The sequence below is a fragment of the Pinus tabuliformis genome, chromosome 2_2 (genome assembly GCF_031772625.1).
Source record: "Pinus tabuliformis cultivar Carrire ecotype Pingquan chromosome 2_2, CPIR1, whole genome shotgun sequence".
In the NCBI taxonomy this organism is placed as follows: Eukaryota; Viridiplantae; Streptophyta; class Pinopsida; order Pinales; family Pinaceae; genus Pinus; species Pinus tabuliformis.
In genome coordinates this window covers 630,130,551-630,202,639 of record NC_142300.1, presented here as the reverse complement: position 1 = coordinate 630,202,639, position 72,089 = coordinate 630,130,551, and the positions used below count along the sequence as shown (strand labels likewise).

Below are 72,089 nucleotides of genomic sequence, written 5' to 3'. Positions count from 1 at the left end.
AATTTTTTGCTGCTGTTGACAGATTGGTGGAGCATTATGATGAGACTTCTGATGATAGGAAGAAGAAGTCCGATAAGCCAAAACATAAGAAGAAGGATGATGCTTCAAAAATGGATGATAATTCGAAGACAAAGAAAGCCTTGAAGTGTTGGATATGTGCTGGACCACATACGGTGAAGAATTTCTCTTCTAAACCGAAAGTGGCTGCGATTGCACAATCTAATACGAAGAATGAAGAAGCTTCTGTGGGGATGATGCAGATACTTAGTGCTGCTGCTGCTACAAAGGTGATCTCTCGGAGGGATCCTGAGAGGAACAATTTGGAGTATGTTCGGATGAAGGTTGGAGGTGCTGATATACTCACTATGGTGGATAGTGGGGCCTCTCACAACTTCATGGGTGAAGATACTGTGAGAAGAATTGGGCTGAAATTTGTACCGGTGAAGGCACAGATAAAGACAGCCAATTCTCCTCCGGATAATGTTCTTGTTGTAGTTGAAAAAGTGGACACAACACTAGGTGAGTGGACAGGGAAAGTCGTCTTCACTATAGTGTGGATTGATGACTATGAAGCCGTGCTGGGAATGGAATTCATGAAACAATTCGATGCTATGTTTGTTCCACATTTGAAGAAGCTGTACATTTACGATGGAAGGGAAGATGTACCCATTGGTGTTCCAACTATTGGAGTGACAAGGCCTGATTGTAAGTTGGCAGTGATGCAAATGGAGGATGAGAAGTGAATGGAAGACATGAGTAAGCGATTGTCTATGATTGAGACAAAGCTTACCGAGCAGTCATTGGTCATTAGGACACTTTCAGATAGTATCTTGGATTTGTCAAGAAGACTAGAAGTGGTTGAGGATGATGATGATGATGATGATGAGGCATATGTGAGGCCGAATGTCCAGGAGGAGGATCAGGTCACTTATCTATAGAAGATGGAGATAGAAGATCCTGATAGATGGATTGAGATGATTAGTGAGGGTGAGCCTTCAGGCTCTACTCCCTCCACATCTTCTTAGATGACAAGAAGATGGGGCTCATTGTTAGCTTCTCATGGCAGTGAGTCCTTAAAACAGGTTGAGCAGGTATGATAGATGGTGCAGGGATGGCTTGGCATCAAGCATCATGACATGTTGCAGATGGGATGGAGTTTCCATGGACCTGAGCATGGGAGAGATTCTTGGTGAGTCCGGGATGTGGCAGAATCCAAGATAGACTGGTGAAGGCATAAGGAGGGACATTCTTATGATTTGAGCGTGATAGTTGGACTGGTCACCCGACTAGTTCAAGTCATGGGGGCTAGCACTGTACCAGAGAGATGTTGACATCAGGAAAATGAGGAGGACAGTTCACGAGATGAGGACAACACATGATGGAGATGGAAGTTCCACATATGTTGTAGGGATGTTTGCAGTATGTGGAGGAGTTGACATCATGGACCAAGGATGAGACAGATATTGATGTTGATCTTGGTGGATGGCTACCAGGATGGTATGTTGTCGAGGACGACAACGACTTCAGGTGGAGGAGGATGTAAGGACTTGCAGTTCCGCCGATGTGCGACCGCGACCGGATGGAGAGCGCGCGCGGTTGGAAGGTTGATGTGCGAGCTTAGACTCATGCGATGGAGTATTATGCGCATAAGAGGAGGGTGAGCGTTGTGTTTATAGGCGTGGGGAGCAGTTGGCTCAACCCGCAGGCCGACCAACAAACATGTGAAGCCGACGGAGGATGAACACATTTGGAAGGAGGCCGACATGAAAGTTAGAGCATTTGCGATGGAAATGTGGGCGTGGGCAGGTCGACTGGGCAGACAAGACCTCGCCCTGCCACACCTATATATTGGTGATGCGTGGAGCTCATTCCACCATCACTCAACCATCAAAGCATCTTCGCTCATGTGAGAAAGGCGCAGATCTAAGTGCGTGGAAGCTAAGGAGAAAGGCGCAGATTTGGGTGATGTGCCCGTTCTTGGGCAAGGCCGCACAGAGGTAGCGTTTCTCGGTTTTGGGTGAAGGGCGCGGGCAGGGTCGCCCGCTGGTTGGAGAAAGGCGTGCACGGGTGTGTGGTGCCCGGTTTGTGCGACGACTTGGCACGGGTTCTTGGGTGACTTGGGTGAGCGCCCGCCTGTCGTGCAAGTGTGCACGGTGACTCGGTGAAGTGTTGAGATTGTGAAAAAAGGTGTATCTCGGGTGGAGGCGCCCGTGTGTGGCGACTTGGAGGTGCGCCCAAGTTGGGCAAACAACACAATCGTGCGACAAGGTGAACGAAGGGTTGGTGAGTTGTGCGGCGACCGTGTAGAGGCGCCGACGAGCTGGGCAACCGAGTTTTCCGAAGATTGTAAATTTGGCTAAGTATGAAACTTGGGGTTTTCCAAGTATACTTGTAAAGCTTGTAACTTGTAAAAGATTGTAAAATATATTATCAGGCAGACTCATTGTTCAGGGAGTTGCCCCTCCCTTTATACTGTACAATTGTATTCTTCATTGATAATTGCTGATGTTAATGAATGTGTATGGGTGTTCATTGGTATAAAGGATAACATAATAATACTTGGTTGCGAAACACAAACTAAGTAGGAGTAAGTGGTTAGGAGTAGTCCACGAACATAAGTATTGGTGAAAAGAAAGTGTTTGGTGGTGCCGCACCTTGCTAAGAGCGGTTGAAAGACTACCGCCGGCTTAAGGGCATGACACAATCAGTGCTGCCCATGTTGTATCACGTTAAATCAATATCCAGTAACATGATGGAATTCTGAACTCACGCATTACTTTTTATAGGTCGCCTGCTTATCCAGGTTAATTTTTGGCGTGTTTATATGCTAAAATCAATCTTAAGTGTCTTCCGCCACATTTTTCTAGTTTTGCCCATAATTTTATCTCTAAAAAGGCAATTTCAGCCCAATATGTTCACCATTCTCTGTTCTTTTAAGAGAGTTTGAGAAATCTTCATTCCTTTCTCCTGTTCTTTTATCTGTCCGGTGTGCTGTTTGGTGAGTTTGCAGTTAAGGTGAAAATTAAAGAAATAAAGAGCAGAAAACATAGTTTAACCGTACATTCAATATTTATTTGATGTGGGCGTGGAGTCGGTGTGTGGGCGTAGAGATTCGGTCGTTCTAGTGCAACCTTAAATTGCCGGTACATAATCAACGAGCCGAGCACACGTACGAATAGAGTTTGGCAATTCTGCCATTTATATTTTTTGAAGTTTCTTCTCTGGCAAAATTAATATGATGCTCCAATTTGTCAATTTTGCATTTCAAATTTATTCTACATTTCAATTTTTTAGGGTTATACTCTGTCAAAATTAACTTGAGGCTCCAAATTCATTTTAATAACTTACGGTGAGAGTATTGAAAAGGAAAATCAGCACGGAACCAATACCTTGTTAGATTGTTATGTTTCAGCCAGCATAGTGATTAATGGCGCCAGCCTAGCGGATTAAACAGTTTTGGTAGATCCTCTGGGTTTCACATTTCATTTTATACCAGCTAGTTTGACATGAACTAGATGAACTATAGTTACTTTAATAACTTAAAGTGATTAAATAATTTTAAAATTAATTAAATTAAACCTATAAAGGATATTTGGTATATATATATATATATATATATATATATATATATATATATATATATATATATATATATATATATATATATATATATATATATATAATGAGTTATTTTAAATTATAAATTTGTGTGATTTTATGCCTTATCTAGATTACTCCAAAGAGTTACTGATTCATCATGGTTTAAAAAAAAAAAGAGAAAATCACTATAAATTTAAACATTACATTTTTACATAGAAAAATAGATAATTTATTGATGTGTGGTTTAGGTTTTGAGTTATTGTTGAGCTAGTATTTAGTTTGATCATGCTTATGAATCCAGGTCAATTACTAGCCATTTTATATGTCACAAGATGCTAACAACCCTTGCATATTGTATAGTTAATATAACTTGAAGCTACCAATGCTAGCTCTTGATTTTTTTCTTTGTAGGAAATATATATGTATATTAACTATTAGTTTCATCTAATCAACATTGACACTAGAAGTCATTCGACCTTTGTCCAAAATCATATTTGGCTCACTTGTAAAACCACATGACGTTTGAGGGGCCAATAAGAATTTGAGGAAGCAAACCTTTCTACACGGGATATTACCACCCTCAGACCAACTATACAAACTTTCATTGACAAAAGTATAACTTAACAAGTAAAATTGTGAATTAGTACATCAATCTTGACATATAAAACTAACTTCCTTATAAGTTGATTCATTTTATTTATTTTTTAACAGAAATGGTTGAGTTTTATTTATAAGAAGAGGTTGGGCATGGCCAATCAACTTCGATTACAGTCATTTGAGAGATTCTAGCTTTTAGAGTCCTCCTATTTTAGCCTTGTATCAGAGCTTAGCTGTCGCTTTTGATTCTTTTAGAATGGCTGAGTGATCCTTGATTTTCTATAGGATTCTGAGTTTCCTTTCTTACATTTCCACTTTCCTTTGGTAATTTGCATATTGCCTACCTTATAATAATTCTTGGATAAATATTTATCCCAAGCCTATACTTGCCGCCCAATTAAAACTATATTGTTAAATAGCCTTGCCCTACAGCCAATAAGCCAGGCTATTCTTCTGTTCCCAACCCCATGTGAGGGATAACTTCCCTCCTTGTTCACCGCGTGATAACGGTAGATCTTCCCCCGGCCAAATCTGACGCTTATCGCGTCCTTTACTGTTCGGCTCTAAACTCCTAGGAGTGTGCGATATGGGCGGTTTTGTCCCGCCACACGTCGAGCCCTCAGGTACATCGCATTGATTCATAAAAATTGCCTAGCAACCAAAAGTAGGGTGATGAGGGAACCCCAAAATGCACAGAGACTTGAGCCTGATTTGCCTCCCAGAACTACGCAAAGGTGTTCCCCCAGTGTCCTCCCTCAGCTGGGACTCATTGCTCCCATAAACTACGCAGAACTGTCCTATCTGGTCCCTCTGATGCCCTGTCCTTTCTTACCTCATAAAACTGCGTAAAAATGCCCTCCAGGGTCTCACCTTGCAGCTTCCACTGATGATATCAACTATGCAATCTTGCCTCTTAGTGGTCTTTGCGCAATTTTTCCCGGCAGTGAAGATTATGCTTCAGATTTCCTCAATCAACCTTGAATTGTACACTACGCAGTATCAGTGACCAGTCTCCCTCCCTATCACCTGGAACCGCGTAATGTGTAGTTGTTGGGCCCTCTTCCCAACCTGTCATCTGTCCCAGTCCATGGTTAACAATACATGCATATTAGACTAGGAGGTTTTGGATTTAATGTCGTCCCGTCATGAGTTAATTGCAGGAACATGTACATTGTTAGATCATGGAAAGACAATGAAGGAGATGAAGAAGAAGAAAACATGTTAGAAGACTTGCTTGGAGTTGGATGGGCAAAATAATATTATCAAGAAAAAGTGAAGGGAACACATGCATGCAACTGCTTTTGAAGACCAGGGTCTTGGAAGGCCTCGTAGCATTAAGCCATGCAGAGTAGAAAAGACAGCATTGAGAGTTTCAGATAGTTCTTTGACAAGTGAGGAGTCCCACTACTAGGGCTAGTGATGTATGGTTTACATATGTGTCTTGGAAATTTTTCTTAATACAAAATCATGTTAAGGCCAACACGTTTTCATGCAAGTTTTGTAGATGTTTGTAAGCATATAAAATTTTAGGGGTGAATGTTCGCCCTTTGGGGGAATTAAGGGGTTTTAAATTTTTAGTGGGCGAATATTTTGTATCATAGTACATTTTTACAAATTACCTCAAATAGCCCACCTTATTTTAAGGGAGAAGGTAAAAAAGGTAAATTTAGCCCTTGAAATTAGGAGTTACAACCTTCCATTCGCCCATTTTCAAGAATAGGTTTTATTTAAGTGAATCCTATGGGCCAAAGGCCCGAATATCATATTTATAAAAGAGGTATGGTAAATTAATAAAACATTTTTTATATTTACTCCATAAGTCACCTTATATACATGCAAGGGTGTAAACAAATAAAAATATTAGTAAAGTGGAGGTATGGTAGATAAATAAAACTTCTTTTTATATTTAGTCCATAACCCTCGTTCTATTTATGAAGGCTCAAGAAAGAGGTTTTATTTAAGTGAATCCTATGGGCCAAATACCATATTTGTAAAAGAGGTATGGTAAATTAATAAAAATATAAATAAACGAGAGGTATGGTAAACAAATAAAACATTTTTAATATTTACTCCATAAGTCACCTTATATTTACAAACACTCAAAAAATGTGTTATATTTAGGTGAAACCTATGGGAAAAATACTATGGGACAAATACCATGGACTAGATTGTTATTAATACCATGCAAAAAAACATTATTAACCCTAATATTAGTATTAATAAAAATAAAAATGGCACATGGTATTGATCCATGGTATTCACCAAAATGGCACATGGTATTCACCTCGAATGTAGCCTATTTAAATGGGGGAATTAAACCAGCATAGATCCATCTTTACTCTGGATCGTGATATGCAAACTAGCATAGAGTGAAAAAATATTTGATCCTATCAAGAGTAAAAATGGATGTTGTAATTTAATGTATGTTAAACATTTTAGCTTGGTTAAAATAAAAAATAAAATAAAAATCAACTATTAATTTTATTAATTTTTATAAATTACTAATAGTAATTTTTAAGCTCCAGGTTTATGATAACCCATGGTATTGACCCATGGTAATACCATGGTATTCATGTGAGCATAGACTATTTAAAGGGGAAATTCTATCATCTTAGATCCATCTTAATTCTGGGTCTACCAAGTGCTCAGAGGGATAAATAGATTTCATCCCCCTAAGAGTGGTAGATGTGGAGTTAAGATGGATATAGGTTGGTTTTTATGATAATGAAGATATTAAATAGACTTAGGAAATTATATTGTAAAACCATCTTAAGGTGAATGGTTAAAGCATAAACATTGGACAAGTATATTTGTATACTTCTGTTTTAAATTGAAACAAATCCAGGGCTAAAAGGAATGGATTGATTGCACTAGTCATCCTTTTATAATTTGGGTAATTTTTCTAATTGCAAAGGAACATACTTGTGTATTGGCAGGGTGGTTACGAGGTCCCTAGAAGTGATGAATTTGATTTTTTCTTGGTTTTATATATAGTATTAGGTTTTTTCTCATGCTTTCTGTGAATGGCACGAGTGAATTTTATCCTACACCCACTAGGTTATCGATATGTAATTTTGGTAATTTTGATTTAAAAAGATATTTTAAAGAAATGCAATGATTTCATTTGTGTATTCAATTAACACAAGATTTTATAATTGAGTAAAATATTCGCCATTTCCTCGTGAGAGATTCACCAAAAAATTATATATACACATCATATTATTGATAAAATCGCCTTCCATTTTTCCTATATACCATGGAGATTCGCCCATTTATTATAGATGTAAATTTAGGGGGGCTCCTTAAAATTTTCCCTCTTTGTAAGACTATTCTTTCGGCATTTGTAATTCATGTTTGTTTCACATCTTCTAAGATAGTTGAACTATTTTGGTTGTTTTAGTACTTACGTTGTTGGGAATGTGTTGTATTGGTTATCATTGATGTCTCATCCTTGTGGACTACTCCATATGATACTAAATATACCTTCCTTGTTTATTGGTTATAACGACCGTCACATCCATTGTGGACTATTTGCTGGATGGTGGAAGAGTCTTCCCTTGTACTTTGATTTTAATTACTGCCGCATCCACTGTGGACTATTCCACTGGATGTTGGACAAACCTTTCTGGTTCGTGTGTGTCTCTTCCTGGGTTGTACTATTACCTCTCACTTAGATGCTCACTTTACTCTCCCTGTTTTGCAGTAAGAGAACCTAGACACAGTTACATTATGCACTCACTAGGCACACTCACCTCGCTTTTTGAAGACACTAGTGTAACACTCTCATATGTTGAACAACAAGAGCTAAGGAAAATTTCTAAGTAAATGGTAATTGGGCCATCATACTGGATTGGACTCCTACACCAACCGGCGTGAGGTCTAATTGGAACTTCATACTGGGCAGATCCCCTGAAAGTTGGCAGGATCCGGCTTCATCAACAAAACCCTTTGGATCTCCCAAACCATGGAAAATTTTAGGAAAGTGTTTTGAGGGAGCCTAATTTTCCATATTTTCAACAAAACCCATGTTTTATAATTCCAAGATTTATCTTCATATGCATGAAAATCAAGGAAAAATTTGACAGTTTAAAAATTGTGTGAATTTTGGGGTTTTTTTGTCAATTTGCTTCTAGAAACTCACACATGCGACCTAGATGCATTCTAACTATTTTGGAGGTGTTAAAACACCATTTTGGTGTGTTCCAATCTATCAAAGCCCCAAATTGCTGCATGCAAGAACCCGTGATAGGTGCAGGCAGAACCAAAGACTTAGTGAATCACCATCAATGAGGGAAAGTGCATTTAACCTTGACCAAATCTTCAAAATTATCTTTAACAATTGTACTTGATAGACCACGTGGTGACTTTGCATAAGAACACAATGCATAACTTCTTATTGGTGCAAGAATTTTCAGGGTGCAGGATCAAGGCTAGCTACCATGCACTTAGCAATCACTGTTGGCACATACATTTTTAGACCTATATGCACACAAATAATCATCAATAATGATTTTAATGTTAAATCTTGTTGAAACAAGGGAAATGTGCTAAATGGTGAATATTTACTTTATAATGCACAAAATGACGACAATAACCTTAAGAACTAAGTGAAATAATGAGGGATTTCAAAGCAAAAGGTTATGTAAAACCAAACAAAATGGAGGCCTCACAATATCATATGATAGTTAAATTCTAGTGATTTCAAATTTTGTGGAGACATGGTTGTTCAATTGGAATGCCCACCCCCTTTGCGACACCGACAAAGAAAAAATAACTTTTAACCATTTGAAATGAAGAGGATATAAGACATTCTCAGAGCCAACAGTTTTCTGAGATCTGTGCTGCGACTTCTGTGTGTTTTTTTGGGGGGTTTGATATGTGTTTGCTCCATTGCATGGCCATGCATTTTCTAAGTTTTGCATCACGACTTTTTTTTGTGGTTTGGGGGGGGGGGGGGGGGTGTTAATATGTGTTTTATCCATTGCATGGGCATGCATATTACTTTTTATAGTCCATTTTCTTTATTGATTTTTTCATTTTGTTTAGATTGTAATGGTTGCTTTTGTTTTTTTTTTTTCATAATTTTAGTGTGCTTGCAATGTATGTAAGATTTTATTTTAATGCAGGATGCAGAGCAAAAATAGATAGTTAAAGATGAAACCAATGGTGTTGGATTTCTATTATGCTATGTAGGCATGCTTTTGCTCTTTTTTTTAACCTTTGAATCAATATATTCTGATTATTTTACTAATAACTAAGTACAAAATTGGAAGTGGCATGTTAGATAATGGCTATGCATATAGGCTCAGTAATTGTTTTAAGATTCACTTGCTTTTATTATTTATCTTATTATTTATCAATGATTCTTATTTTTTCACTAATATCTCAATCTATCTATTTCAATATATCTGAAGTGGTGTTTATTTTCTCAAACTTTCCTAGGGAATTGAGGAGATGAGATGACAAGTCGGGAAGATGAAAAATAAGTACGTACATTCTTCGGTTGGCCCTGCAATCAGGTAGCACATGTTTCGTTATTACATTTTGTCAATCTATAAGTACACATTCTGATTATGTCACTCGGGTCGAGGTAAATGGCTAACCACACCCTTATTTTACTCATTGTGAGTTTTATATTAAATTTAACTTGAAGATCTTGATGATTATGTGCCTATGAGCTATATTAACATTACATTTTATTTGTTCCCTACATCAGGGTTAATATTAGTTTTTTTTTTCATTTCTCGCCTTTGTGTTTGTCTTTTCTTAGGCGATTTTAATTTGTTGTAGGATATTCAACAAAAGATAGTTTTGGATTTCTATGAAGCTAACAACTCCAGGGGAGGAGTAGGTATGGTTTAGCCTGGTAGATAATAGCTTGCATATAGCCTTAAGAATTATTTCATGGTACTATTCTAAGGAGAGGTCCAATCCTCTTTATTTATAGATTTATATATTTTTAAATTTCAGAATGACATTACATGTAAGGAAATATTAAGAGTGTCAATCTCATTTGCTTTTAATTTTTTTTACAGTTGGTTGCCTATTTGTTTTGGCTTGTCCCATGATTTGCAATGTGCTCTGATCTGCAACAAGTAAAGAGGGATTACCATTGGGAAGAATATGAGCCCAAAGGCGCTAGTTATTTAGTAAGAGAATGCAGTTATCTGTCATTTATCTTCAATCAGAATGACCGCATTTACATATAATTAGAAAATTGTTTTCACTTTGCAGTATTGAATGGTCTTTATATCTCTCCAATTTGTTGGAAAATGTCTGTGAAGAAGAGAGACTTAGAGAGGACGACTAACGAGAAATACAAATTTGTGTGGTTGGCTTACGTTCAGTAAATAGTGGTTCATACAAGACTTTGCGTGAATGGTACACATTTTGTCCTACTCTTAGGTAGGTACGATCCTCATTTGAAGTAAATTGTTCATTAATCTCATCTTATATAATATGATAGATTATGAAATGCAACCTTGTGTGAAGAGATGACCCTAAACTAAGAAGTAAATCACACTTTTCTAGATAATCTTTTGTTGTGTGATAGAGGAGGAGATACATATAGTACAACCGAAGGGTTTCGAGACATGTGAGAGGGACATGCATGTGTGTAGACTGAAGAAATATCTATAGAGACTCAAACAAGCCCTAGGGCATGGTATGGTCGGATTAATAAATACTTGTAACAAGTGTGATTCGTCAAGAGTGACATTGATCCCAACCTTTACTATCCGATGGTAGAGGATGAACCACTCATCATAGTGTTTTATGTGGATGACCTGTTCTTGACAAGGTCATCAGGGCTCATAGAGGACTGCAAGAGGAACCTGGCAGTAGAACTTGACATGAAGGATTTTGGGTTGATTCATTACTTTCTGGGCTTGGAAGTATGGCAAAACAATGGGGAGATCTTCCTTAGTCAAGGCAGATATGCTACAGAGATTCTGAAGAGATTTAAGATGTAGGATTGTAGAACCATTTCTATGCCTATGATCACAAGCTGGAGAAAAATAGATGCATTAAAGGATGAGTACATTGACCCTACCTTGTATAGATAACTTATCAGTTCCTTCATGTATTTGGTAAACATTAGGCCATATATCTGCTTCGCGGTTAACACTCTTAGTCATTTTATGGTGGGATCAAAGAGAGTGCATTGGACAACAACGAGGCACATTCTAAGATATTTGTGTGGCATAGTCGAGTATGGATTGAGGTATACTCGAGGTGATGGTATCATACTATGTGGATTCACACATGCAAATTAGGCAAGCAGTTTAATGGAAAAAAAGAGCACATTAGGGTTTATCATAAATGAAGGGCTTAAATCTTGTTTATGTGAGGTTTCAAGGTCAAAACCCGTTGTTTTGGGCTAGAGCATGAATAGAACGCAAGCGTGAAAAATCCCTGCATCAGCGTTCACCCTTAACCTCTCAAAGTATTTTCCCTTAGCAGTAGGGGATGTGGTGATCGGGGAGGGTTCATTCAAAGGTTTTTTTGGCTATAAAGGATGTTGAAGTTCAAAGCAGCCAAGCGGAAACAGGGAAGGAAGGTGTAGGGTTTCCACCTCTTTCAAGTCAGGGTTTTGAACATGTGGGTCAATTGGGGTCGGCCCTCAGGGGTCGAAGGAGGGAAGTCAATATTTCATTCCCGGCTCATCTATTAGGGGCGAACTCGGTGGTCAACATTCAAGATGGCGAAGAGCTCTCTTCTAAATTCCCCATCGAGATTGGTCAGTCATCGAGATCAAAGAGGAAGAAGGGGAAAGTGATCTAGAAGAAATTGGAAAGACCAAATTTGATTCTTGGTGTTGACATTCAAATGGACGAGGTCATGGAGGCTTGAAAGCTTATTTTGGTGGGGCAAGTCAAGGGCAGGCAATACTCAGCAAAATATATCACGGAATGGATAAAAAAGGAGTGGAATGAGGGTTCGACTACACAAACAGAGGTCATTACCCTGACTAGAGGATGGTTTATGGTTAGATTCTCGAATGGTGAAGTAGTGGACTGGGTACTTGGACGAAATTGGGGTTTTGGGAAAGCTCTTGATGCATATATGTCTTTTCAATCAACCAAGGAAAGGAAGGTTGCTCACATTTTGGTGAGGTTAGACCCGAGGGAGGGTTTGGTAGACATGATGTAGATACAGGTTGATAGATATTCTCTCTCCCACTTACTCGATTATGAACAATTTCCCTACTGATGCCACCGTTGTCACAAGCATGGACACTTGGCGAGGGACTTTCCTTTGGGGCTTAGAAGACAGAGGAAACAAAGGGGACAACCCAACCAAGGGGTTCAGGATCCGCCTGATGAGGAAGTCATGGAGCATCTAGAATCGACAGGGGTTCAACAGGAAGAGGTTCCAGTTCAGATGGAGGTATAGGAGGCCTAAATTGGGATCCCTGAAGGTCCAAACAACCCTGTGATCGAACACATGCGGGAAGGGCTGGATGAGGTGGAGTACATGGGTCAGGCACCTTAACCCATGGGTACTGCTTCTCTCCATATTTTCTCTCATTCGTTTCAGTTGATGCCGCTATTGGATGATTGTCAAAGGCCTGATCCCTCCATGCCATCATCTGAATCCCCCTCCCCTTGCTGCAATTTTTCTCTAGCCTTAGATAGTATTATTACCTCCATTCTGGTTTTAAATCTATCTGGCCCCCCTCTTCATGCCCCGTCTTTCCATTCTCATCGGAGTGACGCCGTGAAAAACCTCATTACAACCTTCGTCCCTGGGACAAAAGAGAATTCCCAGCTGAAACTGTGGGTGGACTCAGATTCTTTCAGGAATCTTATGGTCCTCCAAAGACCCGTGGCTGGAAAATTAACATCTCCAAGGCCCAAATCAAAGCTAAACTTTATATTGCCGATGGAAAGCAATTATCCCTCAAAGGGTCGCTTAGAGCAGCGCTGGCCCTTGTGATGGTTTCTAAATGATTATGTTGTCCTTTAATTGTAGAGGTCTAGCCAACACCCAGAAGAAGTTGGCTTTAAAACATTTATTTAAATATGTTAGCTGTGATGTAATTATGCTCCAAGAGACCCTTGGAGCTAGGGAGTCTGTGATGAAATCTTTGAGCATTATGTTGCCTAATTGGTCTTTTGTGGCACTTGACTTGAATGGAATATCTGTCAGGTTTAGCTATGGGCTTTAGGGACAAAAATATAAAACTCATGAACTCCCGGGGATCATATTTAGTTTTAAGGGTGGAGGTGTTCTCCTCTGATCTTTGTTCAAACCTTACCCTTATCAACATTTATGGCCCGTGTCAAGAAATAGTTCATTTTTGGAACAATCTGTTCTCAAAATCTCTATTGAATAACTCAAAGGTTGTGGTGGGAGGGGATCTAAATGTCTCCTTAGGTTTTTTAGAATATTGGGGGCCACTGGCCCAGGAAAACCCTTTGGCTGACTTCCTTTTAAACAAACTTCGGATGGGTAGGTTCATCGATGTCGATATGATAAAAGATAAGCCCACTTGGAGGAACAAGAGAGTTGGAGAGGCTAGGGTGGCAAAGCGTTTGGATCATTTTTTGATAAAAGAGGACCTAACAACTCAAACTCCTTTCTTCAGATAGTGGGTTGGCTATGGCGGAGAATCTGACCACTTTCCTATATTTTTGGAGTTAAAAGGGGCTAGTAGGAAGCCTGGTTCCCCTTTTAAATTTAACTCATCATGGCTAAAAGATCAAACTTATAATAGCCTTATTCAAGAGACATGGAGGCAACATTTTAGATCCCAAGGCTATTCACTTGCTCAATCCTTTATGGAAAACCTAAAAAGATTAAAACCCACAACGATATCCTGGGCAAGGGAAAAAATTTTGAGGGATGAATCTGTTTTAAAAAACATTGAGATAGAACTCGAGGCATTGGAAAGCCTGGAGGGGGATGGGTATGAGACAGAAGAGAAAAAGGAAAGGATAAAAATTATGGAGGGTGAAAGATACAGGATCCTGAAAGACATTGAAGAACAGTAGAGGCTAAAAGTAGGGCTATATGGCTTCAAGCAGGGGATGAAAATTCCAAATTTTTCCAAAACTATGAAAAGGGTAGGAGGAATTCAAACACTATTTGGGAAATAAAAAAATTTGACGGTGGCTCGACAAATTATTTTAACGAGTTGGCTTCTCTAGGTGTCTGCCATTTCAAATCTTTGTTCAAGGCTCCATTTGAAGCCACAATAGCCGAAGTAATCTAGGTTGCCCAAGCTTTTCCAAGTTTTGTTGAGGAGGAAGACAATGACATTCTCTTGGTGCCTATATCAAAGGGGGAAGTAGAAGGGGTTCTAAAATCTATGCAAAAGGATAAGAGCCTTGGTCCTGAGGATGGACAATGGAATTTTACCAGCATTTCTTTGAGCTTCTAGGAGATGATTTGGCTGGGGTGGTGGAGGTATCTAGGATTAGAGGTTTTGTGCACGAGCCCCTCAACACTACTTTTTTGGCCTTAATTCCAAAATACGATGATACTCATATTTTTGATGACTTCGTACCTATTTCCCTTTGAAATTGCACTTACAAAATTATAGCCAAAACAATTGCAAACCGACTTAAACCTATCCTTTCTAAAAACATCTCCTATGAACAATTTGGTTTCTATATGGAAGGAAGATTCATGAAGCCATCGGTGTAGCCCAGGAATCTTTTCATAGTATCAAAATATTCAACAAGAAGGGAATGATTCTCAAAATTGATCTTTCAAAGGCCTACGACAAGATCAGTTGAATATACTTGCATCTTTTGATGACTCACTTGGATTTTCCATTGGTTTTATTAATTGAGTCATGGGATGTATATCAAATGTGAGTTTTGCAGTTCTTATTAATGGTGTCACCTCTCCCTTTTTCTCTAGTCAGCGAGGCCTTTGTCAGGGATGCCCTCTATCTCCCCTATTGTTCCTCTTTTTAGCTAAAATTTTAAGCCAATTGATTCACACAACCATCAGAAGGGGAGATTTCAAATGAATTGAAGTTGCTATAAACATCTTTATTACTCACCTCCTCTTTGTTGATGATATCATTTTGTTTTGTGATGGATCAAGGGGAGACTTATCCAAACTGAAATTAGTTCTGGACTTATTTCTTAAAGCAACTAGGATGAGCATAAACACCCAAAAATCCACTATTGCGCAAAATGGGCTCTCGGGGGCAAAGATCAACATAATCTTATCAATTTTTCCTTTTGAAATTAAACCTATGTTGGAAATCCTAAAATATATGGGTTTTTTCCTAAAGCTTGATTCCTACTAGAAAACTGATTGGAAATGGTTGGTTGCAAAAATTGAAAAGTGAGTTAAGCATTGGATCTATAAGTGGTTATCGAGAGCAGGGTGACTGGTTCTTATAAAATCTGTCTTAATTGCAATTCTAGTATACTGGATCACTCTAACATGGGTTCTGAAAGGAGTTCTTGCTCAGATCATGAAAGTTTGTGGTCGTTTCTTATGGGTGGGTTCAAAGGAAGATGAAGTTATTCCATGGGTTGCCTGGGAGAAAATTGCTCACCCAAAGGATTGGGGAGGGTGGGGAATTAAGGACCTTTCAAACTTTTCATGCTCATTGGCAGAAAAATCTGGGTGACACCTTTTAACTAAGGACAATCTTTGGACATCAGTGATAAAAAGAAAATATATTGATCCAACCGCTTTGGATAACTTGTTGCGCAACTCGGACAAGAATTCCAAAAACTCTTCTATCATTTGGAAGGCCACCATAGATTCGTTTGATCTTATTGTAGAAGGTCTTTCCTGGCATGTTGGGGATGGCACTAGGCTTCGAGTGGGGGTGGATCCCTGGGTGGGTTGTTGTGAAGCCTACACACTTCCAAGGGATTTGAGGGAGTATCTTAGTGCTCGGGGCATTTATTATCTTAATCAAATTGCAAAGGAGGAAAACACTTCTTTTTGGAATCAAGGTTGGAAGTCGGTTGAGGACTTAAATCTTGAACCCCAGTGGGGTGTTGTCTGGCATGCCTATACCAAGGAATTGTAGAGAACAATTGTTGGAATTAGTGATAGGGCAGATGAACTATGGTGGGTTCATGCCCCCAGTGGTATTTATGCTCTAAAGTTTGGTTATAATCTTCAAATGAATAGAAGGGTTGGTGGGGATCAGATGTGGTGGCACAAGCCACTTTGGAAATTAGATTGTCCTGCTAAATCTAGACTTTTCTTCTGGTGCCTACTTGGGACAACTTGTAGAAAAGGAACAAGCACAGGTCAGGATGGTGCAATTTATGTAAAATTATTGAAGAAACTTCCTCACACTCATTCTTAAGCTACCCCTTTACTATAAAAACTTGGTAGACTTTCTTGAATATTTTGGGTATCAGACTCAATTGACATGGTTCTACTCTTGTGGAAGCTTGGCAAAATTGGTGGTTTAATTCAAATGAAGATCATTTAAGGAACATATCCCTGATTTTAAGTATTAGGGGGTTTTACGCAATGCATTATATTAGATATCGTTTTGGGATTCAACTGCGTTAAGTAAGTCATTCACGTATGACCATTTCCATGATAGGTAGTTGTAACTGAGTAATTTCTCATGATTTTTCAGGCACAATACTAGAAATTAGTCGTAACTGACTAATTTCTCATGATTTTTTAGGCACAATACTTGCTAATGTTTTGCAAATGGGGTAGCAAGCTAAGTGGGCTTAATTGTGGGGAAAAATCCACAATTAAGCGCGCTTGAGCCAGAGGCGATCTTGGATGGGTGACCTCCCGTGAAGTCCTAGTTACCGGGTGCAAGCCCCAGAAGTGATGATTGATGCTATGTGATTCATCTCACTAGTTTCAATCACACTTCTTCACCCTTGTGAGCATCACCAGATGCAATGAGTTCTAAGTAAACTATTCAAAAATCATGAGAAATTAGTCAGTTACGACTACCTCTCATGGAAATGGTCATACATGAATGAATTACTTAACGCAGTTGAATCCCAAAATGATATCTAATATAATGCACTGCGTAAAACCCCCTAATACTTAAATTCAAAAAGAGTGAAGGGACCTCTACTTGAATGGTTCATGAGGCACAATACTTGCTAAGGTTTTGCAAATGGGGTAGCAAGCTAAGTGGGCTTGATTGTGGTGAAAACTCCACAGTTAAGCGCGCTTGAGCCAGAGGCGATCTGGGATGGGTGACCTCCCGGGAAGTCCTGGTTACCGGGTGCAAGCCCCATAAGTGATGATTGACGTTATGTGATTCATTTCACTAGTTTCAATCCCACTTCTTCACCCTTGTGAGCATCACCCGACGCAATGAGTGCCAAGTGAATTATTAAAAAATCATGAGAAATTAGTTAGTTATGACTACCTCTCATGGAAATGGTCATACGTGAATGACTTAATGCAGTTGAATCCCAAAATGATATCTAATATAATGCACTATGTAAAACTCCCTAATACTTTAATTCAAAAAGAGTGAAGGGATCTCTACTTGAATGGTTCATGAGGCACAATACTTGCTAAGGTTTTGCAAATGGGGTACCAAGCTAAGTGGGATTGATTGTGGGGAAAACTCCACAATTAAGCGTGCTTGAGCCAGAGGTGATCTTGGATGGGTGAACTCCTAGGGAGTCCTGGTTACCGGGTGCAAGCCCTGGAAGGATGATTGACGCTATGTGATTCATTTCACTAGTTTCAATCCCACTTCTTCACCCTTGTGAGCATCACCTGATGCAATGAGTGCTAAGTAAACTATTCAAAAATCATGAGAAATTAGTCAATTATGACTACCTCTCATAGAAATGGTCATACGTGAATGACTTACTTAACGCATTTGAATCCCAAAATGATATCTAATATAATGCATTGCGTAAAACCCCCTAATACTTAAATTCAAAAAGAGTGAAGGGATCTCTACTTGAATGGTTCATGAGGCACAATACTTGCTAAGGTTTTGCAAATGGGGTAGCAAGCTAAGTGGGCTTGATTGTGGGGAAAACTCCACAGTTAAGCGCACTTGAGCGAGAGGCGATTTAGGATGGGTGACCTCCCAGGAAGTCCTGGTTATCGGGTGCAAGCCCCGGAAGTGATGATTGAGGCTTTGTGATTCATTTCACTAGTTTCAATCCCACTTCTTCACCCTTGTGAGCATCATCGATGTAATGAGTGCTAAGTGAACTATTCAAAAATCATGAGAAATTAGTCAATTACGACTACGTCTCATGAAATGGTCATACATGAATGACTTACTTAACGCAGTTAAATCCCAAAATGATATATAATATAATGCAATGAATAAAACCCCCTAATACTTAAATTCAAAAAGAGTGAAGGGATCTCTACTTGAATGGTTCATGAGGCACAATACTTGCTAAGGTTTTGCAAATGGGGTAGCAAGCTAAGTGGGCTTGATTGTGGGGAAACTCCACAGTTGAGTGCGCTTGAGCTAGAGGCAATCTGGGATGGGTGACCTCCCGGGAAGTCCTAGTTACCGGGTGCAAGCCCCAGAAGTGATGATTGACGCTATGTGATTCATTTCACTAGTTTCAATCCCACTTCTTCACCCTTGTGACACCCGATACAATGAGTGCTAAGTGAATTATTCAAAAATCATGAGAAATTAGTCAGTTATGACTACCTCTCATGGAAATGGCCATACGTGAATGACTTACTTAATGCAACTGAATCCAAAAATGATATCTAATACGCTTGATTATCTGCTAGGGTATATGGTTGGTTCAGAACAAAGGAATTTTTCATGATCAGGTTTTCCCCCTTTCCAACACAGTTGAATCCCAAAATGATATCTAATACCCTTGATTATCTTCTAGGGTATATGGATGGCCCAGAACAAAGGAATTTTCCATGATCAGGTTTTTCCCCCTTTCCAATTGTGGTGCAATATGCCTCCATTTTTGAATTGCTTCCTCAAACCACCCCGTCTCTGATCCAAAGGAATATCCATGAAGAACAAATCAAACCATATGTTCCATGGGACTATTTTGATGGTGCCTCATATGCACAAGATATATGTGGGGCTGGAATTATCATTCATGCTAATGATCATAGATATCTCAAAGCCTCTGTGAGCATCGGTATAGGATCAAACGACTATGCAAAATTACAAACTCTAAAACTCCTTTTGTGTTGGTTAAGACAGCTGGGGATTGACACAGTTCAGATTTTTGGTGACTCTCTGAATGTGATAAATTGGACAAACAATGTGCAACGTTGTCAAAATCTTATTTTAGTTCCTATTTTATAAGAAATTTCATGCTTAAAATACGATTTTGTTGATTTTTCTGTCTGTCACATTTACAGGGAGAGGAATGTTGAAGCGGATTTCCTTTATAAAAAAGGTTTACAATAGGTTATGTACATCTGGCATATAACAAAATCAGTGAATGGGCAGGTCATCGAGACAAATCAACCGCCAAATGGTTAATGGCTCTATCTGATGTGGTTTCGTTTTGCTCTCCCAACCATTGTTTTATGGTTTTACAGGACCAATTTTCAGTTTTATATGTTGTGTTTATATGTTTTTGTTGTATATGTCCTTCAGAATATGATGAATTTTGACAAATTATTTTTTGATATGGACAGGTTGTTTTCTCCGATGCTTGGAGAGACCCGATTATATGGTATCAAACTTATTATATGTTTATTTGTGCTTTTTTGTATTGAGTAAGTGATGTTTTTTCCACTTTTATCAGTATGTTTTGCTTTCACTTTCTGCTTTTTGTGGATTCATAGTCTTGATCATGAATGCTTAACTGCATTTACCTACGTAACTTTTTATCCTTTTTTCCCTTGGAAAAGAAAAATGTACAAAACTTTTATTAAAAGAAAGAAAATGTACTGCATAAATAAAAAACAAGAACAATTGTTACATTTATTTAAATGAGATGGTAATAAGTTTTGGAGTAAATTTATTATTAGTAAAACCAAATAAACTAATATCATTAGTTTCAAAAATGTATTTTAAAAATATTTATGAACCCCATAATACCATGTACACCATTTCAAATGTTCTTATAGAGGATGAAATATTTTTTCTAGAAGACATAGAGTTTGGGATTAAGTGACTCCGAATTGGAAAAGCTAAGGGTATGGAAATCTATCATGTTGGAATTTTAAAATAGGAGGTTCTATCCTCATCTCTCACATACACAAGCTCTTCAATTTGGCAGTGAAGTTAGGCTTCCCTAAGCCTTGGATGATAGCCTCATTGTACCTATCTTTAAAAGTGGGGATAAAAACATTCCCTCTAATTATAGGACCATTATTATTAGTTCCATTTTAGATAATCCATATGAAAATATTTTGGAAAAGAAAATTAGCCTATGGTTGGAAGGCCATGATAAAAGAGGTAAATGTCAAAGATATCATTCAATTGTGGACCACCTTGTTACTCTAAGGATCATTAAAAAGGAGTGTCCAATAGTAAAATCAACCTCCTTTGTTGCTTTTTGGACTTCAAAAAAGCTTTTGACATTGCTCCCAAGACAAACCTTTGGAAGAGGTTGGAAGAGATGAAGGTTCCTCTTGAGTTGAAGGTTGTTGTGACAAGGTTGTATGAGAATGTTATTGCCAAGTTTAGGACCACTAAGGTTTGGTTGGAAGATAGTAATTGCCATATTGGAGTCAATAAAGGGCGTCCCTTATTCCTTGCTCTTTTTGGCATGTACATTGATAATTTAGAATAATGTTGGGAAGAAATGGGTTGTGTTACCCCCACTCTCATTGGTATAATCATCATTCTTCTTCTTAACACTGATGATATTATTATTTTGGCAAGGAATCTTTACAATTTCAGAAAGAAACTCAAAATCCTCCAATATTTCTGTTCGAAGATGGGTATGAATGTTAATACTGAAAAAAAGAAGAAGTCATAATTAAATCTAAAAAGATCACATACAATACTTTCTTATATGACAACAACAACTTGGAGGTAGTTCCTTCATACAAATATCTTGGAATCAATATCGTCACAAGATCAACTAGAATAATATCATTGAAAAAGGGTAATGGAGGATGCAAAGCTTATTATGGACTTGAAAATAACTTTAAGTTAGTAGATCTTTAGATGAGATAAATAAATAAACTCCTCTTTAAGACTTTTTTCACCCTTATTATTTTATATTGATGTGAGGTTTGGAGATGTGGAATCTTTTGAGAGTTATGGAGGAAGATAGAACAAATCCAAATGAAACTTATAACATATAATATTAAGATTAAAGAAACTACACCCCATCCTATCCTCTTCATCAAAAGAGTTCTTTTCACTATTTAAAGCATGGCTATGATTATGTATCTTATGTATAAGACAATGTTAAACAACATGGAAGACATTATGTTTCATAAAATTGCTTTTAACTCTAGCCGAAACCATGTTCAGCTCAAGCGAGGATGGCATAATGATGCCCAAGAAAGAGGAAACTAAGATTATAAGGAGATGATCAATCCAAATCTAGAGAGTCGAAATATCTCTCTATCTTGAATAGTATAAAGAAGAAAATAAGCATCTCCAATAAGAGAATAAAATTTCACAAACTCAATAGTGAATTGTGTATTGTTTAATTCCCAAAACATCATGGGATGAAAAGGTGTATCACTTTTGCGGGGTCAAGAAAATTGAAAATGAAAAACATTTTCTTTTAAATTGTCTAACTAATACCTAAATTAAAATCTAATTTTAAAAATATTAATCATACTATCAATCTAATTCTTTAACTCAACAAAATTATAAAAATCTTTAATCTCAATGTTATTTAAATCTAAAAACCATTTTTTTTAAACATATAAATACAATTTTAAAAATAAGAAATCTTTTATCTTTGTAAAATCCCCTTATTCAAATTTAATGAACATGACCATTATTTTATTATTATTATTTATAAAACATATATATATATATATTTTAATTAAAGTGTTGCCCAACCTTTTAATTGATATATTTTCATATTTACATGCCTAAAAAAATGTTACTTTATGAAAATATTTTTCTTAATTAAAATGTTGACCAACCTTTTAATTGATATATTTTCATGTTTACATACTTACAAAACGAGCTATCTTAACCTAAAGAACATTTTAATTACATATAACATATCATTCTAAACTATTTTTAATCTCATATATTTTTTGCTATTAAAAAACAACTTATTAAAAAAACAATACACAATAAAGTAGAAATAAATAATTCATTTTTTTGGTTGCTAGTTGAGCCGATAGGCTCATTTTACAGCTCATTATGATGTGTAACATTGTTTATCCGCATCAAAATTGAAATTTTGCTCATATCAACCAAAATAAAATCTTAAAAAATTAAATTAAATAACTATATAAAACATCTAAATAATATTACCTCATAAAAAAATTGCAAATAAAAAAATTAGATCTCAAATTGGATCCCTCTAAACTCATATTAAATCCGTATTTAAAATATATCTATACTAGTAAAATACAAAATATACCAATAAAATAAAATATTTTGTGATTTCCTACCATTACTATCAAAGATCTCGAAAATTCAATACTCTATCGCTGAAGGCTTTCTCTATGTTGGTGCTCTTCTCATAGAGTCCATCGCTGAAGGCTCTCTCTATATTGGTGCTCTTCTCATAGAGTTAACTTATATAATATTTAGATGGGTTAATATGTTGATGGTATTTTATTTTATTTAGGTGGGGTTAATATGTTGATGGTACTTTTTTCAAAATGATGATACTGTAAACAGGATTATTTTTTTGTTAATCGTCAGTCCCTTGGATGTACGGGTCATATCAGTTTATTAAAACAGTTTCTATTAATAGGAAATCTGTTGTTTTTTTCCTTTTTGTCCGTGCGATAGATGCTAAAAGGGCTTATTAAAACAGTTTCTATTAATAGAAAATCTTAAAATACGTTGTTTTTTACTTTTCGTGCTTTTCCTAAAATATCTCCGGGTTTTCCGTACACAGACAAAAGCGTATGTCAAATTCCGGTGAAAGCGGAAATTAAATTCCGGTAATATCTCTGTGAAAGTTAAATTCCGGTGATTTCAAATTTTAAATTCCGGTAATATCTCTGTGAAAGTTAAATTCCGGTGATTTCAAATTTGGTGGAGAAATGGTTGTTCGAATGGAATGCCACTTCCTCTGCAATGTCAGAAAAGCAAAAAGCATAACAGTTTGAAAAGAAGAGGATATAAGACATTCTCAGAGCCAACCTACTCTCAATTTCATCTTTGTCTCTGCTCTGTTCTGCTCCGCGTCTTCTGGTTTCTTGTTTTTTGGGTTGATATGTGTTTGTTCCATTGCATGGCCATGCATTTTATTTTTTACAGTCCATTTTTTTATTGTTTTTTTAGTTTTGTTGGGATGGCCATGGTTGCTTTTGGATTAGTTTTTTTACCTTTTTCATAATTTTACAGTGTGCTAGCAATGTTTGCCCGATTTCACTTTGTTGCGGGAGGCAGAGCAGAGATAGATAGGTGAAAATGAAGCCAGTGATATTTGGATTTCTATTAGTCTATCCATTGAAGTGGATGGGCAGGTATTCCTTTGTTTAATCAGCAGTACATATTCAGATTATTTTGGAAGTGGCCTCTTAGATAATGGCTACGCATAGAGGCTCAGTAATTGTTTTATGGTTCGTTTTCTTTTATTATATATCTCTGGCAATTCTTGCTCAATGATTCTTATTTTGTCACTGATATCTAAATCTATGTATTTCATTCTGTGCTAGGTGGTGTTTCTTTTCTCAAACTTTCCAGGGCAGGGTTTATATGGTCTGCAGTGATATTGGGGAAATGAGATGACAAGCCGGAAGATGAAAAATAAGTACGTACATTCTTCGGTTGGCCCTGGAATCACGTAGCGCACGTTCTGTTATAGTCTCCCCATATACAAATGATGTAATTCTGGGATTCTCAAAGTCTTTGCGTTTGCAAATTCTGTCATATTCTCTTCTCTGTTTGTCTACATTCTCTCAATCTATGCAGGTGCAGGTACACATTTTGATTATGTCACTCCAATTTAGGTAAATTCTGCTAACCATGCTCTTAATTTACTTATTGAGAGTTTTATATCAAAATTTAACTTTCTATTTTGTATTTTCTGTGAGGTTGGCTTACGTTCAGACTGAGCGAGAAAGGTACACATTCTGTAATACTCTGTGTAGTTAGGAAATATCTGGCAGGTACGATCCTCTTGTGGGGTAAATTGTTCACGTTCTTAGTCAGAAGTTGGTATTAAAATTTTGTTCATAAAATCTGTTCTTTCATTGAGTACAATGATTTGCTGTGGTGGCAGCTAGAGGGGCTGATTCCTTTTTTCCCTGAGTCTGTTTTATAGTCTGTTTTTGTTAAAATCATAGAAACTTAGTATACCCTACTTGCAGGTGGTTGGTTATACTCTTGGTATTATAGTGACAGCTACAAAACCTTGGTCTCCCATACTGATCCTTCCTTTCTCCATATTTGATTGATAGTAAAAAACTAGATTAATTAACCCATCATAACTCAAAGAAATAAATAAATCTACGTTGAGAGTAATCCATATATGTCGTTTGGGGTTTGGCCTTTCCTCCCATGCAAGTCGAACTCGAGGTTTTTTCAGATTTTTTTCCATGTTCTGATACATTACTTAGCTGATCTAAATAAAATGGTATAGAAGATTAGAGAATGCACTTTGCAATCGATTGATCTGGTTATATATACCTATGGATGACTTAATAACTCCAGTGAACGAGATAAGAAGGATAGTATGCATGGAGGTTATGGACTGCACTTTCTTCCGTAGCTGTTGTGGGTGGATAGGGCTCTGGGAATCGCCCGTGCTGGGGAGCACTTGCAGAAAGGTTTTCTTGGTTGAATAGTTGCTTGTTCTTCAATTGCACAACATTGTTGAAGGAAGATGGTATTACGCCGAGTTCCTTAACCTACCCACGTGCTTAGGACGGTTCGAAATGAAGGATCAAAATGCGGGCAAGCTAGGCGTCGTGTAAAGTTCAAGTTAGTCTCCTCTACTCGTCTTCCTGCTGCCTCATTGAACCATCCCCTAAATTTTTTTTTTAAAACAATTATCAATTTGTCATTTCTGCTTGTAGATTTTCATGACTGATCCCGTGGGTGTATTGAAGTCCTTGTTTCTGTATTCATAATAAATGCACCAGATACTTGTGTGGTATGAAAGTGATGGAGCCCTCATTTAGTGGATTAAAGTTTTAATGCACCAGATACTTGTGTGGTATGAAAGTGGTGGAGCCCTCATTTAGTGGATTAAAGTTTTTCTTTCGAAACATGTTTGTTGGGTATTGAATATCACCATAATCATTGTCAGGATGTCTTTCGAATTATGATTAAGAATGGTGATCATAATTATTGAAGATGATTCTGGTGTAGGGTTTTATTTGGTTGATAAATTTGAGATGGGATGTCTTTAGAATTATGATTAAGAATGGTGATCATAATTATTGAAGATGATTCTGGTGTAGGGTTTTATTTGGTTGATAAATTTGAGATGGGATTGCAAAATTTAACAATGAAGTTTAGTGGATTCTTAGTCAAAAGTTATGGGTGAGGTGAGTTAATAATTAATATTGAAAATATAAATAAATTTTCCCAAATTATATAGTGAAATTGTGGGTTGATCAATTAGCAAAACATCATATCAAAAATGTGTATTTTTTTTGTAGCTTTAAGAAAATTGAATATATATATATATATATATATATATATATATATAATTACCTAATTGATACCTAAATTAAATCTAGGTTTCAAAAAATTAATCATACTATCAATTTAACAAAATTATAAAATTCTTAACATATTTTAGAAAAACATATAAATACAATTTTAAAAATATATTTTTTATATAAATAAAATTTTAAAAATATATTTTTTATAATTTCATAAATTTTAGTAAACATCATCATCATTACTCTATTATTATTTATAAAACATTTATGAAAATATTATTTTCCATTAAAATATTGATAAACTTTTTAATTAATATATACTCTATTATTATTTATAAAACACTTATGAAAATATTATTCTTAATTAAAATGTTGATTAACCTACATTTTCATGTTTACATACTTAGGAAAACGTTGTCTTAACCCAAATAGCATTTAATTGCATGTAACATATCTGTTCCTTCCAAGTTCCCACATACAGCGATGAACAAGCACGTAGAAACTTGAAGGCACCAGATATGATTAAATAAATAAATAACTCGTTGCCTATAAAATAAGCTTTTCGTCCTCTAAAATACCTCCGGGTTCTCCCTACATAGACAAAAGCAGACAAACAGTCAAAGCGGATATCAAATTCCGGTGAAAGCGGAATTTACCGGTAATATCTTTGTGAAAGTTGAATTCCGGTGATTTCAAATTTGTGGAGAAATGGTTGTTCGGATGGAATGCCCACTTCCTCTGCAACGTCGGAAAAGAAAAAAGCATAATCATTTGAAAGGAAGAGGATATCAGACATTCTAAAAGCCAACATACTCTGAATTTTATCTTCTTCTCTGCTCTGCTCTGTTCCGCGTCTTCTGGTTTCCTTTTTTTGGGTTGTTATGTGTTTGCTCCATTGCATGGCCATGCATCTTATTTTTTACGGTCTATTTTCTTTATTGTTTTTTAGCTTTGTTCAGATTGGAATGGTTGCTTTTATATTTATTTTTTTCTTTATCATAATGTTACTGAGTTTTTAGTTTTGTTTGGATTATAATGGTTGCTTTTGGATTTTTTATTTTATTTTTTCATAATTTTATAGTGAGCTTGCAATGTTTGTCGGACTTTAGAGTAGAAATAGATAAGCAAAGATAAAACCAGTGATGTTGGATTTATATTAGGCTACCCAGTGAAGTGGATTGGCAGGTATGCTTTTGTTTTGTTTTAATTTTTAATTGAAAGTGGCTGGTTAGATAATTGGTAGGCATAGGGCGTCACTAATTGTTTGGTAATTCTTGCTCAATGATTCTTATTTCTATCTATTTCAATGTGTGCTAGATGGTGTTTTTTTCCTCAAACTTTCCAAGGCAGGGTATATATGGTCTGCAGTGCAAATGGGGAGATGAGATGACAAACCTGACGATGAAAAATAATTAGGTACATGCTTTGGTTGGTCCTGGAAATATAACACGTTTTGTTATAGTCTCCATATGTACAAATTATGTCATTGCATATACAAATTCTGTTATATTCTTTCTCTGTTTGTTTCTATCCGTCAATCTATACAAGTACACAGGTTTAGACTGGAAAAGGATACAGAAATATGGAGATGCAAAAAAACATTGTTGTTTTTGGGTAAAAGACTACATAAATTTCAATCTTCTTATATTAACTAATTGATTTTTTATTGACTGCTCTTAGAAGACAATTTATGCAATATGTAGAAGATTTTGATTTTTTATTAGCCAACTGTAAGTGGACACAATTTCTATAAAGTGAACTGTAATGTGACCCAAAGTTTCAAAAGTAGACAAAGCCCTGGGATAATATAAATAAAAATGACCAGCATGGTTAAAATCGACCACAAGAATATGTACAATCCTTTTATCTTAATATAAAGAAGCTTTTTAAAAAAAATCTATCCTTTTATCTTAATATAAAGAAGCTTTTTAAAAAAAAATCTATCTAAGTACACATTTTGATTATGTCATTGTGGTTTAGGAAAATTGCTAACCATGCTCTTAATTTATTCATTGAGAGTTTTATATTAAAATTTAACTTTGATATTTTGATGATTATGTATCTATGAGATGGAATAACATTACATTTTATTTATTCTTGATGTTAATATTATTTTTTTTCATTTCTTACCTCAGTGTGTGTCTTTGCCTAGACGATTTTAATTTGTTGCAGGATGTACAACAGAAAATAGATTTGGATTTCTAAGAGGAGGAGTAGGTATGCTTGAGTAGGTATGCTTTAGTGGGAGATAATAGCCTGTATATAGCCTTAAGAATTATTTCATGGTCCTATTCACAGGAGAGGTTCGTCTCATGGTCATATAGCCTTAAAAATGATCTCATGGTCCTATTTCATGGTCTCTATTCATAGAGAGGTTCAACCCTTTTTTTAATTGAATTATTTATTTTTAAATTTCAGAATGAAATTGTAGGCAAGGATATCTTAATGGTGTAAATCTCATTTGCCTTTAATTCTTTTGACAATTGCTTGCTTATTGGTTTTAGCTTGGTCCATGATTTGCAATGTGCTCTGACTTGGTTTGCCATTGAGTAAAAAGATGAGGCCAGAGGCGTCGGTCTTTTAGTTTTCTTTTTAAGAGAGCCCGAGGTATGAGTTATCTTTCATTTATCTCTAATTAGAATGGCCACATTTACATATAATTAGAAATCCGGTTGCACTTTGCAGCATTGAATATTTTTTATATCTCTCCAGTTTCTTAGAAAATGCCGGCGAAGAAGGAAGACTCGGGAGTCGGAGGGGACCACTGACGAGGAATACGAACAGTGTTCTCTTTTGTGGTTGGCGTACGTTCAGTAAATGGTGGTTCGTTCAAGACTTTGCCTGAATGAACACATTCTGTCCTACTGGTTGGCAGGTACGATGCTCATTTGACGTTAAACTGCTCATGTACTGGTCATTTGACGTTAAACTGCTCAAAACTAGAATCAGAACTGTCTCCCACAAATGCTTGCTTTATTTATATTTCATTTCATTGATGGTAAAGAACGGCGATTGTTTGCCCTATTTCACTTTGTTGCGGGAGGCAAAGCAGAGATAGATAGGTGAAAATGAAACCAGTGATTTTTGGATTTTTATTAGGCCACCCATTGAAGGGGATGGGAAGGTATCCCTGGGTTTAATCAGTACATATTCAGATTATTTTGGAAGTGGCTAGGCATAGAGCCTCAGTAGTTGTTTTATGGTTCGTTTTCTTTAATTATCTATCTCTGGCAATTCTTGATTAATGATTCGTATTTTGTCATTGATATCTAAATCTATTTATTTCATTCTATGCTAGGTGGTGTTTCATTTCTCAAACTTTCCAACGCAGGGTTTATAAAAAAAAGTACGTACATTCTTCGGTTGGCCCTGGAATCACGTAGCGCAAGTTTTGTTATAATCTCCATATATACAAATTATGTCATTCTGGGATTCTCATAGTCTTTGCATTTACATTTTCCATCATATTCTCTTCTCTGTTTATCTACATTCTCTCAATATATGCAGGTACACATTCCGCTAGCCATGCTCTTAATTTACTCATTGAGAGTTTTATATCAAAATTTAACTTTAATATTAACATTACATTTTATTTGTACTTTACATCTAGGTTAATATTAGTTTTCATTTTTTCCCTCCGCGTTTGTCTTTGCCTAGGCTATTTTTATTTGGTGCAGGATGCCAGGATGTACAACCGTAGATAGATTTGGATTTCTACGAAGCTAACCGCTCGAGGGGAGGAGTAGGTATGCTTTGGTAGCGGCTAACCAGCCTGCCATAGGGCATTAAATGTTGGGGGAGATGCGCGCTGGATAGCCCGCTAACATGTAAATTCTGCATCTCCCCGGGCATTTAATGTCGTATGGCAGGCTGGTTAGCCGCCACCGGTATGCTTTAGCCTGGTAATAATCGTGTGCATATAGCCTTAAGAATTATTTCATGGTCCTATTCATAGTAGAGATTCAAATTTCAACCCTCTTTGTTTACTGATTTATTTATTTTTAAAATTTAAAATGAAATTACGTGCAAGGAAATCTTAAGGGTGTAAAACTCATTTGCCTTCAATTCCTTTGACAGTGGCTTGCTTATTGGTTTTGGCGTTGTTCGAGATTTGCAATGTGCTCTGCTCTGCAACAGGAAAAGAGGGTTTGCCATTGGGAGGAAGATGAGACCAGAGTCCTCGGTTCTTTAGTTTTCTTTTTAATGTAAAAGCCCCTGGTATGGATTATCTATCATTTATCTCTAATTAGAATGGCCGCATTTACATATAATTAGAAATGTGTTTGCACTCTTCAGTATTGAATGCTTTTTATATCTCTCCAATTTGTCAGAAAATGCGAGCGAAGAGAGACTCAGAGAGGACGACCGATGAGGAATACGATTCTCTCAGTCTTGGTTCGTACAAGACTTTGCGTGAAAGGTACACATTCTGTCATCCTCTGTTTAGGTAGGAACAATCTAGTAGGTATACATTCTTTCATACTCTTTGTAGTAGGTACGATCCTCTTTTGAGGTAAACTGTTCATGTACTTAGTACAAACTTGATACTAAAAGCTGGTCAATAAAATATGTTCTGTCAAAACTAGAATAGAATTGTCTCCTACTAATGTTTTCTTTTTTATAATCATTGATGGTAAAAAACTAGATGATTCGAGTAATTAAGCCATTATAACTCAAATAAATAGATGAATCTAGAGTAACCCATAATTTGAGTAACCCTTAAGTCGTTTGGAGGTTGGTTTTTTTTCCATGCAACTCAAATTCGAGATTCTCTGAGTTTTTTTTGCTGTTTTGATACATTATTTAGTTGATCTTAATAAAAAGGTCATAGAAGATGAGAGGAGACATTTTGTGTTGGACATTAGATAATTTAACGCTCACTATATGTTTAGTGGCATGTGATTAACCATCTCTCAAGGATTCGTTAACTTTAGCTATGCGTCTCTTTACTAGCACTTACGGGTTTTGGAATAACGACAATATGGTGTCAGAACCAGAGGTCTTGAATTCAAATCACACCCGGCTAGTGCTGAGAACATGTGATTAACCATGTTGTTGCGTCTGTTTACTAACATATACAAATGCAATCATTTGTTCTGAGTATATTCTTGTTATATATACCTATGGATCACTTGATAACTCTATGATACTATGCATGGAGATCATGGACTACACTTCCTGTAGTACTTCCTCTAGTAGTTGTTGTGGGTGGATAGGACTCTGGGTAATCACCCGTTTTGGTTTTCTTTATTGAATAGCCCCTTGTTCTTCAATTGCATAAGGTTGTTTAACGAAGACGAGATTACACTGAGTAGGAGGGTGTTTAACGAAGACGATATTACAATGAGTTCCTTAACCTACCCACGTTTTTAGGAGGGTCCAAACTGAAGGATCAAAATGTGGGCAAGCTAGGCTTCGTGTAAAGTTAATGTTAGTCTACTCTGTCCGTTTGGCCCCTGCCTGATTGAACCATCCCCAAATTTTTGTAAAATAGTAATATCAGTTTGTGATTTTACCTTGTAGATTTTGATTGAAATACAAAACTTATCTCTGGATTGATCCGGTGGGTTTATTAAAGTCCTTGTTTCCGTTTCATATTATATGCACCGGATTCTTGTGTACTATGATAGTGGTAGAGTCCTCATATGGTGGCTTGTCGGTTTTATTTGGAAACATGTTTGTTGGGTATTAGATATCATTATGGTTAAAATATTTTTAAAATTGAGATTAAGAATGGTGATTTTAATAATGGAGAAAGAAGATGATGTTGGGGTTTAATTTTGGTGATATATTTAAGTTGAGAATCAAAATTAGGTATGGATCAATAAATTTAGTAATAATGCTTAGTGTAAAAGATATAAGGTGAGATTTAACAATTAAGTCAAGGTCATTAAACATTGAAAGTGTGAATAAAAATACGGGTAAAAAATTTATAAAAATTTATTGAGTTTTTGATATGAGAATATCAAAAACAACAAAAATTATAGGGCAAAGATACTAGTAAATTTTTTGTCAAAGTGTTATAATTATGTATAAATACTTTGTTTTAATTGTTGTAGTATGCTATTGTACTTGGCATAATTTTTAAGGGGTGCATTATTCTTGTTTAATTGTTGTTTCTTTATTGTTTTTTAATCATTCTCTTAAGTTTAATTAGTTATCTAGTCTTCACTCTATTTGACAAGTCTTGGCCACTTCCATCTTTTGTTCTGTGACCTTGCTTTTTACCTTTTTAGGTATTCCTTCCATTTGTTTCTTTGAATTTTATGTATTTGTGGAACATTGCACACAATTTTTTCATTAGCGAGTTTTGTTTCATTGTTCTCCAAGAATTTGCTAGTTTCCTATGGAACTAAATGCTATTTCTTTTGCTTTCTAGTCTGTCATGATGCATTTTCCTTGTCCACATTCTCTAGATTGGATGCAATTCTCTTAGTTTAGGGTTTGTTTCCTCACCTTGATTCTTCAACTCCTCTCAAAATCCTTGGCTCCCCCTGGAACTTTCTTTTGTACACATTTCCCTTATATTTTCACTTTTGTTCATGGAGCTTTTGCTTACCTCTTAGAGGCCTTGTTCCTCTGTTTTGTTTTCTAGGATCTTTGGGTCTCTCTTGTTTACACCTTTGCTTTATTTTGTAGACACCCATGGCTTCTATTACAACATCTAGCACCCTAAGATAAGAGTATTTTTGCATGAGAATTCATGTTCTTCACCATTTTCATAGAGTCCTCCTCATGTTTTCTTGAGATAATAGTGAGAAGTTCCTATTCAAGGAGGTTAAATTTGAATTCTCACCATTAACCTTTTGTTCATAGTTTAAAACCTAGTGTTCTTGTACAATGTCATTGTTGTCCTTTAATTCCCATTTTACTTTGGCTACCTTTATCTCTTGTTTGCAACCCTTGTTCCACCACCATCTTTTATTTCAATCTCCTTCTTTGTTTCATTTTCCTTGGCTTGGAACATGGAACGATGCAGAAGGAGGAGATTGCCCTTGCATCCCACAATTTGAAAAGGAGGATTGGCATGTTAGAAGTTCGAGGTTCCACATGCTTGACTCTAAGGGCACTTTGGGGATTCCCCTTCTTTTTTTTGCTTGGTCTTGGATCTAGAATTTTATTTTATAATTATATCTTCTTGGTCATAAATTATCATTTCATTTTCTTTGCATGGAGTTTGGAGAGACTTACCCTTATATTATGGATGTTTATGACAAACATAGGTGCATAACAAGTCCTTACATATTTGTATATTTTGTTTTATGTGTATTTTCTATTTGGATTATTTACCACTTGCTATAAATTGGATTATCATCCAAGTTCTACCAATCTACCTATCCCTAACTCATTTTCCTAGTTTAATTATTTGTATTTTACAAAAGCAAATCAATGACCTTGAAAGAAACATTATTGCCACTAATCTCACTAGAGAAAATGACTTAATGAACGGATTCTGCTTTGGGATTTTCAGTCAATATGGAGGAATTAGATAAATGACACACTTGTTTTTCTTTCAAGTAGCATATGCAAATCATGTGAAGCATGAAGTGATATCCATTGAAATGTGCAGATTCCAACAACATAGATTAATAAGCCTTCTCTTTTTGCCCCCTCTTTTATTTTTTCTAAGCTTAGCATCATATATTATGTAGTTCAAGCTAGCTCTCAAGCCATCCACCTTCTTTCAGGTGAGATACATAGTTTGTCAACTAAACTATTTGTTAATTTTTTTCTTACCTTGTCCTGATCCCACATCGAGTGCCAAGTTGGTTCATTGTTTTAGTGGTTCTTTGTAGGTCAAATCACCAATTTATGAGCTATATTTAGTCTTCCTTACAGAAGATCGTCCACTCTTTGTTATAGATCTAACCCGAAAATACTATGAGAATAGAAATAAACCCAAGAATAACAAGATCAAAATAGATAGAAATGCTTCTTTATTATCAAAACCCTTAAGGTAGGGTAACACCATGCATTCACTCCTTAAGGAAGGAGAGCACTCCACAAGCCATATGCATGTTCATACAATAATCCTTGACACTTTCTCCATGCAGAGTCTCTAGCCTCTATATAGGCCTCATACATACAATACCATGGATCATTACCATGGTTCCCTCATACCATCAAACTAATACCATGGGCCCATTACATTATTATTAACTACTTGTGGTCCCTTACATGATATGGGTTAACCACCTTATTTATTACTATGGCCCATCCCATTATTACATTATTACCTTGGGTACCTCCCTTGGTACCCCATATTATCCCCCTTAGGTATATAACACTCTTGCCTCCTTTTTTGTATCCTTTCATGGGATAATATTCTTCTCGTCACAATTCTTTTACTCCACCTTTTCAATTATGAATCCTTGATTCCTAACTAGGCCTTTGTCCATCGTTGAATCTTTAGTATCTCTTTAAGTGTCTATAGAGTCTCTCTTGAACCTATGTTGGATCTTTCTTTATTATTTTTGCTCCAAACCCATATTCTCACTTGGCCTTACCCCTATGAATGTTACTTCTTGGCTCTTGACTTCCTCTCTTTATAGAATTTTCACTTTTGCTACAAAATCCCAAGTTGCAACCTTTTCCTCGTCCTTTTATTTTTCTATGTTACTAGTGGTTTAGGCAATGAAGTGACCTAGAAACCTCTTTTTTATAGGCAACATTACATTCTCCAATCAATAGTAATATCCTAGAAACTTATAAAACCTTAGTTTGCAATATTTCGTACATTAAGCCTCTTGTTTTCTCTTATTTTGACTCTTTTATTCTTTTCATTGTTTTCTTTAGCAAGTTCATTGTGGGGTGGAGCAACTTATCATTTTCATAGGACTTCTCTCACATGAGAGGCACTTAGATATAAAGAACTAAACATTTCTAAGTTGGGAAATGGAAAAAGAATTAAGAGATCCTCCTAAGTAATGGTGTAAAATCTTATGTCTCCTTGTGATCTCATAATATATTTGACACCTAAAGTTGAAATGCTCTTATGTCTCAATTCTTGTAAATAATTGACATAACCTACCCATTCACACAATTTGATGATTGGAATTTACACATAATTGGCGAGAACTTACCTCAATTGTTCTAATAGGGTTTTAAGGACATATTATTATTGATGGTGAATGTAGTTACGAATTCTCTTCCTTTCCTGTTGTTCAAGGTCCCCTATCAATTTCTTTCTATATAGTCATGCACCCTTTATTCATGAATGTTATATAGTTGTACTTTCATCATTCTCACATGGTTAATATCTTGGGATCTTATGCAACTTTGGTTTCCCATGCTGCCTCCATTAACTCTTTCTCCCCTCTTTTTTATTTTCCCCTTTGGTTTTCCTTTTCTTGCAATAAGTTTCTCACTTGCATTGTGGTGTACCCTACCCTAATGATCTTTTTACTAAAAGCCTTTCTATATTATATTTCTTTGTCCTTTTTTCATTCATGTCCCTTCAAACAACTCTACCTTACTCTTCCCTTAGAATCATTTTTTTCTTTTCAATATCCCCTTATTTTGGTGTAGTTAGTGTAAACTATTGCATTTCTAGCATTTTCCATTGAAGTTTCTTGCCTTTTCCTTTTATATTTTCTTTTCCATGATTCATTCTTATTTGTTGGCTACAATGGGTTTGTGGTTAATGTGTGCCAAACTATGCTTTAGTTCTTTCCTCTTTTGTTTTGTTTTGTTTTGCCCTCAACACTTCTTTCTCTCCATGCCTCAACCATAAGGCTTCCTACTTTAGCTTCCTTTCTTGGAGTTATCTTGATGCTTCTTGTCACCACCTCTAGTGCCTTGGGGGCAAGCTTTATTCTCCCTTTCACTTCTATTTTTTCCAATGAAAAATCCTTGGTTCTTTTATGTGGAAACTTGGGGGCTTGGTGTTCTCTTGTTTGCTTTGAACTCTTTAATTCCATTTCAGTGTCTCAATTCTCATTTTTGCAACATTTCTTCCTCTTTTTGATGTCACTATGATTGTTTTTGGCTTTCCATCTTCCCATTTTGGTCTCCCAATCCCGTTTTTTCACCTCTCAACTTCCCTTTAGCCTATTATTCCTCCTTTTTGGCCTCTACATATCCTTCTTGGCATTTTGGCCTCCTTTTGAATTTTGTTAGTTTGAACCCTCTTCTACTCTTAATATAATGTTTGTTTAGATACTTGTGGTGTTATACTATATGCCTAGCTTACTATTTGATAAAAATGGAGGGTCATCCTTCCCCCATTTTCTTCTAATTTCTTCAATTGTCCTTTCCTTCAGTTAAGCACGCTTGATTTAGAGGCGATCTGGGATGGGTAACCTCCCGGGAAGTCCTAGTTATCGGGTGTAAGCCCCGGAAGTGATGATTGACGCTATGTGATTCAAGTCACTAGTTTCAATCCCACTTCTTCACCCTTGTGAACATCACCCGATGTAATGAGTGCTAAGTGAACTATTCAAAAATCATGAGAAATTATTCAGTTACGACTACCTCTCATGAAATGGTCATACATGAATGACTTACTTAACGTAGTTGAATCCCAAAATGATATCTAATATAATGCACTATGTAAGACCCCCTAATAATTAAATTCAAAAAGAGTGAAGGGATCTCTACTTGAATGGTTCATGAGGTACAATAATTGCTAAGGTTTTGCAAATGGGGTAGAAAACTAAGTGGGCTTGATTGTGGTGAAAACTCCACAGTTAAGCGCGCTTGAGCCAGAGGCGATCTGGAATGGGTGACCTTCCGGTAAGTCCTGGTTACCGAGTGCAAGCCCTGGAAGTGATGATTGACGCCATGTGATTCATTTCACTATTTTCAATCCCACTTCTTCACCCTTGTGAGCATCACCCGATGCAATGAGTGCTAAGTGAACTATTCAAAAATCATGAGAAATTAGTCAGTTATGACTACCTCTCATGGAAATGGCCATACATGAATGACTTACTTAATGCATTTGAATCCCAAAATGATATCTAATACCCCTGATTATCTACTAGGGTATATGGCTGGCCTGGAACAAAGGAATTTTTCATGATCAGGTTTTTTCCCCCTTTCCAACGCAGTTGAATCCCAAAATGATATCTAATACCCCTAATTATCTGCTAGGGTATATGGCTGGCCCGAAACAAAGGAATTTTCCATGATAAGGATTTCCCCCTTTCCAATTGCGGTGCAATATGCCTCCATTTTTGAATTGCTTCCTCAAACCACCCCGGCTCTGATCCAAAGGAATATCCATGAAGAACAAATCAAACCATATGTTCCATGGGCCTATTTTGATGGTTCCTCAGATGCACAGGATATATGTGGGGCTGGAATTATCATTCATGTTAATGATCACAGATCTCTCAAAGCCTCTGTGAGCATCAGTATAAGATCAAACGACTATGCAGAATTACAAACTCTGAAACTCCTTTTGTGTTGGTTAAGACAACTGGGGATTGACACAGTTCAGATTTTTGGTGACTCTCTGAATGGGATAAATTGGACAAACAATGTGTAGCATTGTCAAAATCTTATTTTAGTTCATATTTTATAAGAAATTTCATGCTTAAAATCCGGTTTTGTTGATTTTTCTATCACTTACATTTACAAGGAGAGGAACGCTGAAGCGAATTTCCTTTCTAAAAAAGGTTTACAATAGGTTATGTACATCTAGCATATAACAGAATCAGTGAATGGGCAGGTCATCGAGATGAATCAACCGCCAAATGGTTAATGGCTCTATCTGATGTGGTTTCGTTTTGCTCTCCCAACGATTGTTTTATGGTTTTACAGGACCAATTTTCAGTTTTATATGTTGTGTTTATATGTTTTTGTTGTATATGTCCTTCAATATATGATGAATTTTGACATTATTTTTTGATATGGACAGGTTGTTTTCTTCGATGCTTGGAGAGACTCGTTATATGGTATCAAACTTATTATATGTTTATTTGTGCTTTTATGTATTGAGTAAGTGATGTTTTTTCCACTTTTATCAGTATGTTTTGCTTTCACTTTCTGCTTTTTGTGGATTCATAGTCTTGATCATGAATGCTTAACTGCATTTACCTATGTCACTTTTTATCTTCTTAATAAAAAGTTTGGTTTTTCCCTTGGAAAAGAAAAATGAACAAAACTTTTATTAAAAGAAAGAAAATGTACTGCATAAATAAAAAACAAGAACAATTGATTTATTTAAATGAGATGGTAATAAGTTTTGGAGTAAATTTATTATTAGTAAAACCAAATAAAATAATATCATTAGTTTTAAAAAGGTATTTTAAAAATATTTATGAACCCCATAATGCCATGTACACCATTTCAAATGTTCCTATAGAGGATGAAATATTTTTTCTAGAAGACATGGAGTTTGGGATTAAGTGAATCCCAATTGGAAAAGCTAAGGATATGGAAATCTATCATGTTGGAATTTTAAAATAGGAGGGTCTATCCTCATCTCTCACATACACAAGCTCTTCAATTTTGCAGTGAAGTAAGGCTTCCCTAAGCCTTGGATGATAGCGTCATTGTACCTATCTTTAAAAGTGGGGATAAAAACATTCCCTCTAATTATAGGACCATTATTATTAGTCCCATTTTAGATAATCCATATGAAATTATTTTGGAAAATAAAATTAGCCTATGGTTGGAAAGCCATGATAAAAGAAGTAAATGTCAATCTGTGTGTAAGAGATATCATTCAATTGTGGACCACCTCGTTACTCTAAGGATCATTACAAAGGAGTGTCCAATAGTAAAATCAACCTCCTTTGTTGCTTTTTGGACTTCAAAAAAGCTTTTGACATTGCTCCCAAGACAAACCTTTGGAAGAGGTTGGAAGAGATGAAGGTTGTTGTGACAAGGTTGTATGAGAATGTTATTTCCAAGTTTAGGACCACTAAGGGTTGGTTGGAAGATATTAATTGCAATATTGGAGTCAAGAAGGGGCGTCCCTTATTCCTTGCTCTTTTTGGCACGTAGATTGATAATTTAGAATAACGTTGTGAAGAAATGGGTTGTGTTACCCCCACTCTCACTGGTATAATCATCATTCTTCTTCTTAACGCTGACGATATTATTCTTTTGGCAAGGAATCTTTACAATTTCAGAAAGAAACTCAGAATCCTCCAATATTTTTGTTCGAAGATGGGTATGAATGTTAATACTGAAAAAAAGTCATAATTAAATCTAAAAAGATCACATACAATACTTTATTATATGACAACAACAACTTGGACGTAGTTCCTTCATACAAATTGTAGAGTCTCTACTTTGCACTTGATTATCCATCATTACCTACAGTTTTCCCTCACTCATCTCTCTCTTTTGCCTCATTTTCCTTGCAAACCAACCCAGATCATTACATTTAATGTCCTTAAGCATGATTAAGTGAACTTTGCTAATGTGTGACTGTTTTGTTTAGATTTTGACATATTTACAGAGATTCCGCAGCTGTCTGGCAATTCCGCAGCCATTCAGCGATTCCGCAGCCATCTGATGATTCCGTAGCCTTTTTTTTAATCTCAAGGTTCCACGTGTCATTTTGAAAAACGAGCTGCATGGGCATGTAGGGATAAAGGTGCTCAAGGTTCCTGTGCTGTTGGTTCGGCCAGCCACATCATCTACACCTCCAGTCAACGAGGGTCAAGCCACGGTCAACAAAGGCAGCTAAACGGTGTTGCGTAAGTTGTTGGGTCACGTCAATGCAACTGGTGATTTGTCCGTGTTACGCAGGTTGTGGGAAACATAATCCAACTCTGGATTCAATTCCCATAACGACCAGAACCTCCAGCTCATCCACGAGGCTCATGACGTGTTGCTGAACCTTTATTACGCATGATAGATTAGTTAAATTTCAATTTCTAGCTTTACGCATTAGGCAATCGTTTAGATGCCTATAAAAACTAGCGTTTGCATACGCTTAATGTTACTTTTTAGTTGCTGTGTTTTATGAACTTGTTATAATTTTAGTGCATTTCAAGACTCTGTTTTAATAGTGTTGTTCTAGCACTCTTGACTGTAATTTTCTGCATATGGAGTAATAGAAGACAGCGCTGTTCTGACGTTTTCAAATCCTTGAGTCTTCTTTGGGTTGTATGAATGGAGGGCCCCTGTTCATGACTGCCCTTGTATAGTATTTTATGTTCAGCATTTCCTTATTTTCCATTCAGCATTTCCTTTTCTTTGAAACATGTACAGCTTGATTCACTTTCATGTTATTTCATTTCCAGCCTTTATTTTAAGCTGATCAGTATTGTTCTTTTGCAGGTTTTTAACCCGGGATTGTTTTCGTGTTTATGTATTTGCTTTATATCTAGTGGTAGTTTCAGTTGACAGATTCAAAGTTGCTGCCTTTACTTTATTTTCATAGCTGATTTTTAGTTTAATTTCTCAAAGTTGTCTGCTAACATATGAATGGTCTCTTTATCACAAATTGTCTATCTTTTAGAGATCAGAATACTAATAAATTACAGCTGGCTTTGAATACTTTTTAGACTAATCTTTAACTACTTTCTAATCGTGCTTTACATAGTACCATATGATAGAAGCAGAGAGTTAGAAAGAGATGAACATTATAACTAGTCTTTAAAGTAGATTTTTCTCATTTTTGATCACTTTTTAAACTCATCTTTAGCTACTTCCTAATCGTGTTTTACACAGTACTATGTGTTAGAAGCAGAGAGTTAGGAAGAGATAAACATTATCATTGGTTTTTAAAGTGATTTTCTTACCTTTTATTTGCAGCAGCATGAATGGTGTCTAATGCCATTAGAAAGTGGTTCTTTGCTTTCAGTTCATTTTAATTTATTTATTTCTTTCAAGCTTTTCCTTTTCAGAAAGTAGTTAAAAACCACTAATCACACACTCTCACTCATCTAGAATTCACCTTACACACACTATCACTCATCTGTTTATAAAATCATCACTCCATTTTAGGAAGATAAATTAACCACAAACAACACCCCAAACGACAAAAAGTTCTAAGAGGTTGCTTAAGTACATATAGTACACATTCACTTCATCAGCTTACGAGCCCCGGGTTGACAATTAATGACATCAATTTAGGAACACTAAATTGACTAAACATTTTGGCGCCGTTGCCGGGGAAGTGAAATTAAGTAGCCATATTCTTAGAAAAAAACACATAAAAATTTCAAGGAAATAAGTTGATAACCTATCAAAGTATGCTCTCCTCTTTCACTTCAAGGTGATCTGGAGGATCAGAAAAGAGAAAGTTATTGATTTAGTAGCTTCTTGAGTATGCTCTCTTCTTGCACCTAGAGTGAACTGGAAGATCAGAAAAAGAACTATTAACTTGACTTGAAGAAAATAATAAAAAATGACATGCATAGAGCTAGAGATTCTAGAGGAAGGTTTTTAGCTAGAGCTCGAAATTCAATTTTTACAAGTCCATCTGCTTCAAGGGATAGAAAAGAGACACCTCCCTTATCTCCAACCGACACTCCTAGTCCTAGAATTCCTGGAATTCAAGAGCCAAGAGTTGACTCTCCTACACCTTCTATTGAGTTTGAACCAGGAAGAGACTCTTCTCTTTCTCCTACAGAAAGACCAATTGTAATTGAGAAAGTGGAATCATCTGAAGAAGAAGGAGAAATCTCTTCTCATTCACCTTTTGTAGAGGAACCAGAAGATTTTGAAATCCCTAGGAGAACCATCATGGAAGAGGAAGAAGGAGGTGGTAGGGGTAGAGGTAGAGGTAGAGGAGGAGGAGGAAACAACAATAACAATAATGGAGGAAGAGGTCCCCTTGGAGGAGGAAATAGAGATGGGGATAATTCATTTGGGTTTCCCATTGTTAATGAGGATTCCCGAGCCACTATGAAAAACATATCACCATCTGTCCTCCCAAATTTCCATGGGTTAAGGACTGAGGACCCTGAAACATTCTTATTTGAGTTTGAAGTGGTGTGTCAAACTTATGACTACCTGGATGACTCCCAGAAACTCAAATTGTTCCCTTCAACACTGAAGGATCAAGCCTTGAAATGGTTCATGGGGTTACTCACTCAATCCATTAGGACTTGGGATGAAATGAAACAGACATTTTTGGATAGGTATTTGGACTATTGTATGCCTACTAATCACAAGGACGAGGTTTTTAAAATGATACAAAAAGAAGATGAGAGCTTAGAAGATTTACTTGAAAGATTTCAATATAACTTGAAAAGAGCAAAAATGAGTAGCTTGGATGAAGAGACCTTAAAAGCCCTCTTATTAAAGGCCATTAGGGATGAATGGATAGATATCCTAAACATGATGGGGAAAGGGGATATTTCTCAACTTTCACTCAATGATATAGCAGAACTCTGTATCCATCTCTCAAGGGGCAAATCAAAAACTCAAAAAGGGCCTAGAGATTCTTCTCTCCTTAGGGCAAATAAATCTGCAACAGGATCAGTAAGTCGGGCTGAAATCGACAGTATGCTTGATGAATTTAAAACTGACATCTTAGGGAGTCTTAGTGAACAACTTGATACCCTTAAGATTCACAATAAACAAAAAGCAGAAGCTGAGGCTTTGGCTATCTTTTGCCCGAAATGCAGAAAGAAACATGCTTTAAGGGAATGTCCCTTAGATGCACACGTTGTAGAAACATGTGTAATTTGCTCAGAAACTCATGAGACCAAGGATTGTCCTTCAATTCCTGGCCTCAAAGCAGTCTTTCAAGAGGATCCAGATACACTTGAATCTCTCTGTTTTATTGCAAGGAGACCTTGGCAAGGACAACAGAATCAAGGGTTTAACAACTCTATGAATTCTCAATCCCAACCAAATTGGAATCCTTGGCAACAACCTTGGCCTCAACCTCAAAATGCTTTTCAAGCATGGATGCAAAGCATGCAAAATCCTTATGGGAGATTTGCTCAATTCTATCAATATCCTCCATCATTTCAGAATCAACAAGCTCCACAACTTCCAAATCAAGGTCAACAACTATCATTGCCATACCCTCAACAACAACAACCTCCTCCACAAAATCAAAATTCTCAATTATCGCTTCAATCCTAGCAGAAATCAAATCAACTTCCCTCTCAGCCATTACCAAATCCAAATAATAGGAACCCTCAAAATGCTTACATGATGGAAGGTCAACCATTCCCTACCTATATGGTTGTTCCTCTCAATGAAGTACAACTCAGATCAGGTAGAATCTTAGATCAACCTTCTACAAGTGTTCAACAACCAAGCATTTCTGAGGAAGAATCTCTCAAAGTCAATAAGGGTTCTGAAGTATCACTTCAAAACCAAAATATCCAAAAAGAAAAAGAAAAAGAATCAACCTCTACAACTCCCATAGTTGAGCAACCTACACCTTTAGCTACACCTCCTTTTCCTGAAAGATTACAAATTGACAAAGGAGTGGAAAAGCAAATATGGGTGACTGACTATAGTTTCCTAGATGAAATGAAGAATGTCTGTATCAAGATTCCCTTGTTACAAGCCATTAAGGAAATTCCCATTCTAGCGAAGACAATAAAGGAGTTGAGTTTGAAGAAAACAGGAAAAAGAACCAGAGATACTAAAAGGATACATCTAGTTGGAAAAATTGCAGACATAATGATGGGTAAGATTACCATGCAAAAATTTGTGGATCCCGGTAGCCCTATTGTCAAAACTCATATTAATGGGGTTGAAATCCCAAATACTTTGATTGACTTAGGAGCCGCGATCAACATCATGAGTAGACAGACCATGGATCAGTTAAAGCTTCCTAACCTTCTCTTTACACCTACTTTGCTGCAGCTTGCAGATAGAACAATCATTAAACCTGATGGTGTATTGGAAGATATTCCGGTCTCTCTAGATTCTTGGGAATATCCAGTTGATTTTATGATTTTAACTCCCAAGAACAATCTAGGAGGACATCCTCTTATTTTAGGAAGACCTTGGCTGGCCACAGCTGATGCTTTCATAAGTTGTAGGTCTGGGGACATGTATATATCAGATGGTAATTCCACCAAGAAATTCAACTTGTATCCTCCAGCAAAGGCAATAACAGAAATAGGGGAAGATGAGTGGGTTGATGATGAGGATACTATTCAACCTGTTCTAACCATCTCTGAAATCAGTGAGGATAGTCAAATTCTAAATACATTAGAAAATTTTGAAATACCTTTAGAATATGACTCTACACAGTTTCAGTTAGATGCAGACATTGAATATCTCTCCTCTAGACAGATGTCTCTCTTCTCAATGGAAGAGTTTGGTAGTTCTACAGTTGAAATCCTTCCAGGAAAAACATTCAACATTAACAAAAACTTGGGAAGACCACAACAAGAAGAATTAACCAAACTGTTGCAAAAACATTCCACTGCCTTTGCATGGGAATACACTGACATGAAAGGAATCGATCCTAAGACTTGTATTCATCACATCTATATTGAAGAAAACAGCAGACTTATTAGGCAACCACAAAGAAGGATGAATCCAAACCTTAGGGAAATCGTGAAAGAAGAACTCCAGAAATTGCTCAAGGTAAACTTCATTTACCCCATTTCAGATAGCCAATGGGTTTCTCCCTTGGTTATAGTACCCAAAAAGAATGGTAAATGGAGAGTTTGCATTGATTATCGAGAATTGAACAAGGCAACCTTAAAGGATCATTTCCCTCTACCTTTTATTGATCAGGTACTAGACACTTTAGCAGGTAAAAAATATTTCTCATTCTTGGATGGTTTTAGTGGGTATAATCAAATTCAGGTAGCACCTGAAGATCAAGACAAAACCACATTTACTTGTCCTTGGGGAACTTTTGCCTACCGAGTACTCCCTTTTGGATTGTGCAATGCACCCGCTACATTTCAAAGGGCTGTACTAGGAATCTTTTCAGATCTGATTCATGATTGTGTAGAGGTATACATGGACGATTTCACAGTTTATGGTAATACATTTGAAGAAGCTTTGGAAAATTTGGAAAAAGTACTGGTAAGATGTAAGGAAACAAATCTTTCTTTAAGTCATGAAAAGTGTTTTATGATGTTTACTGAAGGGATTGTTTTAGGACATCATATTTCAGGAGATGGAATTAAGGTTGATAGATCCAAAGTTGAAGTCATCTCTAAGTTACCTGTTCCAAATTGCCAGAAGGATGTTAGAAGTTTTCTTGGGTTTACTGGGTATTACAAAAGATTTATTGAAAACTTCACTAAGATAGCATCCCCTCTTTTCAAATTGCTTACCAAGGACTGTGAGTTCAAATGGGATCCTGAGTGTCAATCTACCTTTGAAGCTTTAAAGTCTAGAATATCTGAAGCACCCATCTTAAGGGGGCCAAACTGGAAACTCCCTTTCCACATTTCTACTGATGCTTCAGATACAGCTCTAGGAGCTGTTTTGGGACAAAAGGATTTGATCCCTTATGCCATTTATTACACAAGTAAGAATTTGACTCCCACTGAGTTAAATTATACTGTTACAGAAAAAGAGTTCTTAGCTGTGGTACATGCGATCAATAAGTTTAGACACTACATAACTGGCTATGAAACCTTTGTCCATACTGATCACTCTGCCATAAGATATTTAATGAACAAACCTGTCACTAAAGGTAGAGTTACAAGATGGCTTTTACTTTTACAAGAATTCAACATTACTGTGTTAGATAGACCTGGAAAACAGAACACAGTAGCTGATTTCTTGTCTAGAATCCAAAACACTAATGAAGATTCTCCAGTAGAAGATCAGTTTCCAGATGAATACTTGTTTGCAGTGACTACCAAGACTCCTTGGTATGCAGATATGGCTAATTATCTAGTTACAGGGAAGCTACCTCTACACTTATTTCCTAATGAGAAAAGGAAAATCATTCAGGAGAGTTCACATTTTTCTTGGATTTCTAATGAATTGTTCAAAACAGGGCTAGATTGTATAATCAGAAGGTGTGTTCGGGAAGATGAAATGCCTGACATCCTTAAGGCATGTCATGATGAACCATGCGACGGGCACTTTGCTGACAAGAGGACAGCTTATAAAATCCTTTCTCTAGGATATTATTGGCCTTCTCTCTTTAAAGATGCAAAGCAGTATGTTAGAAGGTGTGACAGCTGCCAAAGAGTTGGGAAACCAACTCCTTCAAATGAAATGCCACTACAGCCTCAGGTATGCATCGAACCCTTTTAGAAATGGGCTCTAGATTTCGTTGGACCAATTAATCCTCCATCAAAGCAAAAGAAGTATATACTGGTTTGTACTGATTATGTTACTAAGTGGGTAGAAGCGAAAGAATTGCCTTCTGCCACTGAAAATTCAGTTGTTCAATTTCTTTTTGAGGATATTTTCACTCGTTTTGGTGTCCCAAGGGAAATTGTAACAGATCAGGGCAGCCAGTTTACATCTAAATTGATGGAGAAGCTGATGGAGGAATATAAGATCAAGCACAGAACATCCACTCCCTACCATCCGCAATCCAATGGCCAAGTGGAATCTACCAATAAAGTTCTTGAAGGCATTATCACCAAGACTGTTCATCTTCATAGAAGAGATTGGGCGGAAAGGCTCCCTGAAGCCTTATGGGCCTATAGAACTACATGGAAGAACACAACAGGACATTCTCCCTATGAACTTGTTTATGGGAAGGAAGTCCTGCTCCCCATTGAGTTCCAAATCAAGACCTTCAAGATGGCAGTCCAATTGGGAATGAGCCTCTCAGAAGCCCAAAGACACAGAATGGACCAACTAAATGAGCTAGATGAAATAAGACAAGATGCAATTCTAAGGACCGATCTAGTTCAACACCAAAGATCTAAATGGCATGATCGTCATATCAAAGAAAGAAAGTTTCAGAAAGGAGATTGGGCTCTATTGTTTGATTCAAAGTTCAAAGACTTCAAAGGAAAGTTTCAAACTCATTGGCTTGGGCCATATGAGATTGATGAAGTCTTTAGCAATGGAGCAGTTAAAGTGAAAACTATTGATGAATTTCATACTCCTCTTATTGTGAATGGCCATTGCTTGAAAATCTACCAAAAGCCATTCTCAAAAGAAGAGTTTGTCAAGTTGTTTAAAGAAGATTCTGCAATCAGGTTGGTGGAGAAGGATTCTTCTCCTCCATCAGCCTAATCTTTGGTTTTTGAAAAAAAAAAAGAAAAAAAAAAGGAAAAAAAAAAAAGAAAAAAAGAAAGAAAGAAAAAAAAGAATAAATGTATAAACCTGAAAACCAATCTCTGATTGGCAGTCTTATGCAGAAAACCTAAGGTGAAAATCAGGGTCACCTGACACTTCATGTTTTCGAAGAAAAAACAATATCTCTCTCTCTTCCATCTCATTTCGCCATTTCATCCACTTCATTCACCATCTCATTCATTTAATCACTCTCACTCCACCTCATTTCTTTCCATCCATCCATCCATTCATTACATTTCATTCCATCAATAAAGTTTTTTTTTTAGACAACTAAAGTTGTTTTGTGCAGCCGGAGGGTACCACTGCAGTTTCCGCAGCTGTCTGGCGATTCTGCAGCCATTCAGCCATTCCGCATCTCTCTGCACCTGCATAAAAAAAACACAGTCTGTTTGAAAAGAAATTTACAGTTCAGAAGTCATCAACAATAAGTGGAAAAGAGTCATGCAACAACAATAAAACAATAAAGGGTTAGTGGCAAATGATCAAAGGCAATCCAAGCACGGATATGAGGTATGATCTAAATCCTAAACTTATGGTTATCTCATTTTGCAAAGTTTCCGGGTTATGTTTCTTGCCATTTAATGTAATGATTACCAGTCTTTCCCATCATGCGACCAAAAATCCACGTATCCCCCACACTTATCGGTCCTGTTCATCACGATTTTGAAACTCAATTGCAGCTGCTCTTCCATTAAGGTTTTCGTACCTGAGTGACGTAGACTACTGTACTACGTCTCTCTAAGTCATAATTCCGCAGCCAAGTGTAAACCTATGACCGAAGCCTAAGGACCTAACCGTTTCTACCCATCATTTCATAACCCTCCTACGCTCGTATCATTCCATTCACGCTGTTTCATTTCCACAGTTCCCTTATTCCGCTGTGCTCACTACGCTGCTACCTTAGCCATACTCTGTTTTACTTTTTCCTCTTTGCTAATTCTGATTATCAGTGAACGTATGTTACGACTGTTACATTAGAGCCGTAAATTTACTGTGTTAAGGCCACTGTTGAAGTCGTGTAACCTTTTTTTCAAAAAGTTTTAGAACAGAGCCGTAGAGCCATTGGGTAAACTCTTAAGAGCAGAACCCGAGGGTTCAAAATTTCTGGAGGGATATCCTCAAGTTAAAGAGGCTTTGCAGAAAGCAAACTGGCTCCAATGCATCCAGAAATTCAGAGGTTACCACAAAGAGGTTACGAAGGCCTTTGCACGTTCCTTCAGAGACAAAGACAATCAAGTGGAGATAGGGGACCTAAAGTTTACAGTCACTGAGAGAAGTATAGCACAGGCCACTTCACTCCCACAAACTGGAGAAAGATGGTTTAAAAACAGATCAGTACAAGACCAACAGTGGAAGAAAATCTTAAAGAATCCAGGTATGGATACCAGCATTTTTACAAAAGGGATTCCTGTTACTTATGTCAAGGAAGAATGGACAACTTTACTTTTATTAGTGCAAAAATTCTTTACTTGTGAGGGAAGGTTTGGAGTTTTATATGTTTACCATGCCAAAGTTATGATGCATTTCTTAGGAGATGATATTAACCTTCCATATTTTCTACTCTCAAGTCTTAGAAAAATGTGTTCAATTATCCAAAGGAACCCAAGAAACATTGAACCACATCTGTATCATCATGGTCTTGTTAAGATGCTAGTTGAGGAACAGTTGAAAGCAAAAAGAGATACCTGGGAGAGATTTCTTGTGAGAAACCATTTTGAAGAAGCAGGAGAAACCTATGTGCCTAAAAAGAGTAGAAGAAAAAGAGAAGAGGCTACCCCTGAAACTTTTGTCCAAGAGGAAACTGTCCAAGAACAGATTGAAGAAGAAACTGATGTACATCATTCTGAACATGAAATTGACCCTGAGCCTGCTGTGGACATTGGTCAAACAACCCAAGGAATCATCACAGAAACCCTTTCAAAACTTGCCCAAGAAGTTGCTCAAAAGAGAAAAGAGAATAGGAAGAAACAAAAGAAAGATAAAGGAAAATCCATAGCTCAAGAAACCTACCTCACTCCTGAGAATTCTAGTGACGAAGAAACTCAGCCCTTAGCACAAAGGTTGGCCCAACTCCATGAAACTGCCCTTTCCAAGAAGGTGGAAAAACAAAAGCAAAAAGCATAAAAAGAAATACAGAGCATCACCACCGTGAGAAGGAGCAGAAGGATACAAGACAAAGTGGGGGCCACAAAGGGTAAAAAGTCACTCATCATTGATTTGAGCACACCTGAAAAGGTTGCTACAAAACCTGACTTTGAGAAAAGCTCTCCACACGCTGAGTATGTTGAGACCAGTCCTCCACGTGAGGAAAGTCCTTTTGAGCATGAACCTGAATATGAACATGGATCCGAATTTGAATATGAGCCTACTCCAAAGAAGTCACCAGAGGTTGATCTAGATCAACAGAAAGTTTATAATTACCTGGAGATGTTAGAACAAGCAGCTGCTGGTCCAAGCACTGTTCAACGTTTGGAGCAGCAAGTTCAATCACTGAAGCAGGAAGTATTTGAGCTGGAGGTACTAAATCGCCACATCAAACAAGAAAATGAAAAACTGAAGGTACAGAGCAATGTGGACAAGATGGTCCAAGATAACACCATGCTTCATATGGGCCTGTGGCAAAAGGAAAACAAAAAGCTCAAGAAGAGATGTAGGAAATTAAACAGAGCTTTGATCAATCTAAAATTCAGGTGTTTGATGAAAAGACCAAGAGTCAATGTGGCCACACAGAGAAAGAAGAGAAGGCTGGATGTCTTAGCAGAGGCATCTCAGCGGGTGGACTGAACAATGTTTTTGATTGCATGAGGACATGCAATGCCCTCGTAGTGGGGGTATGTAGAGCCTCTACTTTGCACTTGATTATCCATCATTACCTACAGTTTTCCCTCATCTCTCTCTTTTGCCTCATTTTCCTTGCAAACCAACCCAGATCATTACATTTAATGTCCTTAAGCATGATTAAGTGAACTTTGCTAATGTGTGACTGTTTTGTTTAGATTTTGACATATTTACAGAGATTCCGCAGCTGTCTGGCAATTCCGCAGCCATTCAGCGATTCCGCAATCATCTGATGATTCCGCAGCCTTTTTGTTAATCTCAAGGTTCCACGTGTCATTTTGCAAAACGAGCCACATGGGCATGTAGGGATAAAGGTGCTCAAGGTTCCTGTGCTGTTGGTCCGGCCAGCCACATCATCTACACCTCCGGTCAACGAGGTTCAAGCCACGGTCAACAAAGGCAGCTAAACGGTGTTGCGTAAGCTGTTGGGTCACGTCAATGCAACTGGTGATTTGTCCGTGTTACGCAGGCTGTGGGAAACATAATCCAACTCTGGATTCAATTCCTATAACGACCAGAACCTCCAGCTCATCCACGAGGCTCATGACGTGTTGCTGAACCTTTATTACGCATGACAGATTAGTTAAATTTCAGTTTCTAGCTTTACGCATTAGGCAATCGTTTAGATGCCTATAAAAACTAGCGTTTGCATACGCTTAATGTTACTTTTTAGTTGCTGTGTTTTATGAACTTGTTATAATTTTAGTGCATTTCAAGGCTCTGTTTTAATAGTGCTATTCTAGCACTCTTGACTGTAATTTTCTGCATATGGAGTAATAGAAGACAGCGCTGTTCTGACGTTTTCAAATCCTTGAGTCTTCTTTGGGTTGTATGAATGGAGGGCCCCCGTTCATGACTGCCCTTGTATAATATTTTATGTTCAACATTTCCTTATTTTCCATTCAACATTTCCTTTTCTTTGAAACATGTACATCTTGATTCACTTTCATGTTATTTCATTTCCAGCCTTTATTTTAAGCTGATCAGTATTGTTCTTTTGCAGGTTTTTAACCCGAGATTGTTTTTGTGTTTATGTATTTGCTTTATATCTAGTGGTAGTTTCAGTTGACAGATTCAAAGTTGCTGCCCTTACTTTATTTTCATAGCTGATTTTTAGTTTAATTTCTCAAAGTTGTCTGCTAACATATGAATGGTCTCTTTATCACAAATTGTCTATCTTTTAGAGATCAGAATACTAATAAATTACAGCTGGCTTTGAGTACTTTTTAGACTAATCTTTAACTACTTTCTAATCGTGCTTTACATAGTACCATATGATAGAAGCAGAGAGTTAGAAAGAGCTAAACATTATAACTAGTCTTTAAAGTAGATTTTTCTCATTTTTGATCACTTTTTAAACTCATCTTTAGCTACTTCCTAATCGTGTTTTACACAGTACTATGTGTTAGAAGCAGAGAGTTAGGAAGAGATAAACATTATCATTGGTTTTTAAATTGATTTTCTTACCTTTTATTTGCAGCAGCATGAATGGTGTCTAATGCCATTAGAAAGTGGTTCTTTGCTTTCAGTTCATTTTAATTTATTTATTTCTTTCAAGCTTTTCCTTTTCAGCAAGTAGTTAAAAACCACTAATCACACACTCTCACTCATCTAGAATTCACCTTACACACACTATCACTCATCTGTTTATAAAATCATCACTCCATTTTAGGAAGATAAATTAACCACAAACAACACCCCAAACGACAAAAAGCTGTAAGAGGTTGCTTAAGTACATATAGTACACCTTCACTTCATCAGCTTACGAGCCCCGGGTTGACAATTAATGACATCGATTTAGGAACACTAAATTGACTAAACACAAATATCTTGGAATCAATATCCGTCACAAGCTCAACTAGAATAATATCATTGAAAAAGGGTAATGGAGGATGGAAAGCTTATTATGGACTTGAAAATAACTTTAAGTTAGTAGATCTTTAGATGAGATAAATCACTAAACTCCTCTTTAAGACTTTTTTCACCCTTATTATTTTATATTGATGTGAGGTTTGGAGATGTGAAATCTTCTGAGAGTTATGGAGGAAGATAGAACAAATCCAAATGCAACTTATAACATATAATATTAAGATTAAAGAAACTACACCCCATCTTATCCTCTTCATCAAAAGAGTTCTTTTCACTATTTAAAGCATGGCTATGATTATGTATCTTATGTATAAGACAATGTTAAACAACATGGAAGACATTATGTTTCATAAAATTGCTTTTAACTCTAGCCGAAAGACATTATGTGCAGCTCAAGCGAGGATGGCATAATGATGCCCAAGAAAGAGGAAACTAAGATTATAAGGAGATGATCAATCCAAATCTAGAGAGTCGAAATATCTCTCTATCTTGAATAGTATAAAGAATAAAATAAGCATCTCCAATAAGAATAAATTTTCACAAACTCAATAGTGAAATTGTGTATTGGTTAATTCCCAAAACATCATGGGATGAAAGGATGTATCACTTTTGTGGTGTCAAGAAAATTGAAAATGAAAAACATTTTCTTTTAAATTGTCTAACTAATACCTAAATTAAAATCTAATTTTAAAAATATTAATCATACTATCAATCTAATTCTTTAACTCAACAAAACTATAAAAATCTTTAATCTCAATGTTATTTAAATCTAAAAACATTTTTTTTTAAACATATAAATACAATTTTAAAAATAAGAAATCTTTTATCTTTGTAAAATCCGCTTATTCAAATTTAATAAAGATGGCCATTATTTTATTATTATTATTTATAAAACATTTACAATTTTTTTTTAATTAAAATGTTGCCCAACTTTTTAATTGATATATTTTCATATTTACATGCCTAAGAAAATGTTACTTTAATATTATTATTTATAAAACAATTATGAAAATATTTTTCTTAATTAAAATGTTGACCAACCTTTTAATTGATATATTTTCATGTTTGCATACCTACAAAAACAAGTTATCTTAACTTAAAAGAACATTTTAATTACATATAAATATCATTCTAAACTATTGTTAATCTTATAGACTTTAAATTGATATATTTTCATGTTTACATACCTACAAAACAAGTTATCTTAACTTAAAAGAACATTTTAAGTACATATAAATATCATTCTAAACTATTGTTAATCTTATAGACTTTAAAGTATCATTCATTCCCATATATTTTTTGCTATTAAAATACAGCTTATTAAAAAAACAATACACAATAAAGTAGAAATAAATAATTCATTTTTTGGTTGCTACTTGAGTGGATAGATTCATTTTACAGCTCAATATGATGTGTAACACTGTCTATCCACATCAAAATTGAAATTTTGCTAGTGTCAACCAAAAAAATCTAAAAAAATTAAATTAAATAACTATACAAAACATTTAAATAATATTACCTCATAAAAAAATTGCAAAAAAATAAGATCCCTCTAAACTTATATTAAATCAGTATTTAAAATATATCTATACTAATAAAATACAAAATATACCAATAAAAAAAATATTTTGTGATGTCTGAAGGATCTCTATATTGGTGCTCCTCATAGAGTCTATCGCTGAAGGCTCTCTATATTGGTGCTCCTCATAGAGTCTATCGCTGATGGCTCTCTCTATATTGGTACTCTTCTCATAGAGTTAACTTATATAATATTTAGATGGGTTAATATGTTGATGGTTAATATGCTGATGGTACTTTTTTCAAAATGATAATATTGTAAACAGGATTATTTTTGTTAAGCGTCAGTTTCTTGGATGTACGGGTCATATCAGTTTATTAAAACAGTTTCTATTAATAGAAAATCTGTTTTTTTTTTTTTCCTTTTTATCGGTTGTTTTTCTTTCTTTTTGTACTTTTCCTGAATCAGTTTATCGGGCGATGGATGCTAAAAGGGCTTATTAAAACAGTTTCTATTAATTGAAAATCTTAACATATGTTGTTTTTACTTTTCGTGCTTTTCCTGAAATATCTCTGGTTTTATCTCTGGTTTTCTTTAGACAGACAAAAGCAGACATACAAAAGCGGATGTCAAATTCCGGTGAAAGCGGAAATTAAATTTCGGTAATATCTCTGTCAAAGTTAAATTCCGGTGACTTCAAATTTGGTGGAGAAATGGTTGTTCGAATGGAATGCCACTTCCTCTGCAATGTCAGAAAAGCAAGAAGAGGATATAAGACATTCTCAGAGCCAACATACTCTGAATTTCATCTTCGTCTCTGCTCTGCTCCGCGTCTTCTGGTTTCTTGTTTTTTGGGTTGATATGTGTTTGTTCTGTTGCATGGCCATGCATTTTATTTTTTACAGTCCATTTTCCTTATTCTTTTTTTAGTTTTGTTGGGATTGCCATGGTTGCTTTTGGATTAGTTTTGTTGGGATAATTTTACAGTGTGCTAGCGATGTTTGCCCGATTTCACTTTGATGCGGGAGGCAGAGCAGAGATAGATAGGTGAAAATGAAGCCAGTGATATTTGGATTTTTATTAGTCTACCCATTGAAGGGGATGGGCAGGTATTCCTTTGTTTAATCAGCCGTACATATTCAGATTAGTTTGAAAGTGGCCTTTTAGATAATGGCTACGCATAGAGGCTCAGTAATTGTTTTATGGTTCGCTTTCTTTTATTATATATCTCTGGCAATTCTTGCTCAATGATTCTTATTTTGCCACTGATATTTAAATCTATGTATTTCATTCTGTGCTAGGTGGTGTTTTTTTCTTAAACTTTCCAGGGCAGGGTTTATATGGCCTGCAGTGATATTGGGGAAATGAGATGACGAGCCGGAAGATGAAAAATAAGTACGTACATTCTTCGGTTGGCGCTGGAATCACGTAGCGCACGTTCTGTTATAGTCTCCCCATACACAAATGATGTAATTCTGGGATTCTCAAAGTCTTTGCATTTGCAAATTCTGTCATATTCTCTTCTCTGTTTGTCTACATTCTCTCAATCTATGCAGGTACGCATTTTGATTATGTCACTCCAATTTAGGTAAATTCTGCTAACCATGCTCTTAATTTACTTATTGAGAGTTTTATATCAAAATTTAACTTTAATATCGGGATGATTATGTAGCTGTGAGCTGTATTAACATTACATTTTATTTGTTCCTTACATCAGGTATAATGTTCATATTTTGCCTCAGTTTTGTCTTTGCCTAGGTGAGTTTTATTTATTGCAGGATGTACAACAGAAGATAGATTTGGATTTCCAAGAAGCTAACCACTCGAGGGGAGGAGTAGGTATGCTTTAGTCTGGTAGATAATAGCCTGCATATAGCCTTAAGAATTATTTCATGGTCCTATTCACAGGAGAGGTTCGACCCTCTTTATTTATTGATTTATTTATTTTTAAATTTCAAAACGAAATTGCGTGCAAGGAAATCTCAAGGGTGTAAATCTCATTTGCTTAAGGGTTTTAGTGTTGTCCATGATCTCGAATGTGCTCTGCTCTGCAACAGGTAAATAGGGTTTGCCAGTGGGAGGAAGATGAGAGCAGAGGCGTCGGTTCTTTAGTTTTCTTTTTAAGGTAAAAGCGCAAGGTATGGATTATCTATCAATTATCTCTAATTAGAATGGCCGCATTTACATATAATTAGAAAAGTGTTTGCACTTTGCAAGTTTGCAGTATTGAATGCTTCTTATATCTCTCAAAACTAGAATCAGAACTGTCTCCCACAAATGCTTGCTTTATTTATATTTCATTTCATTACTGGTAAAGAACGGCGATTGTTTGCCCCATTTCACTTTGTTGTTGGAGATTTGCAATGTGCTCTGCTCCGCAACAGGTAAAGAGGGTTTGCCATTGGGAGGAAGATGAGACCAGAGTCCTTGGTTCTTTAGTTTCCTTTTTAAGGTAAAAGCCCCTGGTATGGATTATTTATCATTTATCTCTAATTAGAATGGCCGCATTTACATGTAATAAGAAAAGTATTTTCACTTTCTGTAATACTGTGTGTAAAAGGTACTATGTGTAAAAGTGTTTGCGCGTGAAAGGTACACATTCTGTAATACTCTGTGTAGGTAGGAAAAAATCTGGTAGGTATGATCCTCTTGTGAGGTACACTGTTCATGTGCTTAGTCCCAAGTTGATATTAAAACCCTGTCCATAAAATCTGTTCTCTCAAAACTAGAATCAGAATTGTCTCCCACTAATGATTGCTTTCTTTATATTTCGTTGATGGTAAAGAACTAGATTAATTAACCCGTCATAACTCGAATAAATAGATGAATCTAGGATTAGAGTAATCGATATATGTGGTTTGGGGTTTAGGCCTTTCCTCCCATGTAACTCGAACTCGAGATTCTTTCAGATTTTTTTTCCTTTCTTATGATATATTACTTCGGCAATAAACGATCAGAGAAGCACTTTGCAATCGATTGATCTTGTTATATATACCTAGGATGATTTTATAGTGAAATTGTGCATGGATCGATTTTCAGAATATCATGGAATGAAAGATATCACTTCTATCATTTTTTTATGTGTTAAAAGAATGGAAATAAAAAACATATTTTTTAAAATTATTTACCTAAATTTCAAAATATTATAATACTATTCATCTATTTTTTTAACTCAACAAAATTATAAAAATCTTAACACATTTTTCAAAATTATTTTTTAAACGTATTAACAAAATTTAAAAAAAAAAATCTAATTTCTTTTAAAATCCCCATATATCATACTAAAATTACTCCATTATTATTTATGAAAATATTATTCTTAATTAAAAATATCAACATTATCTTATTTTTAATTAAAATGTTGATTAACCTTTTAATTGATATATACTCTATTCTTATTCTGAATTAAAATGTTGAATAACCTATTTTTGCATGATTTTTATTATTTGTAAAATATTATTCTTCATTAAAATGTTAATTAACCTTTTAATGGATATAGACTCTATTATTATTCTGAATTAAAATGTTGATCAATCTATATTTACATATGTACGAAAACGTTATCCTAACCCAAATAGCATTTTAATTACATGTAATATATATCTTCCTTCCTCCTTCCCACGTACAGCGATAAACATGAACAGAGAAACTTGAAGGCACCCGATATGATTAGATAAATAAGGTGTTTCGTCCTTTTCCTAAAATACCTCCGGGTTTTCCGTACACAGATGAAAGCAGACAGACAATCGAAAGCGGATGTCAAATTGGGAAATCGATAGGTAAAGATGAAACCAGTGAATGTTCGATTTCTATTAGGCTACCCAGTGAAGTGGATTGGCAGGTATGCTTTTGTTATTTTGTTTTACTTTTTAATCGGTATTTATTCAAATGATTTTACTAACAACTATTTCAATCTGTTCTAGGTGGTGTTTTTTCCCTCGAACTTTCCAAGGCAAGGTATATATGGTCTGCAGTGTGCTAGGTGGTGTTTTTTCCCTCGAACTTTCCAAGGCGAGGTATATATGGTCTGCAGCGCAATTGGGGAGATGAGATGACAAACCTGAAGATGAAAAATAATTAGGTCATATTCAAATTCTGTCATATTCTCTTCTTTGTTTGTGTCCATCTGTCAATCTATTTAAGTACACATTCTGATTATGTTACTGCCGTTCAGGTAAATGGCTAAACATGCTTTTGATGATTATGTAGCTGTGAGCTGTAATAACATTAATATCTTGATGATTATGTAGCTGTGAGCTGTAATAACATTAGATTTTATTTATTCTTCAGGGTTTTTTTTTTTTTCCTTTTTCGCCTCATTTGTCTTTTGCCCAGACGATTTTTATTTGTTGCAGGATGTACAGCAGAAAATAGATTTGAATTTCTAAGAAGCTAACCACCAAAGGGGAGGAGTCGGTATGCTTTAACCTAGGAGATAATAGCCTGCATATAGCGTTAAGAATTATTTCACCCTCTTTATTTATTGATTTACTTATTTTTAAATTTCAAAATGAAATTGCTTGCAATGAAATATTTGTTTTCAATTCTTTTTACAGTTGCTTGCTTATTGGTTTTGGCATTGTCCATGATTTGCAACAACGTGACTGCTCTGCAACAGGTAAAGAGGGTTTGTCATTAGGAAGAAGATGAGACCAGAGGCGTCCGTTCTTTAGTTTTCTTTTTAAGGTAAGAACCCGAGGAATTGGTTATCTATCATTTATCTCTAATTAGAATGGCCGCATTTACATATAATTAGAAAAGTGTTTGCACTCTGCAGTATTGAATGCTTTTTATATCTCTCCAATTTGTCAGAAAATGCCAGCGAAGAGAGACTCAGAGAGGACGACTGACGAGGAATACGAATTTCTCTTTTTTCTTTTGGCCTACGTTCAGTAAATGGTGGTTCGTACAAGACTTTGCGTGAAAGGTACACATTCTGTCATCCTCTGTGTAGGTAGGAACAATCTAGTAGGTACACATTCTTTCATACTCTGTGTAGGTAGGTACGATCCTCTTTTGAGGTAAACTGTTCATGTACTTAGTACAAACTTGATACTAAAAGCTTGTCCATAAAATCTGTTCTGTCAAAACTAGAATCAGAATTGTCTCCTACTAATGTTTTCTTTTTTATATTCATTGATGGTAAAAAACTAGATGATTCGAGTAATTAAGCCATTATAACTCAAATAAATAGATGAATCTAGGATGAGAGTAACCCATAATTTGAGTAACCCTTAAGTCGTTTGGTCTTTTTTTCCCATGCAACTCAAATTCGAGATTCTCTGAGTTTTTTTTGCTGTTCTGATACATTATTTAGCTGATCTAAAAAAAGGCAATAGAAGATGAGAGGAGACATTTTGTGTTGGGCATTAGATAATTTAACATTCACCATATGTTTAGTGACATGTGTTTAACCATCTATTGAGGATCGGTTAACTCTGGCTATGCGTCTCTTTACTAGCATCTACAGATTTTGGAATAACAACAATCGTGGTTAACTCTGGCTATGCGTCTCTTTACTAGCATCTACAGATTTTGGAATAACAACAATCGTGGTGTCAGAACCAAAAGTCTTGAATTCAAATCACACCCGGCTAGCGCTGGGGACATGTGATTAACCACGTTGTTGCGTCCATTTACTAACATCTACAAATTCTTTGCAATCAATTGTTCTGGGTATATTCTTGTTATATATACCTATGGATCACTTGATAACTCTATGATACTATGCATGGAGATCATGGACTACACTTATACTTGATAACTCTATGATACTATGCATGGAGATCATGGACTACACTTCCTTTAGTAGTTGTTGTGGGTGGATAGGGCTCTGGGTAATCACCCGTTCTGGTTTTCTTTATTGAATAGCCCCTTGTTCTTCAATTGCACAAGGTTGTTTAACGAAGACGAGATTACACTGAGTTCCTTAACCTACCCACGTTTTTAGGAGGGTCCAAACTGAAGGATCAAAATGCGGGCAAGCTAGGCTTCGTGTAAAGTTAATGTCAGTCTACTCTGTCCGTTTGGCCCCTGCCTGATTGAACCATCCCCAAATTTTTGTAAAATAGTAATATCAGTTTGTCATTTTACCTTGTAGATTTTGATTGAAATACAAAACTTGTCTCCGGATTGATCCCGCGGGTTTATTAAAGTCCTTGTTTCCGTTTCATATTATATGCACCGGATTCTTGTGTACTATGATAGTGGTAGAGTCTTCATAGGGTGGTTTGGTGGCTTGTCGGTTTTATTTGGAAACATGTTTGTTAGGTATTAGATAGTATTATGGTTAAAATATTTTTAAAATTGAGATTAAGAATGGTGATTTTAGGAGAAAGAAGATGATATTGGGGTTTAATTTTGGTGATATATTTAAGTTGAGAATCAAAATTAGGTATGGATCGACAAATTTAGTAATAATGCTTAGTGTAAAAGATATAAGGTGAGATTTAACAATTAAGTCAAGGTCATTAAACATTGAAAGTGTGAATAAAAATATGGGTAAAAAATTTATAAAAATTTATTGAGTTTTTGATATGAGAATATCAACAACAACAAAAATTATAGGGCAAAAATACTAGTAAATTTTTTGTCAAAGTGTTAAAATTATGTTACATGTATAAATACTTTGGTTTAATTGTTGTAGTATGTTATTGTACTTGGCATAATTTTTAAGAGGTGCATTATTCTTGTTTAATTGTTGTTTCTTTATTGTATTTTTATCATTCTCTTTAGTTTAATTTAGTTATCTAGTCTTCACTCTATTTGACAAGTCTTGGCCACTTCCATCTTTTGTTCTGTGACCTTGCTTTTTTACTTTTTTTGGGTATTCCTTCCATTTGTTTCTTTGAATTTTATGTATATGTGGAACATTGCACATAATTTTTTCATTAGCGAGTTTTGTTTCATTGTTCTCCAAGAGTTTGCTAGTTTCCTATGGAACTAAATGCTATTTATTTTGCTTTCCAGTCCATCATGATGCATTTTCTTTGTCCACATTCTCTAGATTGGATGCAATTCTCTTAGTTTAGGTTTTGTTTCCTCACCTTCATTCTTCAATTCCTCTCAAAATCCTTGGCTCCCCTTGGAACTTTCTTTTGTACACATTTCCCTTATATTTTCACTTTTGTTCATGGAGCTTTTGCTTACCTCTTAGAGGCCTTGTTCCTCTGTTTTGTTTTCTAGGATCTTTGGGTCTCTCTTGTTTACACCTTTGCTTTATTTTGTAGGTCTAGGAGTGAAGTGACTTGGTGACACCCATGGCTTCTATTACAACATCTAGCACCCTAAGCTAAGAGTATTTTTGCATGAGAATTCATGTTCTTCGCCATTTTCATAGAGTCCTCCTCATGTTTTCTTGAGATAATAGTGAGAAGTTCCTATTCAAGGAGGTTAAATTTGAATTCTCACCATTAACCTTTTGTTCATAGTTTAAAACCTAGTGTTCTTGTACAATGTCATTGTTGTCCTTTAATTCCCATTTTACTTTGGCTACCTTTATCTCTTGTTTGCAACCCTTGTTCCACCACCATCTTTTATTTCAAACTCCTTCTTTGCCTTGGCTTGGAACATGGAACGATGCAAAAGGAGGAGATTGCCCTTGCATCCCACAATTTGAAAAGGAGGATTGGTGTGTTAGAAGTTCGAGGTTCCACATGCTTGACTCTAAGGGCACTTTGGGGATTCCCCTTCTTTTTTTTGCTTGGTCTTGGATCTAGAATTTTATTTTATAATTATATCTTCTTGGTCATAAATTATCATTTCATTTTCTTTGCATGGAGTTTGGAGAGACTTACCCTTATATTATGGATGTTTATGACAAACATAGGTGCATAACAAGTCCTTACATATTTTTATATTTTGTTTTATGTGTATTTTCTATTTGGATTATTTACCACTTGCTATAAATTGGATTATCATCCAAGTTCTACCAATCTACCTATCCCTAACTCATTTTCCTAGTTTAATTATTTGTATTTTACAAAAGCAAATCAATGACCTTGAAAGAAACATTATTGCCACTAATCTCACTAGAGAAAATGACTCAATGAACGGATTCTGTTTTGGGATTTTTCAGTCAATATGGAGGAATTAGATAAATGACACACTTGTTTTTCTTTCAAGTAGCATATGCAAATCATGTGAAGCATGAAGTGATATCCATTGAAATGTGCAGATTCCAACAACATAGATTAATAAGCCTTCTCTTTTTGCCCCCTCTTTTATTTTTTCTAAGCTTAGCATCATATATTATGTAGCTCAAGCTAGCTCTCAAGCCATCCACCTTCTTTCAGGGGAGATACATAGTTTGTCAACTAAACTATTTGTTAATTTTTTCTTACTTTGTCCTGATCCCACATCGAGTGCCAAGTTGGTTCATTGTTTTAGTGGTTCTTTGTAGGTCAAATCACCAATTTATGAGCTATATTTAGTCTTCCTTACAGAAGATCATCCACTCTTGCCTCCTTTTTCTTTTCCTTTCATGGGATAATATTCTTCTCGTCACAATTCTTTTACCCCACCTTTTCAATGATGATTCTTCCTTGATTCCTAACTAGGCCTTTGTCCATCGTTGAATCTTTAGTATCTCTTTAAGTGTCTATAGAGTCTCTCTTGAACCTATGTTGGATCTTTTTTTATGATTTCTGCTCCACACCCATATTCTCACTTGGCCTTACCCCTATGAATGTTACTTCTTGGCTCTTGACTTTCTCTCTCTATAGAATTTTCACTTTTGCTACAAAATCCCAAGTTGCAACCTTTTCCTCCTTATTTTATTTTTCTATGTTACTAGTGGTTTAGGTAATGAAGCGACCTAGAAACCTCTTTTTTATAGGCAACATTACATTCTCCAATCAATAGTAATATCCTAGAAACTTATAAAACCTTAGTTTGCAATATTTCCTACATTAAGCCTCTTGTTTTCTCTTATTTTGACTCTTTTATTTTTTCATTGTTTTCTTTAGCAGGTTCATTGGGGGGTGGAGCAACTTATCATTTTCATGGGACTCCTCTCACATGAGAGGCCCTTAGATATAAAGAACTAAACATTTCTAAGTTGGGAAATGGAAAAAGAATTAAGGGATCCTCCTAAGTAATGGTGTAAATACTTATGTCTCCTTGTGATCTCATAATATATTTGACACCTAAAGTTGAAATGCTCTTATGTCTCAATTCTTGTAAATAATTGACATAACCTACCCATTCGCACAATTTGATGATTGGAATTTACACATAATTGACGAGAACTTACCTCAATTGTTCTAATAGGGTTTTAAGGACATGTTATTATTGATGGTGAATGTAGTTAGGAATTCTCTTCCTTTCGTGTTGTTCAAGGTCCCCTATCAATTTTTTTCTATATAGTCATCCACCCTTTATTCATGAATGTTATATAGTTGTACTTTCATCATTCTCACATGGTTAATATCTTGGGATCTTATGCAACTTTGGTTTCCCACGCTGCCTCCATTAACTCTTTCTCCCCTCTTTTTAATTTTCCCTTTTGGTTTTCCTTTTCTTGCAATAAGTTTCTCACTTGCATTGTGGTGTACCTCACCCTAGTGATATTTTTACTAAAAGCCTTTCTATATTCTATTTCTTTGTCTTTTTTTCATCCCAGCCCCTTCAAACAACTCTACCTTACTCTTCCCTTAGAATCATTTTTTTCTTTTCAATGTCCCCCTATTTTGGTGTAGTTAGTGTAAACTATTACATTTCTAGCATTTTCCATTGAAGTTTCTTGCCTTTTCCTTTTATATTTCCTTTTCCCTAATTCATTCTTATTTGTAGGCTACAATGGGTTTGTGGTTAATGTGTGCCAAACTATACTTTAGTTCTTTCCTCCTTTGTTTTGTTTTGTTACTTTAGCTTCCTTTCTTGGAGTTATCTTGATGCTTCTTGTCGCCACCTCTAGTGCCTTGGGGGCAAGTTTTATTCTCCCTTTCACTTCTATTTTTTCCAATGACAAATCCTTGGTTCTTTTCTTAAGTGTTTATGTGGAAACTTGGGGGCTTGGTGTTTTCTCTTGTTTACTTTGAACTCTTTAATTCCATTTCATTGTCTCAATTCTCATTTTTGCCACATCTCTTCCTCTTTTTGGTCACTATCACTGTTTTTGGCTTTCCATCTTCCCATTTTGGTCTCCCAATCCTGTTTTTTCACCTCTCAGCCTCCCTTTAGCCTCTTATTCCTCCTTTTTGGCCTCTACATATCCTTCTTGGCATTTTGGCCTCCTTTTGAATTTTGTTACTTTGAACCCTCTTCTACTCTTAATATAATGTTTGTTTAGATACTTGTGGTGTTATACTATATGCCTAGCTTACTATTTGATAAAAAGGGAGGGTCATCCTTCCCCCATTTTCTTCTAATTTCTTCAATTGTCCTTTCCTTCATCATTACCCCATTTTATGTATCAAATGAAGATGAAGAGCTAGCTAAGTGGGCTCATTAGTGGTTGCCTTAAAACCCCCTATCCCTCTATTTGTTCATGCTTCAAATCATGTTCATGGAACACCTCTCATGTAGGCTTCCTTGAAAGTTGATAGGATATAACACTATTTGAAAAGACCTATCATGGCCTCATTCCTCAATGGCTTCCTTGGTACATGGTCCACTTAGATATGTCCTTGATTGTTGCACTCACACTTATGCTTTTATAGGACATTATAGTGCTCCTTCCATAAGGCCTCATGGAGTAACCCTCTCTCTTTTACTTTTTTTCACAATTTAGTTACATTTATTTAGCAAAATGCAATTAATAAACATGTTGGAAACACTTGGTCATTGATTTGACATTATAAAAGGTGTTAGGGGAATTTTTTTTGTTTATTATTTATTTTTTGGCATCAGGAAAGTGAAAGAATCACTCTCCCTTTTTAAACTATATACTTTCATACACTAGTTTAATTAGCCTAAGTAGTCTCACATAAGTGGAATTGTGTAAATGAACAAGTTTCTTTGGAATAAATGGGTGAAAGAATAAACTAGTGCCAACCTGAAATAATGAGTGAAAAAATAGAATAGTTCCAACCTAGTTAGGTGATGGAGTTATGATCAAATTCACAAGGGTTCAAATATGAATGGACAAAGGTGTAATTAGGTTGTTATTAAGGTTAGGATGCACCTCCCAAGTCTTACATTTCAGCCCTAGTGTACCCCTTGTGTTTAGACATATTCTCATTGTTATCTCCAAAAGAGTACTTTTCCTCCTTTCAAAATGAGTGCTTCCTTAATATAAGTCCTTTAATGCCTCTTCTTTTGTATAAATCATGCCGATGAAGTGGATTTTGACCATGTCAAAGATTTTTGTGCTCACCCCAACAAGGGATTTCTCCAAATAAAGCTCCAAATGGTAATAACTCCCAAAAATAATGTTACATTTTTTGGCTACTCCATTATCATTCCACCATGAGTATGAAAGTTCATCCCTTTTGTTTCTCCTTGTGTTAGAACCTTATATGTTATTTCGATTCATGTCTCCTTGTGCTAGATCACTTCTACCCTCTTTTTTTTCTTTCATGGGAGTATTTTTCTTTCAACATATCCCCCCCTTTGCTTTTCTTGCTTCCTTAACTTTCCATCTACACCAAGGGTTCCCCCTTATTTTCTATCTTGTCCTTTCCCATAGGTGAACCCTCCCTTATCTCCTTGAGCTTACGTGGATCTTATTTTTAGTTAGTTATAAATTTTCTTAAGCAAGAAGCCCTTTTGTAGTATTTTACCTCGTATTTCGGGAATTTTTCTCCACCTCCACCTCTCCCTAGGTGTGCACATTTCTTTGGCTTTTCTCTCCTTTCATTAGCATTGCTATTACCTAAATCATTCCTAGGTCAACTCCTTGCATTTTTTGTTGGAGAATATTTTCATTTCCTTGATCTCTTGGATCCTATAATGCGTTTTTTTATTTCTAGATCTTATCTTTATTTGGTCTGACAAGCATTTCTCCTTTCTCCCTTTCTTGCTATATTTTTAATTTTGATCTTTTGTTAGGGATGTGTCGACTAAAAAATGTTTCTCCCTCATAGTCTTTTTAATTTTGGGTGTGTTTTAGGAAATGGAGCATACTAGCATCTTCTTCTTTCATGTAGTACCTTTGCAGGTTTTCTCACCACTATGTTTCCAAGATGAGAAGACATTGTAGAAATTTCTCATTTCCCACCCCGGTTTTCAGTTTCTCCTTATTTCTCCCATATAATTAAATGCCCTTTCCCTTAACCATACACAAGCTGGAAAAAATAAATTTGCTGAAAACACAAATTCTGGAAATTTTACAGAATGCTGGAAATTGCGGAAATAAAAATCAACAGTAATAAACAACCATTAAAACACATTTAAACGCTGATATTTTTTGTCAATGTGACCCTGGAAAACCCCCTACAACTCTTGGGGAAAACCAATTTGAGAGCTCTTCTTTATTTCTGGAAAATGCCTTTTTACAGTAAGAGAAATATTCAGCAAAAATCAGCAAGCAAACTTTTACAACTTATCTCAGCCTTGCTGAAACTCAGCCTTGCTGAAACTCCGCCTTGCTGAAACTCCGCTGCTGAAACTCCGCTCTGCTGAAACTCCGCTCTGCTGAAACTCCGCTGCTGAAACTCCGTAGCTCACTGTCCAGAAATCTCCCTTGCTCTCCTCTCAATCTGCTCATGAAAGAATGAATGACCTTTTCCTCCTTTAATCTAACCCCAAGTGACTTTTGGGTGATCCAAGTGACTTTTGGGTGATCCCTAAATCCAATGGCTGAAATCGATTGAGATCTAAGGCTGAGATTAAATGCTCATTTAAATCTCACTTTTTATTTTTTAATTCAATCCACTTTAATAAAGACCCACTTAGTCATTTATTTCCAAAGTCACTTTTCCTTTCTAATTTTTCATTGACTTTATAAAAGTCACTTTAAAATTAGACTTAGTAACTTTATCACTTAAAGTCACTTTTAAATTAGATTTAACTTTATAAAATTATAAAGTCACTTTAGGAGAAAAATTAAATTCTTTTGGACACTTTTACCTAAGCCAAAGATCAAAGCCTAAGGGAACTACCTGTCCTCCGGTACCAAATTTCAACACTCCCTCTTACCGAGGAAGGTGTTCCTCACCACACCCATCTTGTCTCTAAAGTAGACATGCTTGCCCCGTGGTAAGGCTTTGGTAAGAATATCTGCAACCTGCTCATCAGTGGAAATATACTCAAGCTTCACAACTCCTTTCTGAACATAGTCTCTGATGAAATGATATATGATCCCGATATGCTTTGACCTATCATGAAATATTGGATTCTCCGTGAGTTTAATGCAACTTTGATTATCACAGTAAATCATTGAAGGTCTCAACGACTGACCAAATAAGCCAAACAACATCTTGCGAAGCCAGATAGCCCTCAAAACTAGCTAGATTGGCTGCCATATTCTCTGATTCCGCTGAACTCAGTGCTACTGACTGTTGCTTCCGGCAGAACCATGACACTACTGCTGAACCCAAACCAAAACAGCACCCTGAAGTGCTCTTCCTATCAGAATCACAACCTACCCAATCAGAATCAGTGTATCCTGCCATTCTCACTCCATCTCCCTGTCTTTAGTCCAGACCATAATCCACTGTCCCCTGCAAGTACCGCAAAATGTGTTTTGCAGCCACCCAGTGAACCTTCCTTGGCTCACACATAAACTGACTCATCGTGTTGACTGCAAAACAGATATTTGGTCTAGCGTTGACCAAATACATCAAGGAACCAATCAGCTGCCTATACAATGTGGGATCCACCAACTTGGAATCCGAAGCATGAAGCTTCTTCCAGTTGGTGATCATCGGTGTCGACATGGGTCTACAATCCTCCATGTGGAATCTGCTAAGGATGTCCACAATATACTTCCCCTGCCCCAGGAAAAAATGCCCCTCCTCCTGCCACACCTCCAAGCCCAAAAAGTAATGCATCAAGCCGATGTCCTTCATCTCAAACTCCGTCGCAAGATCTCTCTTGCAGTGCTCTATGAGTCTTTCTACACCTGTAATGACCAAGTCATCCACATACAACACCAGAATGAGAGGCTCCTCACCAATCACAATAAAGTAAAGGTTCGGGTCTACCTCACTCTTTGTGAAACCCATCCCCTGCAAATATGTATCTATCCTAGAGTACCAAGCTATGGGAGCTTGCTTCAGGCCATAAAGGGTCTTCTTCAGTCTGCACACATGGGACTCCTTCCCATGCACCTCAAAGCCCTGTGGCTGCTCAATGTACACCTCCTCCTGTATGAAGCCATTGAGAAATGCAGTCTTCACATCCATCTGGTGGATGTTCCAATCCATCTCTGCTGCTATCGATATAATGGAGCGGATCGAAGTATATTGAGCCACGGGAGCGAAGGTCTCCTCATAATCAACTCCCTCTACCTGAGAGAACACTCTAGCCACAAACCTTGCTTTGAATTTCTCAATGCTGCCATCTGTAGCATGCTTTACCTTGTAAATCCATCTGGAAGTAACCACGGATTTGCCCTCAGGCCTCGACACCACCTCCCAAACATCATTCTTCATGATAGAAGAATACTCCTCCTGCATGGCCTCTCTCCAGACCTCCTGGCTAGCTTCCTCCTCATAGCTAGAAGTCTCAGAGTCAAGGATGTTGGTAACCATCGCCATATAGCTACAAAACCTCTCAGGTGGTCTACTCTCTCTGACCGGCCTCTTCGGCTCAGCAACAGATGAGGCATCTCTCAAGGTGTCCTGAAGCCAATTGGGCTTCCTCTTCCCTGAGCGCACTTCTCCCACCGGAGAATGAAACTCCTCCTCCTCATCATCATCAGGAGCCTGAACTCCTAACTGTCTGTCTGCTGTCCTCCTGCCTGCACCTGAACCTGTAGAAGTTGAGGTACCGTGTGAACTGTCCATCAGTGTACTCCCTAGTGAACTGCTCTGCATTCTACCCGGAGCACCACCCCTTTGGCTCGGTGAGCCACTGCTCACTGACGGACCTGACATCCTCATAGATGTACCTCCTGATCCCTGCCCACTGGATCCCTGCAACTGACTCAACTGCTGCTGAGGTTCTGGCTAATCCAGATACTCTAACTCCCGTGACCTCCTAAAGGCCCTGTCCTCCTCGAACTTCACATCCCGTCTGACAACAACTCTCCTCTGTGCAGGAACGTAAATTCGAAAGGCCTTTGAGTTCTCACTGTAGCCCACAAAGATACCCTTCTCTACGGTGAGCTCTAGTTTGGTCCTCTTCTCCTTGGGTATATAGGAGTATGTAATGCATCCAAAGATATGAAGATGACCAATATCAGGCTTCTTCCCAGAGAAATCCTCGTCTGGAGTCATGTGCCCCAAGGCACGATGCAGACTCCTGTTCTGCAAGTAAACAGTTGTGTTGCAGGCCTCTGCCCACAAGAACAATGGCAACCCCTGATCATGTAACATGGCTTTGGCAACCCCTATGATGGATCTGTTCTTCCTCTCTGCAACCCCGTTCTGCTGGGGGTTGTAAGGAACAGCGAACTCCCTTCTAATGCCTGCCTCCGCGCAATAGTCAATAAAATCTCCAAGGGTGTACTCTCCTCCATTGTCCGACCTCAGGGACTTGATCTTTCGACCTGTCTGTGTCTCCACAAAAGCTCTGAACTCCTGAAACCGCTTGAAGACCTCATTCTTGGTCTTCAAAAAATAAATACAGGTCCTCCTAGAGTGATCATCAATGAATAAAACATAGTACTCATATCCACTCAAGGAAACATGAGACATCGACCGCTCACATCGGAATGAATCAAATCAAGTATCCCAATCGCTCTGCTGTCACTGTTGGGAAAAGGGGATTTGGAAAACTTACCCATCGCACAACCTCTGCAAGTATCAAAGTGATCAGTACTGAAATCTGGCACACCTGTAGTGATCTCCCGCAATGTCCTCAAGGCTCCATGATACATATGTCCCATCCTGTGGTGCCAAATCTCACGCAGCTCAGAACTGCTAGCTCTGCTGTCGGTACTACTGCTCAATGCCAAAAGGGGCTGGAATGCAAATTTGTACACCTTTGCATGGCGTACACCTATCACTCTAGCTGAATCAGCTGGAGTGCCCCTAGGATACATCAACACCTGTCCTCCCCCGAACAGTACCTCATATCCTCTATCCTCCAAAGCTGAGACGGATATGAGGTTCTTCCTATTCCCTGGCACATAAAGAACATTTGACACTTTCAAGGGAGGTTTGGACTCCCTCTGAAATGTTAGTGTCCCCACCCCGACTGCTCTAACAACTCTGTCATCACCGAGTACTACCTCTATACCAGTGCCACTCTCTGAAAGCTCTGAGAAGTACTCACGGACTCCTATCATGTGACGTGAAGCCCCACTGTCCACATACCAGATACCTGAAGATGCTCCGCTAATCGGGGGAAAAGCATGCTCCCTCTGAACCTGTGTGGCAGGTGATCCTGCACTAGATGACTCACACGTAGTGAACGCAAACTCCTAGTCAAAACGACCTGCAAAGTCCTCAATCTCTGTTGAAGCTGCCACGTTCTGGTTCTTCCCCTTCTTCTCCTTCTTCTCCGGACACACAACTTCATAGTGTCCCATCTTTTGACAATTTCAACACTTCACCTTGGAATAGTCCTTCTGTGTGTTCCCCTATTTACCTTTACCTTTGCCTTTGCCCCCACCACTGCTTGTGGAAGCCTACTTCTTCCCTTTGCCTTTCTTGGCTTCTGCCACTGGTGTTACATCCTCATCCTACTCAACTGTCTTGGCTGCCCCAAACTGACCTTTCCTGATTTCTATCTGAATGCAATCATCCCAAAACCTCTCCCATGTGCGAAGGGTCTCACGTGCACAAACCCCATCAGCAAAGTTCAACCATGAAAGGGGGAGGCCATTCACTGCAATCCGCACCAACTTAGTGGGTGGAATGGCCTCTCCAATCGCTGCCAACTCATCTCTTACATTAGTAATCTTTGTGAGATATCCAGCTGCACTATCATTACCCATCTTAATGTTCTTCAACTTCTCTTTCAAGACCATATTTCGGTTCTCATTGGTACTCTGGTAGAGATTGGACAATTCTGTCCACATCTCATGGGCATTGCTCTTTCCTCTCACATGAGGAATGCAATGGTCTTTGATTCCGTCTAGAATTAGCCTCTTACCCTAGTTGTTCTTTTTATTATAAGCTGTCAACTGAGTAGCATCAGTAGGCATAACAACATGGTTTTGTGTGGTATGCACCATGATATCCCAGACTTCTACCTCCTTAAAGATACTCTGCATTTTCTCCTTCCAAACGCTGTAATTTGTATGCCCATCCAACCTGTCTTCCACCCTTAATCCCAATGACATCCTGCTATCCTAAAACTGAAAAATAGCACTGTTGTAGTAAAGATAAAACTACTGTTTATGAAAAAAATCAGCTTGCTGGAATTTTCTGAGTGAAAAATCAGCAGCTGTAATTTTTCTTTTGCAGTCCCAAATTGTCCTTCAGCGCTCAAGCTCTGATACCATGTAGAAATTTCTCATTTCCCACTCCGGTTTTCAGTTTCTCCTTATTTCTCCCATATAGTTAAATGCCCTTTCCCATAACCATACATTTAACAAGTTGGAAAAAATAAATTTGCTGAAAACACAAATTCTGGAAATTTTACAGAATGCTGGAAATTGCAAAAATAAAAATAAGCATTAATAAACAGCCATTAAAACATTGAGATTTTTTGTCAATGTGACCCTGGAAAAACCCCCTACAAATCTTGGGGAAAACCAGTTTGAGAGCTCTTCTTTATTTCTAGAAAATACCTTTTACAATAAGAGAAATATTCAGCAAAAATCAGCAAGCAAACTTTTACAACTTATCTCAGCCTTGCTGAAACTCCGCTGCTGAAACACCACTGCTGAAACTCCGCTCTGCTGAAACTTCGCTCTGCTGAAACTCCGCTCTACTGAAACTCCGCTGCTGAAACTCCGCAGCGCACTGTCCAGAAATCTCCCTTGCTCTCTTGCTCTCCTTCTCTCAATCTGCTCATGAAAGAATGAATAACATTTTCCTCCTTTTCCTCCTTTAATCTAACCCCAAGTGACTTTTGGGTGATCCCTAAATCCAATGGCTGAAATAGATTGAGATCTAAGGCTGAGACTAAATGCTCATTTAAATCTCACTTTTTATTTTTTAATTCACCCCACTTTAATAAAGACCCACTTAGTCATTTATTTCCAAAGTCACTTTTCCTTTCTAATTTTTCATTGACTTTATAAAAGTCACTTTAAAATTAGACTTAGTAACTTTATCACTTAAAGTCACTTTTAAATTAGATTTAACTTTATAAAATTATAAAGTCACTTTAGGAGAAAAATTAAATTCTTTTGGACACTTTTCCTTAGGCCAAAGATCAAAGCCTAAGGGAACCACCTGTCCTCCGGTACCAAATTTCAACAGACATAGGAACATGGTGACACATAGGGGGGATGTGTGTGAGCCTCCCCAAATTTTAGGGAAATTCAAGAGGGATAGGGGGATGTCAGGGGATATATATATATTCAAATTCAACAATGAAATATTTGATTGATATTGCAAATGAATGAAACAGTAATAGTAAAATATTGTATTTATTGATTTAAATTTGTCATTCATCGTCTAGCATCTATATTGATTTAAATTTGTCATTCATCATTCTAGAATCTACATTGATTTAAACTCATCATTCATTATTCTAGAATCTAATTACCACCAAGAAAATAGTAAATTGAAATTACTCAAGCTCAAAAATAGTAAAAGGAGACAACTCAAAGACTTGGGGTGAGGTCATAACTGTATAGAACCAAGAATCATAAGTTAAAATTAAAAATGAAAAATGGACAATGGTTAATGTTATTAAAACTAGATTGAGCATCGAATAGGTTGACCCCAAAAGAGAA

At 36.6% G+C, this 72,089-nt stretch overlaps 1 long non-coding RNA gene across 1 annotated transcript; it reads left to right on the top strand.

Moving 5' to 3' along the window:
- The first annotated feature begins 23,873 nt into the window (after nucleotides 1–23,873).
- Nucleotides 23,874–55,030, top strand: LOC149194204 (uncharacterized). The gene is made up of 3 exons (XR_016255037.1): nucleotides 23,874–23,987; nucleotides 24,149–24,186; nucleotides 54,967–55,030. It is a non-coding gene; the product is annotated as an uncharacterized LOC149194204 (long non-coding RNA).
- The last annotated feature ends 17,059 nt before the right edge of the window (nucleotides 55,031–72,089 follow it).